The sequence below is a fragment of the Parasteatoda tepidariorum genome, chromosome 3 (assembly GCF_043381705.1).
Source record: "Parasteatoda tepidariorum isolate YZ-2023 chromosome 3, CAS_Ptep_4.0, whole genome shotgun sequence".
NCBI lineage: Eukaryota > Metazoa > Arthropoda > Arachnida > Araneae > Theridiidae > Parasteatoda > Parasteatoda tepidariorum.
Window position 1 is genome coordinate 45,214,844 of NC_092206.1, and position 72,089 is coordinate 45,286,932.

General features: G+C 28.1%; 3 protein-coding genes across 8 annotated transcripts; 1 reads left to right on the forward strand and 2 right to left on the reverse strand.

Annotated features, from left to right (window-relative positions):
• Nucleotides 1-4,343: 4,343 nt before the first annotated feature.
• Nucleotides 4,344-45,110, reverse strand: LOC107439545 (uncharacterized). 6 transcript variants are annotated; one of them, XM_043050947.2, is made up of 20 exons: nt 44,761-45,109; nt 41,519-41,581; nt 36,494-36,569; nt 35,131-35,211; nt 34,443-34,523; nt 31,468-31,569; nt 29,063-29,218; nt 26,779-26,844; nt 26,002-26,156; nt 25,789-25,903; nt 22,583-22,708; nt 20,882-21,700; nt 19,894-19,955; nt 19,738-19,817; nt 18,041-18,287; nt 15,140-15,352; nt 12,631-12,775; nt 9,823-9,943; nt 8,209-8,323; nt 4,344-6,150 (listed from the first exon to the last, which is right to left on the reverse strand). In XM_043050947.2, exons 2-20 carry the CDS (start codon nt 41,560-41,562, stop codon nt 6,081-6,083), a joined length of 2,874 nt encoding a protein of 957 aa, XP_042906881.1. In that variant the 5' UTR covers nt 41,563-41,581; nt 44,761-45,109; the 3' UTR covers nt 4,344-6,080. The 6 variants fall into 6 exon arrangements, with proteins under 6 accessions (XP_042906881.1, XP_042906869.1, XP_042906866.1 ...); XM_043050935.2 differs by lacking the exon at nt 4,344-6,150 and adding an exon at nt 6,517-6,870 and having other exon boundaries at nt 44,775-45,109; XM_043050932.2 differs by lacking the exon at nt 4,344-6,150 and adding an exon at nt 6,517-6,870.
• A 110-nt stretch (nt 45,111-45,220) lies between these two features.
• On the reverse strand, nt 45,221-47,017 carry LOC122271096 (uncharacterized). Its single transcript, XM_043051106.1, has one exon. The coding sequence runs from the start codon at nt 47,015-47,017 to the stop codon at nt 45,221-45,223; it is 1,797 nt and encodes a 598-aa protein (XP_042907040.1).
• Nucleotides 47,018-48,424: 1,407 nt separating this feature from the next.
• On the forward strand, nt 48,425-53,093 carry LOC107439543 (zinc finger protein 271). The gene has a single exon (XM_016052172.3). The coding sequence runs from the start codon at nt 50,627-50,629 to the stop codon at nt 52,088-52,090; it is 1,464 nt and encodes a 487-aa protein (XP_015907658.1). The 5' UTR covers nt 48,425-50,626; the 3' UTR covers nt 52,091-53,093.
• The last annotated feature ends 18,996 nt before the right edge of the window (nt 53,094-72,089 follow it).

Sequence of the window (72,089 nt, forward strand, 5' to 3'; positions counted from 1 at the left end):
GAATAAAACTTTAAAAAAAGAGAGGGGAATGTAGGATCTGGGTACCCTTGTCATCTCGGGGCCCCAAGCTACAGCTTATTTAGCTTATACGTAAATCCGGCATTGCCTACACTGATGTTTTTTTAAGGTCAAGGGCCACTTCCCGGTATACATTTGCCCGATACTCCAAACACTTATGTTTCTTCTAATCTATCGCCAGTAAGTATTAAAATATCGAATAAATGTAATTATATACAAGAATAAATTAACATCAATTCGGATGTAATAAATATTTTGGACATTCACCAAAGCTACTATGTGATTGTCAACATTCATCGGTGAAAGTCAACAACCACCGATTTCGGTCATTCACAGTAACATGCATATCACTTACATAATAACCTCATCAGGACGTTTATTTCATACTTTGCCTAAATAGCATCCGGCATTATATATATATAATGCCTAGGCAGTGTGTGAAATATAAATCATTTCATACTTTGCCGGTTAGGCATTATATATAATGCTGGATTTCATACTTTGCCGGTCACAGATGTAAGAATTGATTTAAAAAAAATAATAAGTACAACACTTTAAAAAAAAATACTACAAAAAATACCACATCCCTAATTTTTAGTCAAACAATACTTGCCATACATATTATTGAAAATACTATGTATGACAACCCTGATGAGAGTAAATTCCAACGCATGAGCAGTAAATTCTACTTTCCCCACCTTTGAAATAAATGGAATAATCCAGTTTCATTCAGATTTACTGCGAGAATCAAGGACTAGTCAATTTTCAATGATATTTTGTATATTATTATAGTCAGTTGAAAATGTAATAATAAAAAAAAACTCCTGCCTGAAAACAAAGGTTTTGGAGTTTGGAGTCAAAGAAAATTTTGCATGAATCAGTATCGGAATTGAACAGCTAATCTTTATCAGCAAAATGATGTAAAAAACTTGAGCTAAGTAACACTACATAAGTTAGAATGTTAATTATATAATGATAAGTTAATTAAATACATATATATTAAAAACGTTAATTAAATACATTATATTATATACGAATGAGAAGTTAATTAAATACATAGCTGTATCAACATCAAATTAGTTGTAATATAATTCTTTTTCATCTACTTCTTTCACTTAACTTAGATTTATTATTTGTTTATGTATTTTATTGCAACCATGATATATTTTTGTTTTGTATACCTGGCAACTTAATTAGTTTATGTTCCACATGGTTTCTTGCCTGTCTTAGTGTTACAATTCTGTATAAATATATAGCAAAAAAAAATAGAAATCTTTGAGAAAGAATTTAGAATGTGTCACTTAAGAGAATTGATACTTGACGGGCTTGACTTACTCAAAATAGAGTGGAAAGAACAGTTGATAACCTAAACAAACACCACGTTTCAACAACCAATCAGGACCACACTACTCACTTGCAGGTATCCCATTAGCTTTTCCGGACGCAGGATAGCATTTGATAGTTAATTCTGCTTGCATTGTATTAAGACAAATTGTGGAAGCAAAAAGGAATCAATTTAAGCCTATTAGCTTCTATGAATTTTGATTGATGATAAATTCTATTTAAAGATAATATGACAATAAGTTTTATTTTTAGCAACGTGAAAACAATTGAAACTGGCAATCTCATTCAGTACAAAGCTTTAGTTAAAATTTTAATGTTCTAGCTAATCTTAAAAAGGGCGGCATTTTGATTGACGCTCAATTCCTAATGTCGATAAAATCTTGATTAATTTTGCTTATTATCTATTAGAAAAATATTAAAACTTACATTGTCATCTGACACAGAACTACAAAATTTTATAAACCCAATCGGAAAGTGATCCAGATTTCGTTCTTAAGATTCCGTCCTTAACAGACCACCAAACAGGACAAGGGAAAAATAATTACAACTAAAACATTTTAGTAATTAGTTGTAAAAAGTTTTTGTGTTTAAAAAAAAAAACTTAGTAATTTTTTGTTAAACGTCACTTTTCAATTAGCACTTAATTGTTTTCTTTAAACACTGCTTTCCAATTAGCAATTGTATTTATTAAGAAAAAAATTTTGACAGTAAGAGTGCTAAAATTTTTCCTTGTAAGAATATCAAAAATTAAAGCATGAAACAAGACTTTGAGTCGGAACGATGACAATTAGTGTACATTTTCTAAGCTCGAGATATTGTATGTTTGTTATTTTTAATAATTATTAAGTTTTATCATTATTAATTAACATAAAAAGATGATACAAGCATTCCAAAATGAATAGGATTTGTAGTCTATTATAACTACAGCACCGAAAATTAGTGAAAGTCTTTGAATATAATTATCTTCATAAACATAAAGTTAACATGATTCCAGGCATAAGAAATCAATTGCTTTAATCATTCTCATGCTTTACTTTGAACAAACCAGCTCGGAAATATCACAGGCAGAGAAATTGTGGTCGAAACTTAACCCTGTCATTTTGACAAGAGCGAGAAAGAAGGGGTAAAAGAAGGAAGGGGTTTAATAAGAAAATTTTGGTTCCAATCTTGATAATTATCTGTTTAGCTGAGGAAAAGGTACAGTCTTTCATGCCGATTCCTTTGCATTTGATACATATTTCAAATTTTACTTTTTTGGTTCAAATGAAAAAAAAACACCTATCAATGTCTAAAACATACTGGTTTTGACAGACAGTGGTTTTTCTCATTTCTTTTCTACTTAAACAAATGTAACAAAAAAAATTACGAAATGATTCTTATAAAAATCATGTATTAGTCTAAATGGCACATTCTGGAGAAGAAAAAAAATCAAGAATATCAGTATGAAATGTTAAAAATCAGAACAACTACAATCCCAGCATTAGATTTTTTAACTTATAAAAATTATATAGCTGCAAAACACAATCGCTGCTTCATCCTTGTAGAGTAAAATTCCATAAAGCACAAAAATTAAATAGTCTTAACAAGTTTACAAAATTAAGAAAAAACATTTTTCAGTGAATTTTCGAGTAAGTTGATCAACGAGATACAAAAAAGAAATGAAAAATAATTTTAGATTTTAAGGATCAAATTGTTGTCTACTTAGCTAGAAAGATAGTTTGCTTTTTAAGATAATTAAGGAATGAAATTTGCATCTTAATGGGTGAAAATCTGCTCAGATCATTGAAAATAATTCAGTGTCTTTTTTTGTTTTTATTGCAACTAAGTTTCTTGAATCTACACATTTATTAAATTTAAATTAATACAAAAAAATATTAAAAAATCTTACAGTGAAATATAATTTTTAATAAATATAATGCTTAGCTTTGTATGCCAATGTATTACTTAATAGTTGATAAAACATGACCCAATATGCATTTTAAAGTTAATCAATAGTTTCAAGAAACAAATCATTTGTGAAACATAGATTGAATAAATTTCATTTTAAGCTTTACTTTGGAAATGAAAGTTTTGCTAAGAAAATAAGTATCAGGTTAATAGTCAATACTTTAGTATGACTTGAGAACGATATCTCGAATATTACAACCAAGGTAGCGATTTCTTACCCCTTCACTCAGTATTAGTTGCACTGTCAACATCTATATTGCACTTTATGACATATTAAATGAAAGTATGCCTTAAGATTTATCTCATTAATTTCTAATTGAAGTTGCTAGATGAGCTTTGTTTATCATTTGCTGTTAGTGATAGTAAAATAAAATTAACACTTGTAAGATAAAATTAAGGACAATAAATATATATTGAGGATAGAAGTTCAACTATAAGGCAAGGAGAAAAAAAAGATATGGATTTGAAGTATGGAATTCGCTCTAATGTTCTGTTGAAAATATTAAGAGAATGGAAAAATATCTTAAACGATATGAATCCATGAACCGGCTGTCAAAAACAATTGTTAACATTTGAAAGGTGAAATTCAAAACTAACAGTTAATGAAACTTTTAATTGGTTAAATTCTTTGTCAGTTCTTTCAGATTCAAGAAATCAAAAAGGATTGAAGATGGAAAGAAATCATAACTAGAGCCTTAAATTTATTATTATTGTAAAAAAGAAATGTAAACTAATTAAGCTCATATAAGGCTTTTAATGGAAACATTATATTTGTTTCGATATAGCACCAGATTCATGAGAAATTAAAATTTTGTTAATGTACTTCCTATATAGATGAAAAAAACACAATTAGGATTTTGCAATTAATACGAATATCTATTGTTAATGAAATATATATATTTTTTCTTTAATAATAATAACAATAACAAGTTATCTATTATTAATGAAATAAATATAAAATCCAACTTAGGGACAACAAAGATAATTGTGAAGAAACAATTGTATTATAGATATAAAATAAATTATATTTCAACTGCAAAACTTAAATAATTTTATTAAACTTCAAACAATAAAAAATTTTAAAAAAATATGCTAGTACATAATTTCTGTCGTCAATTTTCAGCATATTAATAACCATCAAAAACATAACTTTAAAATGTAACAAAATTAGTAGTGATAAAAACATACTTTTTTTTTATTAAGTTCAATTTGTATTGTCAAAAGGCTTTAGAAGTAGGTTTGAAACAGTAATAAAATATCATAATTTAATAATTAAGAAAATAATTTTTTAAGAAAAACTTCAAGTAATCTCTCTTTAAGCAAAACATTTCTATACTTATTAGAATAGTTTCAAGCAATGTTCCTTATCTACAATCAACAAATAACAACAATAAACAACAATCTTTATCTCTAAATGGAAAAAACTACACAAATTTTTGGATATAAATAAAATTCAAATAACAGGGTTCCCACTCAATTTTCGAAAAAAAAATTCAAGAACTTTTCAATGAAATAAAATCAAATTACTCAAGGACCCATTCAGTATTACAGTTAATATACTAAAGAACACGTCAACCAGATTTTATAATTATGTTGAAGCAGAAATTGTATATTTTCAAAGCACAATGCTTCCTTGACAAAATAATAATATTTATAATAATTTAATTTATCAGCTACTAATGCAAATCGTTGATAGTTATATTGCTGCTTCAACTCACTTTGAAAAATTCCAATTGACATAAATTGACTAACAAAACTCCAATTGACACTAGCGAACATTTAAAAACTAGCATCAGTGAAACTTTTCATATAAAATTTTATGAAGTAAATTAGAATTAATGAAAAATAATATTACATTAAACAAGCATAGTAAATAATTGATTAAGTTTATGTAACTGCACGTTTATTAAAATATTAATACTTTTTTTAATATGTCAAATCCAAATTTTAAATTACAGGAAATGAATATAATTAGATAAAATATCAGTAATGTATTTTGAACACAATAAAATCTATTGTAGAACAATATTTTACAGATAACTAACTAAGATTTACGAAGCTTTATTTTCTTTCAAATAAATCCACAAAATGCGAAACATGATTTTTAAAATTTTATGAGCATGCGTAATTTTTAAAAATCACATTTATACAAATCTAGATATACTATACGTAAATCAAAATTATAAGAAGGGTGAAGTAAGTCCCGATGATTCCGTAAATCATGTATCACAATTTGTAAATTGAATTGTGGTGTATGTTTCTTAAATCTGAATAATATGAATAGCAATTGCTACAAAACGCAGGAACTTACAAGATGTAAATCATGATGTGAGATAAATCACTTTAATGTGAATTCTGTTGCATAATTAGCTAATAATTTTCCTGTGAATCGTGATCATTACGAGGGAAATTGTAATTTGTGCCTCAAAAGTTGCTTAATTTAGAACAACTATGTGTGATTCAGAAATCATTTTGATAAGAGCTGCAAGCGTTAATTCTTAAATCTCTTTTATGTGAATCGCGATGCGTAATTCTTAAATCCTTCTAATACCATGTAAACTACTTGAATGAGAATTGTGATGCACAATTCTGAAATTACTTAAATATGTATCACGTTACATGATTCAGAAACAACTTTAATTGAAATCATGATGTGTGTTTGATAAATCATTTGAATGTGAATCATGATGTGTGATTTATAAAATACTTTAATATGAATCCTGGTGAGTAATTTGCAAATCACTTTAAAGCAACATTTGATATATAATTCATTAATCACTTTCATTTGAATCCCAATTCATAGAACATTTTATATGAATTCTGATCCATAAATCATGAAATCTAGAAAAAAATTTTATTTATTAGCAGTAAAAACTAAATGTAAAAATCTGATTTTATATGATAACAAATTAACGATCCGCCTAATAAAAACTAAAAAACAAATAGGATAACAATATTAACTTGTCATAATAATGAAGTTAACACATGGAACATATTTCTAAATCGATGAAACACTAGTTATCATTCAGTAACTATGACAACAAAAACTAAAATTTGCTAGAAATTTCAACTTTCTAAACAGCAGAGATGAACAATAATCTGGAGTGAAAAATCTAGGAGAGAAAAATTTTGTATCTTTTTTTAACCTCTTTTCACTTCAAGCATTAAAAATTGCATCTACCAGAATTTCTATTATTTTCATTTGAATTTATTTATTATTTTTTTTACTGCTCTTTTGTAAGAAAGATTAGTATTATTTTAATTCCAAAAAAATCAAGTACTTTTCAAGTACCCTATAGCCGAATTCAAAGACTTGTCAACCCTGAATAAGCAATTGAAAATTCTGGAAAAGAAAACTTCATAACAGACATAATGTTCAAACTTCATTACATTATTATTCAGTTTAAAAAGAATTATTTTAAGTTTCTTTTGAGAAAGGAAATATAATAGAATCTTGATTTTTTTTCCTTTCCAGTTAATCTAGATTTCATAGAAATTTGCAGATAACCAGAAGGTATTCCTTTGCAAATGCAGATATTTGAGAGGCAGGGAAGTGGAACGCTGGAAAATTTGTTTTAGATATAACGATAGAAATCGATTGTTTCATAATAATAGATTAAATGAAAGTATAAATAAAAAATATAAACAACTTAGTATGACATCAGAAAACCATTATTATTAAAAATCATTTTTCAAATGATTTCCAAAATAAAATTACGAGTTTAACACATTCTTGTTCTCTGATTAATAAAATATTTTCCTTAAAACAAAGATCAATAAAAAATTTATAAATCAAGATAAAAACACATATTTTGTTCCCTAATTGGAAGATATTTAAAACAATCCCTTAGCTCAATTTAGGCAACTTTGCTAAATCCTTCATAAACTCGCTTTTTAAATTTATTCCCAATTAGAATAAAAACAACTTGCTGATTTTACTAGAGAAGCTTGGAAAGATCAATCCCAGTATTTTTTGGCAAATTTAAAGAATTATTTTGTAATAAATACATTAATTGCATATGCCAGTTACTGTGCCCAGTTTTACATAAAATCTTAAGTATTTATAACAAAAATTAAATATGAATTATTTATCATTCAATGATAATAAAACAGCAATTCAAATATTGTTAAATGTAGCTTAATATGATGTCAAACAATTATTTTGTAAAATAATAAAGAAACATTATTTTTAGTAAAAAGCTACACATTTTGAACTATTTACCATGATTTTACCATGCAATAAGAATGCACTGACAACAATGTGAAACAGTTTTAAAACAATATCCTTCATGTTATATAGAAATTACAAATACAAAGCAATTAAATTGAATCTTAATTTGATTAAGAATAGATAAAAAAAATAGGTGTCATTGCTTGAAGGCTCAACTTTTCATAAATAAGGCAATTGTTTTTATCATAAATAAGCCACAATAATTATGTGATTGATAAAATATTATTTGAGAAAAAAAAAGAAAAAATTTTATAATAAAATAAAAACGAAGAATTTTTTTTAAACAATATAGGATGGACATAAACTTATTCAGATGAATAAAAGTGGAATTTAAAACCTCAATTATTTTTTTCCTTTTATTATTTTTCTCAATTCATTTTTTTTCTTCATTAATTTTCTTCCCTTAAGTACAATCTGTACCCGCTAACACAAACTCATTGCAATATCATAATTTTTCCTCAATGACCCAATAATAATAGTTAGAAAGAAAAATTATACTATGAATTGCTGAAGGTAACTTTTTGAAAAAGGAGAAAGTTTACTGAAAAATCAAACAAAATGCCCTTAGACATTCTTTGCTTAAGCAAGTCAAAAATATTTACAAAGCAAATTATCACAGATATATATAGTTAGGCATTAAAAAACAACTTGATTAGTCATTTACTCACAAATCATGATCTTTAAACTTTTTAAAATTTACATAAAGTTCCATCAGACAATCTTTAACAGTTACATTGCATACATCTACACAGTGAGCACAAAATGAAGAATCTCCATTGGACCCTGAAAAAGAAGTTTTAAAAATATTACATTAAAAGAATAGAAAACTAGAATTCCATTTCATAATATATTTTAAAAAATTAAATACTAAATCGAATACATAAATAAATCTTAATAAATAATAGCAAGAAAGAAAAGTGATTACTATGAATTCCTGAAAGTACCTTTTTTGCCTTTAGCTTTTAAAGATTTAATTATCAATTTTAAAGATTTGTTTGTAAACATAAATAAATCTTTATGCACTTAAAAGATTTATGCATTTTAAAAGATTTCCCTCAGAAAATGGGAAAAGTATTAAGCTTATAGTTAGTCTAGAAAATCGCCTACAACTAAAAAATTCGCCTGAGCCTCTTGATAAGGAAATGAGGTTAAATTGTATCTGTCACAAAAAAAAGCAGGCATGAAAAAACAGAATTGCTATTCTAAGTATATAAGTGTTTGAAGATTGTTGATATACTTATAGTTTAAGTTGAAAACAAAAGCGATAACATATCAGCTACAGTACAGATACCGACATACCAAGACTGATGACAAAACTAGCATGAATCAGTGGTAGGTGTCATAGATTTATTTGGCCTTGCAGACAAAATTAAATCAAATTTAATTTTTTCTTCATTTAATAAAGCCAAATTTAGTCAATACTTAGGGATAAAAAATAGAAGTTGTCCTCCTTTGAGAAAGAAAACATCAATGTGCCCTAGTGCATTTAATTAGAATTGATAATTAATGTATTTGTATTGATAATTAATGTAAATTTAGTCAATACTTAGGGATAAAAAATAGAAGTTGTCCTCCTTTGAGAAAGAAAACATCAATGTGCCCTAGTGCATTTAATTAGAATTGATAATTAATGTATTATCTATCTGCACATCATTTTTATCGTTGCTTTTCACCACGAAAGTTTATCTTTTTCCCATTTCTCAATCTTTCATTTTAGCTTTTACAGCATGATTTAAAATGCAACATATTTGATTTCATGCAGAATTTTGTAAATATTATTTATAGTTCACTTAATTTGCTTGTTGTTGACTCACTTTAATGAGCTCCAAATGATTCAAATGGTAAAGATTAAAACAAGCACATTTTTTTTTTAATTTATTTATTACTCAGATTAAATTTTCAATTTTTATTTATTTATTTTGATGCGTTTTTTTTTTTTTTCAATTGGTAAAATTCAAGCAATTTTGTGTTGTATAAAAATTACGTTGTACGAACTTCACAGTTTCTCTCTATTTTACTTTCATCCAGCTTACAAAATTGCCTTTTAATGATCAAAAACCTAATTTTTTTTTTATTTTTTTTTATAAAAAAGGGCAAAGCTAGCAGAGAGTATTAAATTACTTGTAAGAAACAATAATACAAATTCAAAATGAGGGATTCCGTAAATACAATAAATTGTTTTAATGCTATTAGCTCATATTGCTTGTAACACAAGTTTTACTTGTTTGTAGCAATATAACAAATTTATAATAAAAAAACTTTAGAATGAACACAAAAATTACCTGAACAGGGAAAGATGTAAAATGATACAATCATTTGTCGTTTAATTGATCCATTCAAGCAGTAAACCCAGAAAATCTGATTCATTAAAGGAAGAATTGAAATATCTTTTATGTTCATTTTCTAAAAACAAATAAAGATGTTTAAACCTTAAATCATAGATGTTCAAAAGATTTTCTGATAAATCTATCAAACTTTTCAAATGATTTTACAATTTCAAATGATTAATATTTCATAGAAATTCAAGGTCCTTGTGTGAAACCATAACATAGTTGCCAACCTTAGGAATAAAAAATTAGGAACACTATATGCGACAAAATTATATGCACCAATTACGAGAGTAAGACAAAAATTTAGCTATTAAATAATAACATTAATAGACATATATTTAAATACCTTATGTAAATTAGTAAAACAAAACTATAAACACTATCTTTTGCGGGAAATTTATAATACTAATATTTCATAATTAGGAATACCTGTATAATAATTTAAAAACAACCATTACCTATTAATACATAATTATTCTTTTCCAAATTATAAAACACAGGTAAATAATAATCTACGTCATAAACAAATATTTCTGATGCAAGTGTTTAAATACTACAATACATTTTTTTAAAAATAATAATAGTTGTTTAAGATTCAATTTAGTGAAATGATCAGCTATTGGAATAGTATTTTCCAATAAAAAGTTACTAAAAATTAATTCTGCAAAATAATCATAGGAAGCGCGCTTGTGGCGATCAAAACAAGGGATTGATTTTAAAGCAAAAATACTGCAATTTTACGAAAAATCAGATTTTTTATAAAAATATCAGATTTTCAGATTTGATTTAAAAATTAGAAATAAATCTGAAAAATTCCGAACAGTTGGCAGCTATGCCATGATTCAAATTTACAAGATTAATACAAAATGATGAATTAAAAGCATGTAGTAAAATAAGCTTTTATCTATTTTGGTTAATAATTTAAGGCAAAAAAACATGACTTATGAGTGACATGTTAACAAAATGTTCTTACATAAAACTACTATGGTCGTATATTTTGAAAACAAAATATTTTATGCTTTTGTGAAAATATTTATGTTTAAGGGGAAAAAAACCCCAATATGAATGAGAAGCAACAATGGAGGTTGGCGAATGGAGTCTTCTAGTTTTGTGAAAAATAGTAGTCATAGTCACCTCCCCTTGACTTGAGTTGCAAATAGTTGCCAGTGGTGGCCACGCAAATATAATAATCTTAACATTTTACAAATTTTGAAAAACAAAAATCTTAATTCAAGAATGATAAAAATCATTTCCTATTTAAATAATGATATAAGTCTCACTGACCGGTAAAATTACTTCTCATTTACTTTTTATTGAGTTTAGAAATTTGCAATCCTAAGTTTTTTTTTTTTTTTCAAGTACAGTTGATTATTTTTCACAATCCCTACAATCAATTATTTCTTCTGATTAACCTATTAACCAAATATTCTTAAATAAAATTATAATAATTGTATAGTTTATTAAGGTGTTCTTTTTTGTGGAAAGTATCGATATTTAAGAATAAAAACCTTAATAAATGAGATACAATCATGGACATTGGAGAGCAGAGTCAGCAAGAGACTCTCAGTGTATTAATAAAATAACAAAATGTACCAAGACAGATTTCGGAGAATAAAAACGAAAAAAAAAAATTTGAATAATTATAAATCAAAAATTGTTAATACTATGTCTCTAAACCATATTACGGAGTGAATGTTGACTTTCACCAAATAATTATGTGAGAAACACTTCTTCAAACATATAAAGTAATATTATGGTTAATTATAGAAAAATTGTGGGTTCAAACCCTGAACAAATATTTCTAAAAATATAGATATGAGAATGGATTTAAACTGCTGTTTGTAGAAAATGCAACACCATGAAGGAATCATCAGAATCAAATGAAATTCGCAGCAAATGTCAATTATAGGATATTATGCAAATTAATAAAGTTTCAGAGCCATCGCGCGTGCGTGGCGCGCGNATTCTGATGATTCTTTCATGGTGTTGCATTTTCTACAAACAGCAGTTTANTAGATATATAAAAATATGTCTAAAAAAACTACCTAGATAGAAAAATTAGTTTCAAGAATCATATTATAAAGCCCAATATATTACAATCTAAGCAGGGTGTTAACCATATTTAATGTTAACTTCTAACTAAGGAATAAAATGGAGGTGAATTAGGAGTAAAATGATACAATTCAACATCAACACTCTACTATGGTAACAAGAAATTTAAAAAATATTATGACTCTACATTAATTGGTATTTTTAGTAATGAAATATAAATTTTTCACAATTCAGATAAAAAAATAGCAGTTTGTATGAAGTTTATTTTCTTTATTCCAGAAACATTTTGTTGAAATAATGAGCTTGATCCAACTTATATAGAATATTACATTAGTAGGGAATTTACCATATTTAAGGTGAGCTTCTAACTAAGGAGTAAAATGGAGGTGATTAAGGAGTAAATTGATTAAATTCGGCATCAACACTCTACTATGGTAACAGCAAATTGAAACAATATTATGGTTCTACATTCATTAAGATTTTTAGTAATGGTATATAAATATTACAAAAATTAGATTTAAAAAAAATAGCAGTTTGAATGAAGTTTATACACTTTATCCCAGAAATGTTTTGTTAAACTAATGAGGCCTGATCCAGCTTATGTAGAATTTTACATTAGTAGGGTAATAGTCACAGTAGGGTAGTCAATAAGGATCATACCAAAAGATTGAATTTATTAAATAAAACACAAAAAAAAAATAACCATACCTCATTATACTTCAGAGGTACATGTGTTTGTTCAATATTAGAAATTAAAGTCTGCCAATCTTCCATATTGAATCCTAGTATTTCTCTGACTGCATCTTCACGAAAGTAACATAAAAGTTGGATTCTACCATCATCAATGATTGCACTAAGTTGAATATTCAAAATGTTAACTACAGCATATTAAACATTAACTACACATAACAGTTTACAATAGAACAAATAGAACCTCAAAGACAAAACTTCTCAAATCACTTTGCAAATAATTAATATTTAATAGAAACATAGCAGCCTAGTGTGGCGTCACATGATTTACACTTCTTATAGAGCAAAATTCACAAATTAATGACAACATAAGTATTCAAAGAAAAATATCACTTTTAATGAATTTACTTTTGTTTACTTCTTTCAAAAATATAATTTTACCTTAAAATAAAACGTGATTGCTGATTGCAAGGGTAAAATTTCATTTTTCTAAAGAGAAATATGCAAAATTGAGATTTTAATTTTGTAAAACATTGTGTTTAATGTCAGACAAAAAATTTATCAACCAAAATGAATTTTTAGTTTCTATTTTTTTTTTAATTCAAGGTTGTATTAATATCAAAAGGCAGATTTCAAAAATAAAAATTATTATAAGCAATGCAAACAGAAATGAAAAAATATATGAAGAATTCACAAAGGTGGACAAGATAACTTTAAAAAATCTCTACAAATGCACTGAATTTAATCATAAACCTATTGCATGACCTAAACCTGTCTAACCTGGATGCATGGTCTAATTCTAGTTAATATTAGAAATAATGATGCTGAAAAATTAAGGATTTTTAAAAACCTTGTACCAAAATTAAGTACTTTGAAGGGCCCTTATTTTCCAAAATGAAAATTAAGCAGTTTTTAAGGACTTCTAAGGATTGTGGGAAACCTGCAATATTGAGATTTGACAACATACATAATGGGTTGTTCAGAAAGCAATGACAGCTGATATAGCAAGGCTTGCTAGTGAAAAAGTTTGACTGATTCTATGCAGTAGTTTCTGGTTGGAAATATGGAAAGCAAAATAATGAAAATGAATATTGCTTTCAAATATGGAAAGTGAAAAATAGCATTTTTGGCATATTTTACTATTGGGAATGTAAAACTGCTATTCAAGCAAGATATCCAATGTATATGGAAAACATGTATTGACAGTACACCAGTGTTTGAAAAATTTTGATCCAACAACTTTTATGAGGTAGATGCACCGCTGCCTGGAAAGTCAGATTAAGCTGATGGAGACATGATAAAAACATATGTTGATGCAAACCAGTGAGTAACAACTCGTGAGATCAATGAGGGATTAAATTTATTAAATTCGACCATTCAAGATAATTTGTAACACCCAAGTTTTTCAAAGCTCGACATATAGGTCCCTCATGTCTACATGGAAAGGAAATTGCACTGTGATTTGCTTTTCAAACGCTAAGAAAATTATCCATTTTTGAAGTGTATAATTATTGGAATTGAGAGATAAGTTGTCTACAACAATGTTTAAATGCAAGAGATCATGAAGTAAAAAAGATGAATCAGTGCTCAAAGCAAAGTTTAAGAATCACATGGATCTGTTTTTTTTCTTTCTTTTTTCTTTTTAAACAACATAAAACAAAGATTCTAAGAGTCTGGAATCATGCTAGTCTTAGAAAGAAGTCAAAAGTTATTGGATCAAAATAGGCAATTCATAACTAAATATAATATTCATTCATTATAAGAAAATAGTCTTTCCTTTTCATAAAAAAATTAAATAACTTTCCCAACAGCCTAATAAAATAAACAATACTTATTATTTAACACTTATTATAAACAATACTTATTATCACACAAATTATTTAAAAAAAAACAAAAATTTTTATTATTTAAAATGTTTATTAAACATTTGGTCAAATGAGCCCTTAAATATGAATTATATACACAATTAAAGCAACATTTTGCATTTTAATGTATCGACTAAATATGATACCATTGAACTAAAAGAAAAATGCCAATCAAATAATAAGGTTCGAAGAAATAAGAAATAACTAAGAGAACAGAAAAAAAAAGAGATTTATGAGAGAGGAATGAAGACCGTCTTTTTTATGATTTGTAAGTATTAATAGTATTTTGTAAGTATAATTAAAATGAAATAGGAAATATTAATTTTATATTAGTAAAATAACTTGCAACTTCATTTATGCATAGTATGCTTCTGAAATAAAATTCAGTCTGGCATTTTCAAAAGTTTAATACATTTAATGTAGAAAAACTTCTTAACATAACAATATTCAGATGCATGCTCTTCGTCTAATTTTAAAACAGTTCATTATAAATAAAACAAATTGTAAAAAAATCGTTGGAATTAATATTTTTTCTTTATTTACGAGTGCATATAATATAGAGGAAATAAAACAAAGCAATTTAAAAATTAAGTCTTTAAACATTTTGACTGCATAAATCAAAACACAATACATAATTAAATAAGTGTGATTGAATTATATACCTGGCTTTTGCTTGAACACTGTAAGAAAATGAACATCCACACATTTCTTGAGCATCTTTAAAACACTTCTTGCAAAACAAAGACAATTCAGCTGACACAAGTTTCGAAATGAAGCATATCTGATTTAAACACTTTTGAAATAAACAGGCATTTATGTAAAATCTCCTGAGTTCATCCGTTACTGCTGATTGATAGAACTCATTTCCATATTTGCTAAACAATAAATTGTAATTAATTGAATTATTGAATATAATTTAATGTAAATCCGAAATGAATAATTATATTTAACCTTGTCAGTTTTAAGATCAGAATTTTAAACAATAGAAGATGAAATAGATTGAAATAAATATGTTAAACATTTTTGCATTAATTGTCTCACATTTAAAAACTTTATTTAATTTTAATCAAGCAATCTATTGAAGCTAAGTAAATTTTGTAGTTGAGCATCCTGCCAAAAATGCTAGATCTACAAAACAGGTTGAAAAAATGGTGAGCACCTATTATATCCAGAATCTCAGGCAGAATGCACAGAACACAGATTTCTAAGAAAAACCCAGCGCAAGTTGGTTTTATCATGGAAAAAAATTTTTTTTTTTGTCTTGGGATAAGTAGGATTTATCGGGCTTTTTCATGAAAAAACCATATTTTACCCAAGATGAGTATCATAAGCTTAGTTAATATGAGTTTTTCAAGCATATTCTACATGCATACTTGTATATACTAAATATAAGCATAAGATATATTACACAATAAAAAAATATTACTAAATGGATTATTAATTACCAAAGGGATTAATAAAAGAAATAGTTATGAGACTAATTCAGTCATTTTTATGTCTTCTAAATGTATAATGAATTGCATAATGAAGTAATTGAAATGATTCTGTGTAAAATGTAAAGCATAATAAGTTTAAAATTATAGATAAAAACACAATGTCCTTTAAAGTTGATGAATGGAATTTCTAGATGTATTGTAAATATTCATGAAATGTAATGCACTTATCTTTTTGTTACTCACGGTATGTTCATTTGTATTTTCCATCATAGATGAATTCTTTGTATGCTTTACAATCCACAAAAAATTATCAACTATTATCTTTTTAATACATTTTGTTTACAAAATGAATGAAAAAAATATATAAAATTAAACATTTGTTTTTCAAGCATTCCAAGTATAATTTAATAAAAATGCTCATTAAATTTAATTAATTATGTACAAATGGATACATCATGAACAACTAATAATTATAATATGCATTCACATTTCATTTATGCTATATAATTTAATCTTTATTCTGTAATAACAAAATTTTTATCAAATAAAATCTTAGCAATCTAAAAGGATTTATAAATATTAAATAAAATACATTACTCGTTAAAATGTGAAATATAAACTTTATCTCAAGTGTCTTGACAATTTTATAAACTAAAAATTTTAAATATCAGAAAGTTTCTCTCAACTTCTTATAATTGAAATATTTAAATGTAACAAAAACTGTTCAGTCCCTAAGCGATTTCACAGTTTGAACTGATGTAAATCAGAAAATATTTTTTCAAGTGCAGCTGTCATAAAGGAAGTAGTGAATAATTGAGTAATTAGAAGATGAGATGCTTTAGCTTTCAACTGATATTCTAAACATGTTTTTATTTATTTATTTATTACCAAATTCTGGGTTTAATATTCTTAACTTCATCGATAAATTATTTTTGCAAAAGGTACAGTGGATGGAAACAAATACAGTCTATAATAGAAATCTTAATATAAAATAATGGTCTTATCTTTTAACATACTCATTACAGATTTCCTTTTAACTGAAAAATTTACTTCTACATTCCTTGTCTAAGAAAATCTTATTCATTTTTTAAAAAAAATGGATATATGTATTTTAATAAACCCTGAAGGGTTAACAAACCAACTGAATTATGCAATAAGTATTATGTGTATGCAGATTACAAGTAATTTGTTTTATAGATAAGCAATATATTATAATTTAGCCAGATTTTTTTTAATCATGTACTTTATTTTTTTGTGTATTTAACTCATTTGTTCAAGATAATTTTGTTTGCAAAAACCAGTAATAAAAAATAATAAGTTGATAATTTTAAAGAACAATTCGGTTTGAGAATCGCAGAGAAAATTGGAAATAACAAAGTGTGAAAAAAAAACCGCTTAGTGAGAATAAAGAGGGCATTTTTCAAGTGGATCCAATCCAAAAAAATCCACTGGGTTTTTCTGGGCTGGGCCCACCTTTGTGAACGCTGCCGACAAGGGGTGATATTTACAAATTATATTGAGAACAAGAGAAACATGAATTCTCTTAAAATTTCTTGTGCCTCTTTGAGTCCAAAACTTTTCACTAAACATTTCACAAATATTACGCAACAAAATTCCTTTAATAATATTAAACAATTGATAGTTCATAGTGTGATTTTTTTAATAGACCTTTTTCATTACTGATACAATTCCACACTTCTAAAATTATTTCCCTTTTGAAATCTGAGAAAAAGCAAAAAAATTACTCACTTAAGAGATAACATTCTAATAGATTTAGATTGTTGTACCAAACAAGTCATTACATTTTGTCCGATAAATCCGGAATCTAGTTAAATTTGAGCTCATAATAAATGAGCACAGATGCATAAATTTAAGACTGAATTCCTCATTGAAGCCCACCAAGCTTCAGATTGATGGGCACAGCTTGTTTGGGAAGTAAAGGCAGCCTGTGTGCAATACTCATTGCTGCAATCATACTATTGGTCATAAAACTGTGTAGCCTTAGTCTCCTCCTTCACGACACCAGGCCCACAATAGGCTGTTGCTGGAAAGCTTTACTTTATAAATTTAAATGACAAGCAAAATTAACATAGTAACGCAAAGATTATGAACAAAGTATTTACTTACCTTATTACTTGCAAATTACTCGTCACATAAGTACTAGCTTCAATTCCAAAGATAGGTGATGCTCGAAGATATAAATAACCTTTTTGAGAACGAATACACTGAAACCCATATAATTCTAGAATAGTACCAGGCATTAGACCAGAAATATCTCGAAGCTGTAGTGGGATGTAAACAAAAAGTGTGTCAATTTCTTTTAAGTCCCTCAAGCACAAGCAAAGAACAGTTTTTTTTCTTTGGAGAGATTTTTCTACAAAAAATAAACAATAATTTTTATTTAAAAAAAAAATTATACGAAGAATAAGAAAAAAATCTTTAACACATATAAGGAGAAGTGCCTTGAGTAAATTTTAAAAAAAAAATCATCAAACTATTCTTTTCTTGCAACAGTATTACATCAGTTACAACAATAAACATTTCTGCCAATGCATACATGGGAGTTTGTGTATTCTCACTCTCTATTGTTACCTTCAACAACAATTGAGTTACCTTCAATAAACAATTGATTAGGTGTTATTCGTTTAATTGTTACTGATTCATAGAAAATGCTAATCCTCATTCAATTTATTTGAAATTCCAATAAAGTTTCTTCCAGTAACCTATATAAAAAGTGACATGTGAGTGAATGCAGTGAATGCACTATTTCACAAGGCATGATGTTATGAGGAACTATTGCACATACTTTTCCTATAGCAATTCATATCTATACTTTAATGAACAAAAAAATTTTTTTAATCCAAAGAATAAAATCAAACAACAAAATGTTCTTAATTAGCTCATTTATTTTAGATTAAAGCACATTTGTAGTATATTCATTAACATAAAGTATTTATAAAATTAAAGACATAACATTTGCAAATAAAACCTTAGAAAATTGTTAATTGAAGTTAAACATAAGAAACAAAATGTTGACAAACTAATAAAAATACACAATAACAGAATATATTAAATGACGAAAAAAAAAAGACTTTTTATGTCTTTCAAATGTTTATATAAATAAATGTAGTGATAAAACACGCATTGATACTTTATACTAAATTGTTCCTTAGTATTGTTTTTGGATTAATACTTTAATAATTTCCATTGCACAGCTACAACTATACAACAGACAAAAATATTCTATTTCCAGCATAGAAATCAAAGAGTTGTTTCTTTTTTAAAATTAATTTGTATTACAAAAATGTTTTCTTACACAATTTGTCACTCGTAACTATATAACCTTCAAGTCCTTCAATTTTAAGACCAAAAAGTTTAAAAACTATTGCACTATGCAATAAGCAAAAATGCTTCATTAAAAAAAAAACATATTTCATTATTTGTACTAATTAAACTAAAATGAAAAATGTATATTTCATTAAATTTAATCTAAACACTTCTTCATAGATAAGACAATCTGTAATACCTACACAAAAAATCGTGCTTTTCCAGAAAAGAAATTCTGCTAAATAATAATAACACATTAACATTACTCCTGAACTTTACACTACCCCAAGCATTTTATACAATATTAAAAACCGAAAATGTAAAAATATTATGCAATGCATTTAGTGAAAATTGTTTCATTTGAAATAAATATAGTTCAGTATTTGATCAAATTAAAACAAAAGATAATTCATACAGCAAATTAAAACTGAAAGGTTATTAATAGATCAATAGATGTTGGATCATTATAAAACTAACAAAAAATAAAAAAGACTTACCACAGTTAATGCTTCCTCTATTTTCTTTCAAAAATTTATCAACTAATACACCTCGAACGAAAGCATTTGGTGGTACCTGGCTAAAACATGTCAAAATTCAATCTAAACTGTCATGTCTTTGCAATTAAGTCAGATAATTACTATATAAGTACATACTTTTGCAAGAGAATTTCTTTTATTCCATAATATTTGACATCAGCCAAATTCAAATCATCCTCCTAGAAATAATTCATTATAATTTACTTCAGTTTAATGGATGAAAAAGAAATGAAATTTGATTTATCAGACTAAATGATATTACTTCTCTGTAGAAAAAGTTTAATTTGATTTATTAAAAGGAATGCAAATTTTCTCTTTTAGGTTTCCCAAAATATCTCAAACATAAGGAGAAAAAAATCAAACTTTTAATTTACTTTAATTAAAAAAAATCTTTAATATCTTCAATTTAAAATAAACTAAGAAATCTGAAACACACAATCTCAATTAAATGATAGTTTAAAATATAACTGAGATATGCAGCAGCTTAAAATCATAGAAAAACGGTATCACAAACAGTTTATGAAGAAATATTATAAAAACAAAACAAAAATAAATATAAAATTGAAAAATCATATTTCAAAGATTATAATATATATATATATATATTGTGTTGCAATATTTAAATTTTGTCTTTTCTAATCCAGTATATAGAAAGCAAACTCAGTTATTGGAGTTTAAAGAAATTTTAAAATATATAAGCTTTTAATACAGTTCTTTGGGTTACAGCATGTTTATTTATTATTATTTTTTTTTTTCGTTTACTTTCATGAAAATTAAAAATAGCTACCCTTTCAGCTCTTAACAGATTAATTTCATATATGTAAATGCTGAAAGACATGAACAGTGGACTTTAGAGATAATAATAGATATTATAAAACAGAGGTATATAAAGAATCACAAATGTAATAAAAAGTGAATGCATTGTATTGCACACTTCAAACATTAACCAATCTATTTTCGGTGAATGTAAAATTTTGGAAACACCAGATAAATTTTATATTCAAATAACACTGACATTTGACAAATGCATTGTAAAAATTGCAAAAACAGATTACTAAAAAAAATTATGATTCACACACATAAAAATATAAAAGTAATAACCTACCTTAATACATGAATAATGCACTATTTTACTACCAGATTTCATTTTCATTGGAAATATACTTTTTTCTTCATTGATGTTGGCAGATTTGCTATTCCCCATAAATGAAACATCATTGAAATCAACTGAGTAAATATGACCAGGAAAAAATAAATTACATTCATATTCTTTTTCAAAATGTAACGATATAAATCTTGGTACACTGTTGATACACAAGCTGTCAATTCCATTGATTAAATTAGCAAATTCAATATCATCTTCAGTTTCATAAAAATTAAAGGAATTGTTTTGAAAACTAAGATTATTATAATTATTTTCTTGAGGCAAAGTTAAAGCTAAAATTCTTGAACACACAGGAGGTTCTACATTAGTTAACCATAATTTACTTAAAATTAAAATTTTTTGTCCTACATCTTGATTGACATCTATAGTGTTTGGTGACAAAAAATCACTCTCGTAATTTAAATTTTCATAAACAAATTTTTCCTGAATTGTCAATTTTTTCATTACTGCATCAGAAAGTGAATTAGTTCTTTGATGAGGTCGGCTAAAAGCTTTTAAAGGGTATATGCTGCATGGTGAAGTTCTTATAAAGATTGAATAGTCAGAAGTTTTACTTGTGAATTTAATACTTTCAAACACTATTTTATAGTCTTGTATAAGGACCAACAGGGAAAAATCAGGTACATTGAACTTTGGAAGGATATTATCACCAAAAGAGCAATCAGTACAGTCTTTAATAAGCACCACAGGCATAGAAAAACTGCTGTCTTCAATAAACAAACAGTGATTTTCTGATAGGTAGAGCATCCCTATCAATGGCTATATAAAAAATAAATAATAAAAAAAAACATTAGATAATAATAAAAACAATTATCAAAAAAATAAGCAATAATTTTTTAATATATATCAGCATCACAATTTTTTTTTTTGTTAACTTCTAGCAAATTATTGATGCTGAAGAAAAAGTAAAGTGTTATAAAAAACATTAATTACTTCATTAGAGATTATTTAAGTCCAAAGACAGGATTATAAAATAACTTTCTTAATGTATGTTCTCTTGACAAGTATGCCATTCATAAGAGCTGAATAAAATTTTGTATAAGTGTTTTACAAGTTACAAATGTTTATGTTGGTTTTACTAGGAAAATAAACATAAACTTCAAATTATAGTAAAAAATAAATTGAAAATTAAAATTGTTCCTTCATAGACAGTAAATTAAAAATAAAGAATTCTAAATTCTTCAGACATGGGCAACATAAACATAATTTTGAGTAAAATAAACACAGTAGAACTTCAATATATTGCACCCTGAAGACCAGGGGTGTGGCAAAAAAACAGAATTGTCATTTATTAGAGGAACCTATTTCTCATTTTTTTCAGTATACAAACAGTAAACTATCAGTGAAACTAACCAGAATAAGTGGTGTCAATAATAAAATTAAAAACTAAACACTTTTGTTTTATTTTTTTTTAAACAAAAGAAACCATAAAAAATTTTTTGGTTCTATTTAATTGTTTTTTTCTAGCAGCCGAATTACGGATTAAACATCACAACAGTATTTGGGTAACATCTGCAATAATGGTGAAAATCATTTTGGGGTGTCAGAAAACCAAAATGTTGTATAGTTGAGCATCAAATAACCAAGATTTTACTGTATTCATTAAAAAAAATTTATATGGGTAATAAAAGTAAAACATACCTTAGAAGAATCTGATGTGAATGAAATATTCCACTGCTCACTGATTTCAAACCAGGAGTTTTTTTTACCAGCTTCTTTTAAAATATCTTTAAGACTAAGAATGACATCTGCTTTGGGTTTTCGATTCTATAAGAGGATTGAAATGCTCTTACTGTATAATGTAAGTTTAAAGAATCTTTGTGCATCATAAAAAATAATTGTCTAAAATTGTTGTTTTTGATTGCAGTGCTTACATTCTCATTAAACTGAAAAATCACATGATCTGACTGTAGTTAAAAAAAAAGAAGATTCAGATATCTTTGGCAGTCATCAACATTAAGTTTGTATTAATCATATGTATTTATCTGCAACATTAAATTTACCTTCATTCTTAATATGGAATACTGCTTGATTTTTACATTTTTGATTATTTACAATAAATTTCCCGATTTGATAATTCACGATAAAAATTTCACATAATAATGCTTACAGAAACAAGAAATTTCCCTGCTGCTCTTAAAGATGTTGTGTGACAAATGATACTAAGAGTGTTGCAAAATGCGAACTCAAATGTTATTGTAAAATCTTTTGAAACATGTGGAATTTCAAATTCTTTGGATGAGGGTGAAGATGTTTTATTGAGGATCACAGCAGATGAGGATGATGTAGAATATATTGCAGAGTGGGTTCTGTATGATGACACAGCTAACATTTTTAAATTCAACACAGATGATGTTCTGGAGTTTTTAAATTTGTAGCTTCATGATAAAAATTTCACATAATAATGCTAACAGAAACAAGAAATTTCCCTGCTGCTCTTAAAGATGTCGCGTGACAAATGATACTAATAGTGTTGCAAAATGAGAACTCAAATGTTATTGTAAAATCTTTTGAAACATGTGGAATTTCAAATTCTTTGGATGAGGGTGAAGATGTTTTATTGAGGATCATAGCAGATGAGGATGATGTAGAATATATTGCAGAGTGGGTTCCGTATGATGACACAGCTAACATTTTTAAATTCAACACAGATGATGTTCTGGANTCAAGATATCTAGTTGCTTATATTGTATTTTTTGAAACACTTGTAAATAAATTATCTTAACTTTTCTTATTCTTAATATTTTTTGAATGTTGAATGTTTGTTTTTTGAAAGCATTGTTTCTAAAAAAAAACTTCAAATGTAATTAAAATTTGGTGAGAAAAAATGCAAAGTTAGTTGCATGTAACATCTTATAAATAGTTTTTGAAAGAGGTCAATTGATATAGAGTTACTTATAATGCATTGATATTTCACGCTCAAAGAATGCCTGACTTTATAGTCAGCGTATAAGTCAATTGATTTTCATAAAAATTTAAGGATTTCAAAAAGTTGAATTGTACTAGGAATATATACAGTACAAAGTTGCTGTTTTACAATTTTTAAACACAAAATAATAACAATAAATTTTTGTGTAAAATTATGTCAAATCAACATGTGCGTAAAAAAAAAATTACGAAGAAAGACTAGAAATAAATTGTTTGTTTCAAAGTAGTACTTTTAGCAAAAAATACTTAACAAGATTTTAGGGAAATATAAAAATTAAAAATTTATAAAACAAGTTTATGGGTTATAAAACAAATTTATGATACTTTAGCAAAATTATTAGTTTTAAATTACATACTTAAGAATACAGAATTGAAATTGTTTCGAAAAAAAATGGGGGAAATTTTTATTTTTAAGCAGTAATCTTGAGATACAAAAATGATAGAGAAGTGAGCAGGTGATTGCCCTTCTAGTAATACTTAAAAAGTTCACTGCTAATGAAAATAATTATAAGAGATAGTAAAAATTCTATTGAATAAAAGCAATGAATTAATTACTTGCAGTCATACTTTACAGTTACAACTGTAACTAATTTCAAACTATCATTACAAGTAATAATGATTTTATATAATCTTGATTACAAGCAATTGATTACTTATAATGAGTTGACATACATTGTGCCTGACTTGGCTCATAATATAATTTTAGATTACATTAAACTACTTTCGTGAATAATAAATTAAGAAATTATTTCAAACTAGATAATAAAGTATATTAAAAAAAGTAAAATATAAATAGCAAAAATAGACCAAGCAATTAAGGCAATCAAATGTGGTAATACTTTAACTTTTTTTTTTTTTTGATGTATGGCAGCTATTTATTTTTAAACCAAGACACTAAAGATGTACCTATTTACAAAAGAAATTTTCCCAGTGTAATTTTTCAGAGTTAAATATCCACATTTAATTTATAATTTTTTTTAAATATTTAAGAATATATTATAACAACATTAATAATTATAAAATACATTGAATTTTTTTTATCAACTACATATTGCTAACGTGATTCAAAACATATAAATTGCAGCACCAACAAAAAGGAAACAAATTAAATACTCAATTTTGAAATTCTTTATCTTAAACTCCTAGAAAGAGTAAGCAATGAAGAGACAAGCAATACAAAATGCAATAAATCAGTTTTTATCTTTTTCTCAAAGCATTTGTTAATGGTCATAAGGACTAACTATTATAAAATGTTATTAAAATATAACTTTGTTTTATTTGTTACAAAAAAGCAGCAAATTTTAAATGCTCAAAAGAGCCAAATGTTTGGAGTTCTTTTCTTTATATTTTTATTTTCTTTATAGCGTAAAAAAATACCAAACCATTCTTTCTCTTATGTGGTAACTGAATTTTAAGTAGTTAAATAAAATAGAAAATAGCTATAGCTATCTTTATTTAATCCACTTTGGTTAAGAAAACCATGCAAACATTCTGTGACTAACCTAATAACAAAGTTGGAATTCATTTATCATTTGAGATATTTTTAGCCAGCACTGTAAGCTAGAGTTAGCATACAAAATCGAAAATTACACAAGTCTTAGAACTGGGTTGTGTATCCTCTGAAGGAACTGTAAGAACATAATATAAGTTTTTATTTATTAGTTTAAAGTATTCTAGGATATTCAATGGTGGCATTCTATTCCAATACACGTGTCTCAGGTCAAAACAATAGTTTTTATGTACTATCGGGTAAGAAAACATGCTGCAAACTCTCTGTTTAACAGTCTGAGATTCCTTATATCTATAATTCTATAAATTACAGTATTAAATGGATCACAAACAAAATCAACCCTAATTTAAAAAAAAAAACATTTACCGACAAACATACAATGTGCTTGAGAAATTATTTTAAAACTTACTTCTGAAAAAGGCAAACAAGTATGAGGATAGCTACAATATTCTTGAACTACACTATACTTTTCAAAAGAAAGAGTCTGACTTTGTGGAACCAAGAGAACACTTAACAGATTTTCTCTGAAACATACGAAAGTAATTATAGTGTAACATATTATAGACGAAATACTTCTTAGCCAAGATTTTTTTTAAAAAAGGGTGTATTAATCACAACTTACAATAAATCCTTATTTGAGTCTAATGATATTTCTTCCAAAGGAATTAATGAAAAAAACTTTCTTCTTAAATTTTCATAGAGACTTTCAATCCATAACACATCATAAATCGACAACATGTTATTTAAAACAAAATAATCTACTATATTTTTTTCTTCCTGAATAAGAAAACAAAAATAAGAAGTAAATAAATTTAATTTCTTTTTTAAAAAAAAATAATTGCATATGTGTATAAGCCTACATTTTTTTAATTATTATTAAACAAAGCACTGACAAACAAAAGGAATATTTTTATTACTTATCTCATAATTGTGTGATAAAATAAAATTCTATGTGAAAAAATTTTTACTGAAGCTAAATCAAATAATTAATAAAATAAATTTACTAAAAAATATTACTCAATTTGATTAGCATTGATTATCGAGAAACATTAAAAAATAGCACACACTTTAATTTTCGAGGGAAAACAATTTTCAAAAGTCACAAAAAGTTATTGGAATGCATTATTACTTAAGAATCAAAATTTATTCAGAGCGTCTAATTAAAATTTGGAAAATACTGAAACAAACAACAAAAAAAAGTAGAAAAAATAACATTATCATTTAAAAAAGAATGTATTTAAATCCACACATTTAAATATTACTTAGACATTCTAACTCATTCTATTTGTATAGTTAGTAAATTAAAATTATTTTTATTTTATTTTTCAATTGGTCTACATAATTTTCACTCTTATCTCAATAAATATTTTAACAAAAAGTGTAATCCAAATAATTTTACCTCAAAATTAATAGATGAAATAATTTTTACAGATGATAGACCACAGCAGACAAGTAGAGGCTTGCTCTAGGGGGAAAAATAATAAAACCAATTCTAACTAACTTATTTAATGTATAATAGTTGTATTATGGAAAGAGTAGCATTAACATTTGTACACAGAAAATTACTTATGCTATTGTTAACTAATATATCAAATTTATAATATTATGAACTCTCTTTAATTTAAACAGAGATAATTCAATACTGGATAATTTGAAATATTAGAAACTAAACATTGGATTATTTGAAAGATAGAAAACTACTGTTAATATCTTCATAAGTGCCTTCTAACCTCAATGTTGCAACTTTTATTTTTTAATTCACATACCTTGCTTGTTTTTTAGTGAATTCAAAGTATGATACATGAAATTTTCTCTACTTTTAAACTTTATTTTTGTCAAAATATGTGGATCAACAGCATCAAATGAGCCAATCTCTTAATTTTCAACAAATTATGCTGCATATACATTTACTTCTTGAGGTAATCACACAGCATGTTGCTAGATTGCATAGTGATTGGCAGCAACATCAAGATATCTAGTTGCTAATTTGAATTTCTTAATGTATAATGTAAATTATAATTACTGTATATTTTATGTAATTTTCATAGCATTGACTTTATGATAATTATTATATGACATAAATATTGTTATCACACAGAGGAGTAATTTTCCACTGCTTGTCTCATATCACACTATTGCTTGACTATTGATACATGTCATAAGAGAAATCACATATGATATTATGTACACATTGATAACCAATGAAGCAGTCTGCTATGACATTGAATTGCTCAGCTGTGCAGTACCTGTCAGATTATTGAGGATTGGGAACATATATTAATCCCTTGTACAAATTTTAAGCACATTAGAGAGAAATTTTTTCATTCAAAAACCACCTATGAGTTTATAAAGCAGCATTGGTCAAACCCTAAAATAAAAATGGGAATTGAGGATATAATAAGAAAATTGTTAAGTAACAAGGCACCTCCCTGAATCCTGATGGCCTTTTGCTGCCCATTGTTAGGAAAGATGCACCCTAAATCACGGCTTATTGATTTACCTGTTGTGGTTTGATTTTTACTTGAATTTTCTCTTAAAATGCTTTTTGTGCTTTAACTTCATGCTTTGTCAATCTCTGCTCCTATGTGATTCCTCATTTTGAAAATTTTAATCACTTGTGTTCCTAGAGTTTATATATATATATATATATATATGCCTTTTTTTAAAAAAAAAATTCATGGAATTTGATACCTTTAGTACTGTTGTGCTAGCTGTAATTATATTCTGAGTTACAAACATCCTATATTTTCCATGCGAAATTGTTTCCTTTTATTAACTTTGCACCCCTACTGAAGATGCGACATCAATATCTCTTCTAATAGTTACTGTTTATTTTCTTTGTAATGTTTGTTTGCATTTAGTTTATTTCTAAGTAGCACTGTTTTCAGGATTTCATATTTAATATTCTACCTATTTGTTAAAACTCTAATTTGAAAATTGTGAATATATTTGCTTATGCAATTGAACTGTTGCGCTCACTTTGAACTTTCGGAGTGTCCCCGGATGCCCCCTTATGGGGGCGGGACAGGGTTAAGCTTGTTATCAATGACATTGCATTGGAAGGTTGAAATGACCCAACCCATGTTATCTGGTGATTCAGTTAAGTACACTCGTGCCATGTTTACAGCTTGAAGTGCAAAGTTGAAGTTCTCGTTGAAGTCGAAGTGTCTCTTACCACACCATTGCTTGTCTGTTTATACATGTCAAAGGAGAAACCACATTATGTCATATACACATCGCTAATGAAGTAAGCAGTTTGTTATGACATTGACTTAGAAGGTTGAATTGATCCATAACACATGTTACCGCTAAGTATCAAGCCCTGTTTTCGGCTTGAATTAATGCTCTGTTTAAAGACATCAAATATGCTGACCTAATGATGCTACTAATAAAATCCCTACATTTGATTACATTTAGGGTGCTTTAGTTTACAACTGACTGAAAGAGCATACAGTTTATAACTAGAGAGCAGAGTTATTAGAATGTAGCGTCAAGCCTTGTCAGTTTATTTAGTAAATTCGTGGGGAAATTATAATGCATCCAAATAAACAGAGTACTCTGCTTTGAGCTGTTCTTAAAACAGATTTCCAATCTTTTATTTATATAAAAGATCCCAATATTTAGAAAAATTATCACAATAAACAAAAATCAGTCTACAGACTAACTTAATTGAAAACACTTACTTGATTATGAATAAGATGAGCATTTGAAATAAATAATTTTGATCCCATTCTTATAGCAGGCATTTTAGTTCTCAAACTATTGAATGATGTATATAAAAGAGTTTCGCTATCAAGCTCAAATACTCCATAAGAAGCTTTGATATTAGTAACAACACCCTAAATAAATTGGAAAAAAATATATTAGAGTACACTATGGTATTAAATAATAATACAATTTAAAGTCGTATATAATAACTATTTTTAAAAATTATCTAACAGAGATTATATTACGCAAGTCTTACCTCGAACACTATGGTAATATGATTCAAAACAAGTATAATATATACCATATATATATATATATAAGAAAAAAACACAATAAATGGGGAGTAATGTTTAATGGGGAATTACAGTTAAATGGGGAGTACAGTTTTTAAAGTAGGTCAACCAAGTTAACAATAAACTCTTCAGTAAAAACATATTAGCATGGTAGCAAAATTTACAGATTATTACAGCATCTGCAGATTTATATTTCATTTAAGTTTTTTTTTTATTTCAAAAAATAAATAAAAAAGAGGAAAAATTACTGAGATTTCTTTTTGAAACTTTTCAAATCTTATTTTGAATTTAAAAAAAAAACAGATATGAGGTCTTTCATCATTAATTTTTTAGAACCTTATATTTTTAAATTTTGAAACATGTATGTGAGATTAAGTCAAAATTTTACAATCAATGGCAAAGTAAAAGCAAATATACTCTGTCTGAGGATGCAGACAAATGTAAATTTATGATGATAGTGTTGCAGATTCAATCTGTAAGTTCTGCCACTAGGCTTTACAACTGCATACAAAAGCAAATGATTGAAAATACAACATAAGAGAAAAACCTGACTTTTCACTGATCTTTGACTTTACCTCTTCAACTGTCTTCCATTTATAATTTCATTAAAAATGACACATAACATAACTTAAAATAAATCTTCACAAAAATTACCAGACAGTTAATTACAGAGTTCAGAATAGTGTTCTTGTTCATTCAGGGGTGATTGTGAGTCCAAGTCAAAATTCCGGAAAATTTCCTGAATTTGAAAAAAAAAAACAAAGAAAAAACAGTTTAAATTGAAAAATTAGAAAAAAATTGAAACAAGGTTTTTTTTTTTCCTTTTTCTCAATATTTCTTAGTTTACTAAAAATATATTTAAAATTTTACACATACCTATACCATTTACACATACCTATGATGACCTGGAGAAGTAATTAAAATTTACAAATATGTCTTTTTTTTTTTTGAGTTTATGATTATAACAACTATTTAGTGATAAAAAATGAATATTAATCATGAATATAAGCTTATAAAGTATCTCTGTGGCTCTCCCTTACAAACAAATTAAATAAACTGTGTTTTTAAGTTCCACCTTTAAAAATTTGATTTCCGGAAACTTAAGTGATCAATGATTTTTTTAAACGTCTGGACTTTCGATCTCCGGAAACTTCCGGATCACTGTTAGCGAAAAATCCGGAAATCAGGATTTTTTCCGGAGCACAATCAGCCCTGTTCATTTAAAAACAAAATCTAGAGAAATATGTTTGTTTCTCACATACCAATGCCTTTTATGGATCGCATAAATGGAAGCACAGATGATGCAAGGGGTAAAAATTCACTGTAAGATTTCCGGGTTACCACTTTCGCTGGATTCTTACAACCAAGCTTGAAAAAGCATGGCATCCAATATCTTTATAACTGTAGTGGTTACAATATAATACATTCTTTCAATTTAAATTTCAATGAAACAAACAAATGAATTCAGACACCTCAAGCATGCTATGATGCTATATAAAAAAATAAATAAATCACAGACAGTAATAAGAGAACTCTCAAAATATGAAAGAACTCTCAAACCTTACATTTTATTTATGTTGTAATATTATTTTTCTTAAATTTATTTTAGGCTCACGACTTGCGAGAATTTAAAAATTACTGAAAACTCTTAGGAATCTTGAAATTATGAGCAAATTTAAACACATATCACAATAATAAACTTCCTAGAATATAAAGCCTGTTCCCATATGGCCTCGTAAGCAGAGGGATACATCGAAAGTTTTCTAAATTTCTTCCAGTTGTAGGATTGTTATTGTTTACATTCAGTCAATCATCCATAGTAACACTGTTTTTCAAAGTTACCAGTTAGCAAATCAGTTTCTCTTCCATTAGCAGTTTTTAAAACATTTAGGTATATAAATATACATATTTTTTGACTTTTTTGATTTAATTGTTTTAAAAATTAGTAAACACTAAACTCTAGAAAGAAAGAGGGCTAACTTGGTCCGACTTACAGCATGCTACTGATGATAACTTTCAAAAATTACATGATGTAAATCAAGAAAGTTATACAATCCTTGAAAAAAATTCATTATACAACATTTTACCTCATAGCATATTAATGGTGATCCAGCTTTACACTGAGTTTCTATACATTCCTTAATCTTAGAACTTGATACAAGTTCTTTTAATTTGGCTGTTATGGAAAACTGCAAAAAGAAAGAAACAATTACTATTTGTAAACAACATAACTATTTAAAATATTGTGTTATAAGTTAGCTAAAATCTCTACACTATGTCATTCTATTGGACAAATCGTATGATAAACCTGTATAAAAGCACATGCATGTTACATAAGTGATAAACTGATAATGAAAGTAATTTGACAGGGTTCAAAACAAAGCAGATACCAGGAATAATTTCATAAAAGTGAATAATATTAACAAATTTAAACAGATTTTTTTGTAAATATTAAATACATAAGAATATACATAAGTATTTAATTGCATTAAATACAAATTGAAAAAGTTTAGCTTGTATGCATACCATATTGTATAAATTTAAAGAGTAATAAATTTTATAGTAATATTTTAATAAAAAACTCTCCATGTTTTAGAAAAATCATGAGAAATTTAGAAATTTAAATAAGAAATAAGATAATTAAATAAGAAAAAATATAATTAAATAAGAAATAATATAATTAAATAAGAAATATAATTAAATAAGAAATAATATAATTAAATAAGAAATAATATAACTAAATAAGAAATAATATAACTAAATAAGAAATAACATAATAAAAAACGAAATAATATTATAAAGAATTATATCTTTTTATTTTTGTTTTTTAATCAAAGATGTTTTTTAATAAGATGAAGAAAAAATTTTTTATCTTCACAACTGTAAATTCTGTTTTAAAGAACTGAATCAAAAATGCATACATTCAAATTTTTTTTCTTACTAGAAAAATGACACATAAAATTCAAAAACTCGACCTTTTTAGTTATTTGTGCCAACAAAAAAAAATCTCTTTGATAGAAACACATGATTTTCATAAATTATTCAGATTCAGCTTTAAAAAAATACTAAAGTTGTAATCTTACATAATTTTCAAAACTCATATTAATAACAAGATTTTTTGTAGAAACCACATAACACAGATTTTTTACCCCACTCAAATCAGGTTTCAAATTTCCCTGATTTTTCAAGGTTATCCAGTAAAAATCTCAAATTTCTAGGTCAGCAGGTTTCCCCCCCCCCCTCATTAAGTGTAGATTGGTATAAAAAGAGTGTCAATATTATGAAGTATTTTATTTAGAATGTTATTTTTTTAATATATCATCTTGAATAGGTGTAGGGTAAATAATAAGTTTAGCTTGTAGAATATATTGCTTTTAATCAATAAAAAATGTTTTATAGTCCTTGCACAAAATGTACCAAATAGCAAATACAAAGTAATCCAAAAAAAAAAAACTTGGATAATAACAGTTTAACATATTTTCATTATGCAAAAGAAGATAATTCTAGGGAATTTCACATCAATAAATTTTCATATTTATTTTCATTTCAATATAGAGCCGTTTTATACTGTATTTTATCCAAACAGATTTATAAAATTCATTGACATATTTTTCCTTAAATTAATATCCAAAGTCAAACATTTAAAAAATGTTGTTTGTTTTGATTTAGCACTTTTATTTTAAGAGATATTCAGTATTCGCAAATGCAAAATTGTCAAATTTCTTGTTGTATATTCTTTAAATTTCATTCATTATTTTTCTTATTTAAAATTAGAAAATTTTAAGTATTCCAATCTAATTAGATGGTTTCTTAGTTCAGATAAGTTAATATTTTTTTGTTTTTAGAACTGCGCTACTCCATGGTGTCGGATGTAAGAAATGAACATAAATTTTTTCAGAAAACTATGCTTTTCGGGTCATTCATGACTAAAATCAACAGAGAACACAGCAAAGAAAAATCTCACTTTGGAAAAAATGAAAATTAAGCATTTCTTAGAAACACCCACTAAAAAAAGCACTTTTAAGAGCTTTTACAAAATGAAAATCAAAAAAAGAACCTTTAAGCAAATTTAAAATAACTTGCATTATAAATATACAGGACTCTTTTTAACATTTGGCCAAATATATTATTTATTGGCTAAACTAAAGACTCAGCTTTTGGACCAAGTAGGCTGAATGCTAAATAGTAGTAATCGATTATTCCTAATATCATTAAGAACAATACATGGAACAATATATAAAATGAAAANAATTCATTCACATATTTTTCCTTAAGTTAATATCCAAAGTCAAACGTTTAAAAAATGTTGTTTGTTTTGAGTTAGCACTTTTATTTTAAGAGATATTCAGTATCCGCAAATGCAAAATTGTCAAATTTCTTGTTGTACATTCTTTAGAAAAAAACTAGATAAAACTCTTTAAATTTTATTCATTATTTTTCTTATTTAAAATTAGAAAATTTTAAGTATTCCAATCTAATTAGATGGTTTCTTAGTTCAGATAAGTTAATATTTTTTTGTTTTTAGAACTGCGCAACTCCATGGTGTCGAATGTAAGAAATGAACATAATTTTTTTCAGAAAACTATGCTTTTCGGGTCATTCATGACTAAAATCAACAGAGAACAGAGCAAAGAAAAATCTCACTTTGGAAAAAATGAAAATTAAGCATTTCTTAGAAACACCCACTAAAAAAAGCACTTTTAAGAGCTTTTACAAAATGAAAAATCAAAAAAAGAACCTTTAAGAAAATTTAAAATAACTTGCATTATACATATATAGGACTCTTTTTAACATTTGGCCAAATATATTATTTATTGGCTAAACTAAAGACTCAGCTTTTGGACCAAGTAGGCTGAATGCTGAATAGTAGTAATCGATTATTCCTAATATCATTAAGAACAATACATGGAACAATATATAAAATGAAAAGAAATTAAGTCTCTAAAGACTCATAAAGAATTTGTAAGACTTCAACTAAATTTCATAACTGTACACATATACACAATTTAAAAATTTAATATAATTCAGATTGATTTAAATTAAAAGTTTTTTAATGTCATACTTCATTATTTCTTTCTTTATCAATTTCAAAATAACAGGAACTAGGCATTGTCTTGAATAAAATCAATTTTTTACCAGAAACCTACAAAGTAAATCAATTGATATCTTAATTAGAATTAAAGAAACGTTACAATCATAATTAAAATGAAAATATAATTAAGATAGTAAAAATTTTGAAATTATCTTTGAAGATTAAGTTTTTAAGCATCCACAAAGTTAAAATCTCAAAATAAATTGAAATTGCTATAACTCTTAGACAGAAAATTAAAATTGTCATTAATTTACAACAACCAGAGTTTTCCCAATGAGACAACTTTAAAGTATTAGCAAAAAAAGTTTCAGATAAATAAATAACTCTTAGATAAAATTTGTAACTTTTAGATTAAATTATAAGATATGCATCTTATCTGCATGATTTCACTTTTTAATAAGAGACTTGGTATGTTAATCGTCCATAACATTAACAGCAGCATGCTTATTTGAATGGAGTTCTCTTTTTTTATTTAAAAAAATATTTTAAGTATCTTCTATATCATTGAATTATTCAGTACTAAATATCTAGACTAACTAAATCTTATAGCAATGTTAAAAACATATGACAGAAAATCGAACTAGAAATTCAATTTTCTAAATAACAAAATTTAAACAATTTATTTAATACAAATTGTACAAAGAAATAACTTAAGTACCATTTCTAAGCAACCAACTTTTAAATCCGTGAATTTATAAAATTTGTTAACTTGAACATCACACACATGGACAGAATTCACCTAAAATGAAAAATATTTAAGAAAAACAAAAACAATAGATACAATTACAGTAATAAAATATAGAGTAGACAACAGTAAAAATAAATATGAGAATAGAAAACCAGAAAATCAATTATAGAAATAATTTTATACCAACTATTTAAAAAAAATAGTCACATATTAACGCTGAGGAAAATTTTTCTAAATTAGAATTATTGGAAGAACTAAGGGATAGAGAATTATATTGACAATAGATATACATGACAGAGATGTCAATGATTTTATGTATAAAACTTTTGATTGGACAATTTCTACTGTTTTAAAAATTTTATTAAAATCCTGATGATTTACCATGTAATTATCAAATCTTCATGAAATTTCACTAACCAATTATGTTCAATAGTAACCTACTCAGTAACGAATTTTGTTTTTCTTTTATAAAAAACATTCTTATTTGAAGATGAGTACAAATAGTTGGGGATTTGAAAATATAAGCTATAACAAGCTTTGCAGTTAAAAATTGAATTAGTTACTCTTTCCTATACATATTGTAAAACGGCCTATTTTTGCTATATCTATGCAAAATCCGATATACAGATAAATAAGAATAAAGCTATCCAACTTGAAATTTTTTTTATATATATTGTCAATGAGGAAGTTTCTTGCAAATAGAATTAAAACTATAATATGCCAGTTTTTGTGCTTTATTCAGAGAAATTAGCTTTAGTTATAAATAACATAAAATATACCCTATCTGTATTAGGATACAGATATTGTAACTGTATTATCAGTAACAGTAATCGTACAGATATCAGTTTCAGTAGCTCTATAGAATATAGATATTAAAATTTGCAACATACACAAAAACAAGAGCTCATGTTAAATCTCATAAAATTTAACCAAAAGTAGCCATCAAATATTTTACAGACAGTATTGTTTTATGTTTATACGAAGGTTAAACATTTATTTACTTCTGAAATAGTTTTACACTCAGCCACTATACAATGGTAATTTTTTGCATCAACAACCGCTTTAAGAGCATTTTTATTAGTGTCACTTTTGTCATATGCCAAATAGGTAAAATAAATAAAAAATAATGCAACCTTATTAAAGTTCACTTTTACCATGCCTAATTTTAACAACACAAAATACACATTTAACAAATAAAAAAAAAGATGGAACCATATCTAATTTTTTTCCTAAGGCTACCGCTTTAGTTACTATTCGGGGGAAATTTCACAAAATATATAACAAATCATAATGTTTAATGAAATGCGTTTTTGAGTGTTAAATACTTACTTACGTCAAATAAAACATAGAATGAAAATTTCATAATCTCATTCCAGAAAGTAAATAATATAGCGTTCCCTTGTTCAAACCTGAAACATATAAAAGTAGGAAAACATATACAACCAAAGAACTTACATTTTCAAATTATAGGAATTATTTTCAGCCTGGTTCATAGGGCTATCAAAACACTGAATCTTTATAAATAACTAGCATTATCAATTAAAGAATCCATTATAACATTTTTCAAAAGATCCTGCTTTGTATTCAGGGAATCAAAATTTCTAAAATTTATCTTCCACCAATTTCTATCAGGTTATTACCTACTATTTAAAATTTAGTAATAGCCTAATTTTCTCTCAATCAGGCTCTTCACTATTATTTCCTGCAATTTTTGTTTTCATTAAACACGCCTGTGATATGTCTATACTACAAGTGGAAGAAGATTGTAACTATTAAATGTAGAATAAATTATTAATTAAAAACCAATTTGGTAAATATCATTTAAACTTTAGACTAGGGAATGCATAACCTTTTTTAGTGAAGGGCAGTGAAGAGCCACTTGCTCAGTAGGATGAATAACGAAGGGCCACAAGCATATTTAGTCAGGTTGGCGCCAAATATGATATTTTTTATACGAACACTAGTGTTCTAATCATTCAAATTTTATATCAAAAATAATTTAGTATATTTGCTGAAAATTAAATACTTTTAATTATTAGAATTCATTCAAAAACTGATACTTATTCTAAAAAATTTTTCCCTTATTATCAATAACTGATTTATTAAAAAAATATATGCATAAATATTGGGAGGGGGGAGAAAATAAAAATTCTAACAAAAAAAAATTGTACACATAACAAAAATGAAAAAAAACTACATACATATTTTAATTAGAGAAAATTTAGAAGATTTACAAAAACCAAAAATTAAAATAAAATCATAATAGTACAAAATAAGATTCAATATTTATTTGGTATTATACTTCAGACATTATTTCTATTTCTCGAATTATAAGAGGTTTTATGAAATTTAAATAAGAAACATTTTGTCTTTCTAAAAACATCACCTAAGTTACAAAAAATTTAAAACAAAATTAATTACAAACAGTGAAAAGTTTAAAAATTTCTCCACTTTATTAAATTTTACAGGTTGCAATAACATTGTATAATAATTTGAGATTCTAAATGCTACTTACAAATGCATGACGCTAAGCTAAATGCTGAAAAACGACGAAAAATAACTTACACTTACAATGAACTATGCATAAATTAAAAGTATAAAAAAGCGAATATTTAAATGCACACTTAGAAACTCATGCGTTGTAGTAAAAGCAACAGAATCATCAAAATCACGAGGGAAAGCATCCCAATAATTGAAGAAAAAAAAAGCTAAAATTTATGACTAAATCAGTACAAATAAAGCATGTCACTAAATTATTTAAATGCATGATTTGAAATACATGATTTAAAATTTCAAACAATGTGGGAACACATCACAAAAATTGTTGGAAAAATGACAGAAAAATAACTTAGATTTACGATGAAATCGGTGGAAAAAAAGCGTGTCAAAAAATGGTTATTTAAATGTGCGATTTAAAACTTGTGTGTCATAATAATATTTTAGTAAAAATACAGGATTCTCAAAACCACAAGAAAAAGTCTAGCAGTAGCTGCCTTTAAAAAAAAAATAATTTATATTTACAATGAAATTGGCACAAATAAAGCACGTCAGAAAGTGATATATTAAATGAGCAATTTATGATTCACAAGTAGAATTAACATAACAAATGTATCAGAATTTTAAAAACCACATGGAAATTGGTAACTATAAATGGCAAAAGAAAAAAATGAATCATTACTTGGATTAGCGATGAAATTGGCAAAAATATAGCAATTCAAAAAGTTATTACTCAAATTCGAAATTCCCAGATAGCAATATCGTATTGAAAATATCAGATTGTTTAAAACCATGCGAAATTCCAATCGTTGAAAAACTATCGAAACACAACATAGATTTACAATAGAATCTGTACAAATTGACCACACCAAAAAGAGATTCAAACATTTCTCAAAAAAAAAATTTTCATCATGTGCAAAAGCTCCTGCGGGCGCACGTAAATACACTCAAATGTATTCCATCATATTTATTCTAAATAAACTGAAAACTAATTACACTGTTAATCTAACATTTATCATTGCATAAAATATTGATTATTTTATTATTATTATTATTTATGTCCTGACTTTGAACTTATTACTGACATCGGGCACTCTGAGATTATGCCAACAGATTGGAATATTAGCATTTTGTGTCCAATTCACAAGAAAGGAGATCCTATAACCTGTGCCAACTATCGTGGCATTAGTCTTCTTTGTATAACTTATAAAATTCTATCCAGAATTTTATTCTCAGGCTGTTACCATTCACTGACTCACACATAGGAAAATCAACAAAAGACCATATATTTAGTCTTCGTCACATTTTAGAGAAATCAATGGAATTTAACATTGAAACACATCTTTTTATTGATTTCAAGGCTGCTTTTTATAGTATTAATAGAAATTATCTTTTTGAAACCATGAATACTTTTAAAATACCTTCAAAACTCATTAAATTCACGAGATTTACATTGAACGATAAGAAGTGTAAGATTAAAATTCTGGGGTCTCTGTCAGAAAATCTTGACACATTTACGGGTGTTTGACAGGGAGATTTTCTCTTCTGTCTTCTTTTTAATATTGCACTTGAGAGAGTTATTCGTAATTCAAACATCAATAACAGTGGTCACATTTTTACTAGATCAGTACAACTACTTGCATATGCTGATGATGTTGATATAATTGCTTGTTCCCTTCCTACCCTGAAAGAGGCATTTCTTGCCCTTGAGGTGGCTGCAAGGCAAATGGGCTTAGTCACAAATGTAGAGAAAACAAAATATATATAATTCTCAAGAAACAGAGTCCCAGACACTTATCTTGAAATACATTCTTATAGATTTGAAACAGTAAAGAGTTTTACTTTCTTAGGATCAATTAAAGTAGGGAACCGATTATCCGGAACGATCGGGACTATTGCTATTCCGGATAACTGATTTTTCCGGTTTTCTGAATCGCTACAAAAAGCTGTTTTTTTTTATTGTTAAACCCAACAAAAAAAAAACATATTTGGAAATAATCTTAAAAAGAAGAAAAACGATGAAGTAATACACTAATAATTATTTCCAAAATGGTAAGGTAGACATCTTTCAAAAAAGAAAGAAAAATCCGAAAATCTTATGAAGAAAAAAACATTTCTTTTTCAAAAAATGGCGGGAAAATGTATCGAATTTCGTTCCGGTTTTTGGGTTTTCCGGTTTTCTGATTTCCGGATAACGGGTTCTGTACTGTATTACCATTGACAACAGAATTACTCCTGAAATAAAAAACCGACTATCTGGTAAATAGGGCTGAGAAGATTTATTAAATCTAAGTTTCTTTCTAGAAAAACAAAGTTTTTAATCAACAAAATTCTTGTCTGGCCAGTTTTGACATACTCTTCTGAAGCTTGGATAATGACAAAACTGGGGGGAAATTGTATCGCAATATTTGAGAGAAAGATTTTGCGGAGTATACTTGTGGAGTAAATGAAAACAACAACTGGAGAAGGAGATTTAACTTTGAACTGTACAAGATTTATAAACAACCTGATATTATTAAATATATAAAAATAAACAGAATGAATTAGATGGCCCAGGTGATTCGAATGAGTGATAACAATACAATAAAAAAAGATACTGCTTTTTAGACCCACTGGAAAAAGAAAGCAGGGAAGGCTGTGGTTGAGATGGGCTAACTCAGTGGAGTCTGATTTTCTTGCAATTAAAGAAAAGTATTGGAGATCAAAGATAAATCGGAAGTCATCATGGAGAAATCTTCAGAGGAAGGCATTGGCTCACACTGGGCTGTCTGGCCAACTATGATGATGATGGTTATTATTTATGTCTAGATATGCATAATGCACGAATGTAGTTTGGGGAAAATTTGTCAACATCACAGAAATTTCTTTAACATTACTCATTATTATACAATGTAAGTTCTGATTATAATGATATACTGAATTGTAGAGTAGGCTCATGAAATGTCAATGTATATGTATTTTGATTATACATTGCATGTATATAAATTGCATAATAAAAAGAAAATATATATATATATAAATAAATGGTTAAAATTTTAATATTCTACACTATAGTCAATATTAGAAAAATCAGATACAATAACAGAAAATTTGGTAAATCAATAACTAGTTTTATATCTTCAAAAACTGTCAAATTCAAAGAAAAATGTGCCAAAATGCATAACAATCAATAAAAAGTGTTGTAAAAATAAAACACTTAATAAAAAAAAATCAGTGGCTTTTCGAACAAATTTTATCAAAATTAGATATCAATGATAGGGTTGAAATTAGTTACAAGAGTGAATAAATTGCTTAAAGAAAGTGTTTTAATAGAGATTTTATGTTCCCAAAAAGTTTATCATTTTATCTTAATAAATAGGTCATTTAATATTAAATAATATCAAAAAATTTCACACATAAAATTAAGTAAATGTGAAATTTACAATGTTCTTTTAAAGTAAAAAAAAATGTAGATGATGTGACTAACATACTAAAAAAGTGCAATATAGTATATCAGTGTATAGTAAGCATATGAGCTAACAACTAACACCAAAAGGGATGAATCACAGAACATTGTCATTCAAATTAAATATCCTTTAGGAGAGATCATAAAATCTACTAGTTTAATTACTACATGAATGCGATGAAGAGATGACTGATTAAAATTAGTATTAAATTTAAGTGAGATGTATTGAAATAAAATAACCAGCCAATGTAAATTGAATGTAACTCATTCAATTAATTTTAACCTTCTAATTTAAAGACAAAAATGTTATGTCTAGTTTATAAAAAATAAGTTTTAAAATATGCAATCAGTTCAGAACAATTAAAAGAATGAAAAACTATTTTCATATTTTAACAGAAACTCAGAGCATTATCATACTTTAAAATTTCACTTGCTGCAACCAGTAGTCCATTAACATCCATCACAGTAATTGGTATCAATCTGTAATAATTCCAGGAAAATTTACAAATAGCATGAAAAAAATATTATACAATTGTAGACATCACAGTAATTGCATCAATCTGCAATAATTTCAGAAAACTTTATAAATAGCATAGTAGCAGTCTCAATTGGGTACTTGCACTTAAAGAAGATCACAGATAACCACACATACAATCTATGATGTCAGCACCAGCTAATCCTTCATAAGCAAAATGGCATGTTTAAGTTGAGCTAAGTTTCTGGCATATTTAAGTTGAGATAAGTTTCTCTACATAAGTTAGAATGCTAATTAATGTGAAGTTAATTAAATACAGCACTGTATCGCACACTGAATTTGTTGAAATATATAATTTTTTTCGTCTACATCGTTTACTTAATTTAGGATTATTTGTTTATGTATTTTGCAGTAACCATGATATATTTTTGTTTTATGTACCAGGCAGTTCTGATGCACAGTTAGTTTGTTTTTGTTCTACATGGCTTCATGCCTGTCTTGGTGTTAAGAAATATATAATGAAAGAATTAAAATCTTTGTGAAAGAATCTTAGTGTGAGAATATAGAATGTGTCACTTAAGTGAATTGATACATGACGGACATGGCTTACTTGAAATAGAATGGAAAGAATAGTTGCTAAAACTAAACTCAGTGGTGTGCCAGACCATAGAGGGCCAAGGCCTACTGTGCCCATCTCAGTTTTCTTGACCTTTTTTGGGCTCTGGGGTGCAGGAGCAGATGTTCTGGTTAGGTGGTCAGCCGAACACAAAACCCCCAGTGTTTAGTTCCCAAGCATGCTTGGTACTCATTTATCGACCCACTGAAGGGATGAAAGGCTGAGTCAACCTTGCCCGGCCCGTGGATTGAACCAGGGACCTGTGGCTCGACAGCGCGAAGCGCTACCGCTCAGCCACCGGGCGTCAAGAATAGTTACTAACGTAAGGAAATACCACATTTTAACAACCAATCAGGATCGAGATACCCACACTATGTCACTTGCAGTTATTACCTTGCTTCAGATTATATGGGATGCCCAAATATTAACATCTCTGATTGGTTAGAAACTGTCTGTGGTACAAAATAACATGTGGAATATATTGATATTTCACAAAAAGCTGTTGAAGACATTTGCATAGAAAAACTGGCGAAAAACCAAATTTCAATAATTTTATTGAAATTAGCAAGTCAACTATTCAATGTAGACCACCCATCGAAGTAGGCGTGATCACATCATGTCCGCAGGTCACCAATGTGAGGAAAGACCTTCAGAGACAAAGGTATAAAAGGTATATGCCACAAAGCTATAATTTTTATTCTCTTTTTATATTAGATAACTAAATTATTTACTACAATGCAAATGTTTTATATTTTCCTTTATTTAAAAAAAATTGTGTTGTAATTCTTTTATCTCCGTAGACACATTTTTTACTATCCCAGCTAATTGAGAGTCTACAGTACACCTACTATCTAAGTTAATTGAAAGTCTACAGTTCACCTGCTATCACAGTTAATTGAAAGTCTACAGTACATGTTAACCAATACAGTAATGCATCTTTTTTAGAAAATGAACAAGGATTCTTTTTTCTAAGGTGCTTTCCATCAAGTTTTCAGGAAGCGAGAATCTTCAATCATGGTGCTTTTGCTCTAGATTACAGGTATGTTAAAGTGATCAACTTATACAGGTTTTAAATAGAGATAACTTTATATTAGCACATAAAAAATTGCTGTAGCATATTACTTATAACTATTTAAAACATAGGACTATTTTTTGTTCTTTAATAATAAAATGCCTTTTAATAAATTTAAAAACATTTTTGAAGCTTAATTAATGTGTTCAACTAAAACAAAAAACAAATTTTTTTTTAAATAGACTTTAATCAATTGTTCTTCTCTCCTCTTCTGAAAAAAATAATACAGTAGGGAACCGATTATCCGGAACGATCGGGACCATTGCTATTCCGGATAACTGATTTTTCCGGTTTTCTGAATCGCTACAAAAAGCAGTTTTTTTATTGTTAAACCTAACTAAAAAAAAATAAATATTTGGAAATAATCTTAAAAAGAAAAAATGATGANGGAACGATCGGGACCATTGCTATTCCGGATAACTGATTTTTCCAGTTTTCTGAATCGCTACAAAAAGCAGTTTTTTTAATGTTAAACCCAACTAAAAAAAATAAATATTTGGAAATAATCTTAAAAAGAAGAAAAAATGATGAAGTAATACACTAATAATTGTTTCGAAAATGTTGGTAAGGTAAACATCTTTCAAAAAAGAAAGAAAAATCCTAAAATCTTAAGAGGAAAAAAAACATTTTTATTAAAAAAATTGCGGGAAAATTTATCGAATTTCGTTCCGGTTTTTTGGTTTTCCAATTTCCGGACAATGGGTTCTGTAATGTAATTGATTTAGCTTCCTTTAATTAGTAGTCCCCAGAAAAAAGTTTCAACAACATCAGAGGTCTGCAAGAAACTAAAGAAATCATTATAGAAGAGGTCAAATTTGGTAGGTATAGCTCTGATCCCTTCACTGGCAAGCGAATATTATATATATTTTTTACAGTTCAAAATTTCGGCAGAGGCACTTAAGCGATAGTACTTGGTTGAAACAGACTCTAACATGAGGATAAATACCAGAAAATCATTAAGAAACTTTCAATGAGTCACAATGTATTTAACTACACCTCACATTTCTACTTCCTACTTTGCTAATAATCAGATTCAAACAAAAGAAGGAATTTTTGTAGCGGCATTTACGGCATATTAAGCGTCAAGTTTTAGTCACTTCCAAGCAATAACTTACAAAAAAAAAACAGAAGGAGACCAATGCATAGAGTTCAGTCAGTTTTGTTCATAGCCATCCAAAAGCAAAACTCAACATAATTTCTTTTAAATTTTGAAAATTTTAAATTTGTTTAGCGCCTTAAAAGAAAGTTAAAAAGCATGTTATCTGATGAAAACAATTTCTATAATTGCATTTTTGAGATACACTTGAGCATAAATTGAACTACACAAACCTTTAAATTGGTAACTATCTTTGTTGAAATTAATTTTTTGCTCAAAAATAAAGCCAAATATACAAACATGTAGCAGTAATATAAAATATTATTATAAAAAGAAACATAATACAAAACGATTCTATGATTTGGTGAGAAGAAAAAAAAATTAAAATAAAGAGCAATACATTTGAATACAGACTTAATACAGGTTCTTAGATAATTGGTGAAATTGAATACTTCATTAAACAAAATATTCAATTAACTACATAATACAAGTAAAAAATTTATGTAAATTTGTTAAAATGTAAGTTTTATTTCACCGTTCGCGCACAAATATTTTTACTTGTTGAGTATTGAGTATTGAGTAAAGTAAAGTGCGGCGTGCTCTCTGCTTTCGCTTATAGCACTGCGTTTCAATAGGTAAGGCTTAATTTAGCCTACCAATATTTATTTGAGCTCTGAGGCTCTTCTTCAAATACAACATGCTACCACGGAATCCAACAGGGACTACTTGTTGAGTATTAAGTATTGAGTATAGTTAAGTGCTGCGAGCTCTCTGCTTATCGCTTATAGCTCTGCGTTTCAATAAATAAGTCTCATTTCAGGTTGGGGGCTGGGTAGATAGCACAAGGTTGGAGCGAACTGCTAGAATCTGTTAGTTGCTTGGAAGAATTTTAAGAGGGATTGGATTTTGGTCCGGGAGTTGAGAGACAAGTTAACCAGATCAGTGAAAGCTGGGCTCTGCAGGGATAAGGATTGATAGAGGTCTTTACGAGCATTTTGATAAAAAGAGCAGTCCAGGAGGTAGTGTTCGTTCGTGTCTATATGTCCGCAGTTGGGGCACTTAGGACTTTCTACTAACTTGCACTTATGTAGAATCGCGTTAGTTGGAAGCGTTTTCGTTCGGAGTCTGGCTATTAACACATCTAGTTTTCGGGACTTGATAAGTGGGCGGTAGCCTTGAGGTTCGTCGAGGTGCGGAAAGGGTTGGAAGTATTTGCACTCTTTCCATTCTCTGTGTTCTTTATTGAGCTCATCTCTCAAAAACATTTGACAAAGATCTTGGGGTGATGAAAGGTGCGAGATAAAATCTTGATTAAGTGCCTGTTTAGCGAGTTGGTCAGCTTGTTCGTTTTCAGTAATACCAGTATGGGATGGGACCCAGATAAATGAGAGTGACTTCGCAATTTGGCTAGATTTGGCTATTTGGTCTAGGAGAAGTAGTGAGATTCTTGGAGATTTTCTAGTGCCTTTGGAGAGGGACTGAAGTATTGAGTGGCTGTCTGTTAGCAAGGTATGATGTTCGTAGCTGGTAACACAATGTTTGAGGGCGAGGAAGATCGCCAATCCTTCTGCAGTGAAGACTGATGTTTGTGACGGAACTCGGCCAGAGACCGTATAACCTTTAGAGGAATATATACCCACGCTGGTTCTGTCCAATTGTTTTGATCCGTCTGTTGCCAGAACAATGCTGTTGGTAAGGTTTCGATAGCGAAACTCTTTAAATAAGGCTCTTATCTGAGGTGGGGCTAGATTCTTGGTTTGGAATGCAAAGTTGTCTAAATGAATGACGACGTTTGGGGGAATTGGAGTAGGGGTATGGTATTTAATGATGTCATTTTGGGAGAGGTTCTTGCTAATCATCCATTTATGCATGTATGGTATAAGCGGGGCCGATTTACCTTGTGGAAAGCTGGATAGTGGGAGATTTAGGTGATGGAAGACTGGAGAATATGAATGTAGGGAGGTGTGCCGGAAGTAGAATTTAGCTGCTATCCATTTGTGACGAGAAGCTAATTTGCTCACTCCCGCTTCTTTGAGAAGTAGTGGAATGGGTGTCCATCGGGGTAGTCCTGTTGCTACCCTAAGCGCTGCATTGTATAGGATTTCGAGGGTTCGTAAACCTGTTACACTTGAGGAGGTAAAGATGTGGCTACCGAAGTCTAAAACACTTCTGATGCATGAGTTTACGATTTGAAGAAGATGTTCTGACTGGGCTCCCCAGCGGGTGGTAGCAATACAGTGAAGAGCGGAGAGTTTCTTTAAAATTTTTTGTTTTAAAATTCTGAAGTGGTGGTGGAAGCTCAGGTTACTGGAGAAGTGAAGTCCGAGAATTCGGAGATTTTGAGTCCACGGGATAGGTTTATTAAAGATGTTGAGATTGAAGTTATCACCTGAGCGTCTTCTAGAAAAGTTGATGACGGCACTTTTTTCCGGAACGATTTCGAGGCACCAGTCCTTGCACCATTCCTGAATAAGGTGGAGTGAAAATTGCATCTTATGTCTTACTTCGTAGGTGGTTTCAGCGATTGCTATAAGGTAGATGTCGTCTCCAAAAATGAGGCAAGTTATGTCACCTGGGAGAATGCGATGCAGGTCTGACATGTAAATCATGAAGAGGAATGGGGAGAGCACAGATCCTTGCGGAACGCCTCTGTTCATAGNATTTCTAAAACTTTGAATATTTTGTCGAAGAGGGCGTCCTGGCGTTGTGTTAACGCCAAGAGTTTTGCGTCAAACACTGTAGCTACTTCTGCTACTGCTGTTTTGACTATTTCTTTGATATCCGCAATTTGTTCTGATCGGTCGGATTTCACCACTGATGCAAACGTTGGTTTATCTTTTTGTGATTTATATTGTCTGCGAGCTTCTGGAAACGTTAAGTGAGATTCGTTTTTGAAGCGCAAAAATCGAGCTTCCTCTAGTCGTGCTTGGCAATCAGGATAGTCGGAGGCGTGGTTCCCTGTGCAATTACTGCAGATCGTTGTAGGGCTGTTGCATGCGGATTTGTGATGACTTCCACTGCACTGGCTACAAATTTGGGTAGGAGCGGGGCAATTCTTTTCTAAGTGTGAGAATTTGTAACATTTGTGGCACTGTCTAGGGCGGTCATAAAATGCTATGGGTCGGATGCTATCATAGAAGAGTCTAAGATTCTTCGGCGTGTGTGTTCCGTAACAGGTTACTAAGCAGGTTTCAGAGGGGACGGTATCTCCCCTTTTTTGGAATCGTCGAATACTATATACTTGGATGTTGCTGTACTCTAATTCGGTTTTTAAATCACAAAGATTTAAGTCTAACGGTATCTCATGCAGAAGGAAGCGAGATGTAATGTTTTCTTGTATCACTTCAGGTTTGGTAGGTATATCAAATAGAGAATTCAGGTTGGTAAGTTCCAAAGCTGTAGCTAAATCTGAGGTTTGAATAAGTAGTTTGCCCTGTCTTGTATGAGTGCATAAACTAATTTTCCTTGGGTTGCTAACAGCGTTCGTTAGAATTGTTTTTAATTGCAAAGGTTTTTTGGGAAACGAGTTTACTCCTGTTGGCGAGAAAAATAGCGTGTATGAATTTAAACCATTGTCCGTTGCGTACGTCAGTTTGTCTTGGATCGTGTCGTCATATTCTAAGAGGATGTTAGTATTCGTTTTAATAAGACGACTGCTATATTCTGTAGCAGTTTCATCCATTAATTCATTCTGATCCATTATTTACATTTCCAAATTATACGGAAAATTGTAACTTACAGTTTTCCTGGAAAGAAGCAGAAGAGTCTGTCGGAGAAGGGGGCGGTTCCTTTCCCGACGAGCGAAAACTCCCAACTCGGGAGAAAACAAAATTACGAAGTTCTTATCAGTAACCGAGGTGAAGTATCCGTTACTACAAATATAAAGGACCTACTTTATCACTATTCTTTGCAGTCGATTCACATTAAAACATCCAAAGATTTTTTCACTCCACAAACAACCTCTCGTGAGTCAAACGCCGAAAAACCTAAACCTTTTACTTGTTGATTGACTGATGCTTTTTGCATCCTATTTTTGTCCACTTGAATATATACCAGAAACAAATTATACTTGACTAAGGGTAGATTTCAACTGCAACATCTACTGTTGTAAGACGAGGAAGTATTCAGTTAACTGCGACTGTTTAAATTAACTCTACCATTCAAGAAAAGCGTAAGTAATTTAAACGGTGGATATCTTAAAATATTATATATAATTTATATCGAAACTTCTATTTTGTATACAAATCTGTTCTAATTTAGGGAGTGTTGACACGAAATGTGATTAACGCACTTTCAATCATCGTGGAGAGAAAAGCATCATCAATTTAAGCTCATATTCATTCTCCATAGCAATCAGAGGTGTGTTAAATGTAAACTGTGATAACAGTCTTCAAAGACACAAAAACAGTGCATGCTAAAAATTCATGTGTGTGAATTCTGAGATGCAAACGAGACTTCATTAGTGAGGGATGATACGGAAATATCCCCATTAGCGAAATACTCTACTCGCAAAAATTCTCCCTATCACTTTCTCAATAGCATCATACTTTATTGCATATGCAGTTTTCTACAGTATACATGGTCTCTTAAAAAAGGATAAGCTAATATTATGGAGAAGCTTCCTCTACTTTTTAAAAACTGTCCCAAGGTTCTGGACATCAGGTGTGTTGAAGTAACGTAACCAACTCTCACCGCAAAAGATAGTTGTAACTTATTTGTTGAAAAATTCTTGGCTGAGATAAACTATATTAAAACGTACTTTCTTACTTATACCGAAGGTTAAATTTATAAGTCTCCATATCCATAATCTTACAACAATCAATATGGAAGCAATATAGAAAGCGCTTTAAAAAGGTTATTTCCATGCAGATCTAATTCATATATTATCTTCTTTATACGAAATAAAAATCGTTGTGAATGATAAAATATCTTCTTGCTGACAGTAAATAAAATTTATATTGTGTCTGCATAAATCTTTTTTTTTTTTAAAGATTGTGTTTTATGATTTATATAATCAATAGACTAGTCATTAAGTGTGTCTAATTTCTTTCTGGCAAAAGGAAACATTATTATTAAAGGCAATCTCATTCTATGTTGTGATATTATCAGCAAATTTTATCTGTGCAATGTATGTCATAGTTGAAGTTGCTATGATGTTCTGACAGAAAAATATTTACACATGGAAATTTAATGTTTGTAGTTTATGTGTTTATAAGTTCCCAAGTGTTGTTCATAGTTATACTTTTTTAGTGTTAAACATTTTACTTCTGTTAAGCAATTTAATACTTGAAAATAGAATTAAACTCTTTTGACCTTCTCATATTTATGGTAATGAATAAGAGCTTACTTTTCTTGTGCATGATAGAACATTGATATAAAAATTGGCAAAGTTTTTTTAAATAGATAATGTTAAACCTTTTGAGTTTGTGAAAGTGAAAAAAAAATTTTTTTTTTAACTATATTTCTGCAGTGTCTGTGTGAATAAATTACAAATGAAATCAAATTTGATAATTTCATGTTCAAAACAGTTAATATCAATATTGTTTATTCATGTTCATTTTTATAATATGTCTTCCTAATAACATTAATTTTACACTATGTCTGAAACTGCATTCATTCATAGTGTATCAAATTTCATTGGATCTAATACTTGAAGTTGTACATTGTTTCTGCAGTTTTTTTGTGATAAACATAAAGTGGAATAATTTAGTTTTGTATCTTGGCATGTTCAACAAAAGAGAAATATTATTGAAGTAGTTTACGAGTAATAGTAAATATTTACATCTCAATATATTTTAAATTAATGCTTTCACAGATGCCTCAATTAATAAATCATATGTCTGCTGTAAGATAATCATATTTCTACAGTATTTATATTTTACTTAATTAAAAATTTAGTCAAAATAAGTGACTTGATACAGCATGCTCTTTTTTGTATCATGTTATTAAAAGCCTAATTTAATTCAGAATAAGTATCATCCTGTAAGTAAAGCTTATTCTTGTTATTATAACAAAAGTTTTTCAGGAAAAAGTTTGACTAAACACTAAAATTCATACTGGTGAACAATCTTATTCTTGTGGTATATAAAATAAGGGTTTTTCACTAAAAAGTAATCTGACAAACCATAGTCGTGTTCATACTGGTGAGAAGCCTTTTTCTTGTATAGTTTTTCTCAAAGTGAGCTTCTGAATAAACACAGTTGTGTTCACACTGGGGAAAAAACCTTCTTGTAGTGTTTTTAATAAGAGTTTTTCAGAAAAAAGTCATGACTAAACATAGTCATGCTCATACTGGTGAGAAACCATACTCTTGTAGTATCTGTAAAAAAAAATTTTCACAAAAAGATAGTCTCATTCAACACAATCGCGTTCATATTACTGAGAAACCTTATTCTTGTAGTATATGTAATAAACTTATATCATTAAAAGGTAATCTGGCCAGACACAATTGTGTTCATACTAATGAGAAGCCTTATTCTTGTAGTATATGTAATAAAAGTTTTTCACTAAAAGGTCATCTCACTACGCACGGTCGTGTTCATACTGGTGAGAAGCCTTATACTTGTAGTATATGTAAGAAAAGTTTTTCACAAAGAGGTAGTCTGACTATACACAGTCTTGTTCATACTGGTGAGAAGCCTTATTCTTGTAGTATATGTAATAAAAGTTTTTCACTAAAAAGTCATCTCACTACCCACAGTCGTGTTCATACGGGTGAGAAGCCTTATTCTTGTAGTATATGTAAGAAAAGTTTTTCACGAAGAGGTAGTCTGACTATACACAGTCTTGTTCATACTGGTGAGAAGCCTTATTCTTGTAGTATATGTAATAAGAGTTTTTCACTAAAAGGTAATCTGAAAGACCACAGTCTTGTTCATACTGGTGAGAAACCTTATACTTGTAGTATATGTAATAAAAGTTTTTCACTAAAAAGTCATCTCACTACACACAGTCGTGTTCATACTGGTGAGAAGCCTTATTCTTGTAGTGTATGTAATAAGAGTTTTTCACTAAAATGTAATCTGAAAGACCACAGTCTTGTTCATACTGGTGAGAAGCCTTATACTTGTAGTATATGTGATAAGAGTTTTTCAGAAAGAGGGACTCTGAATCAACACTGTCGTGTTCATACTGGTGAGAAGCCTTATTCTTGTAGTAAATGTAATAAGAGTTTTTCAGAAAGAGGGACTCTGAATAAACACTCTCGTGTTCATACTGGTGAGAAGCCTTATTCTTGTAGCATATGTTATAAGAGTTTTTCACTAAAATGTCATCTCACTACACACAGTCATGTTCATACTGGTGAGAAGCCATATTCTTGTAGTATATGCAAAAATCGTTTTTCACAAAAAGGTGGTCTCGCTGCACATAGTCGTGTTCATACTGGTGAGAAGCCTTATTCTTGTAGTGTATGTAATAAAAGTTTTTCACTAAAAAGTCATCTCACTGTCCACAGTCGTGTTCATACTGGTGAGAAGCCTTATTCTTGTAGTATATGTAAGAAAAGTTTTTCACTAAAATGTAATCTGACAATGCACAGTCTTTTTCATACTGGCGAGAAGCCTTATTCTTGTAGTATATGTAATAAGAGTTTTTCACAGACAGGTAGTCTGACAAGACACAGTCGTATTCATACTGGTGAGAAACCGTATTCTTGTAGTATTTGTAATGAAAAATTTTCACGAAAAAGTCATCTCACTACACATGATCATGTTCATTCTGACCCATAACCTTATTCCTGTAAAATATGTTGTAAGAGTTTTTCACATAGAGTGACTCTGAATAAACAGTGTAGTATTCATTCTGGGGAGAAACTTTGTTCTTGTAGTTAATGTAATGAAAGTTTTTTTACTAAAAATTATCGGAGAAAACACTGTTGTGTTCACACTGGTGAGAAGCCTTATATATGGGTGTGTAATAAAATTTTTTCACTGAAAAGTAGTCTGATCAAACACTCGTGTTTATAGTGGTGAAAAGCCTTATTATCGTAGTATATGTAACAAGTTTTTCATTAAGAGCAGGTAGTTTGACTCAACATAGTCATCTTCATAGTAGTGAGAAACTTTACTTATGTAGTATATGTAATTAAGATTTTTCAAGAAAGAACTATCTAACTATTAACTGCCATGTTCACACTATTTAAAAGCCATATTCTTGTTTTGTTTTAAAAGTTTTCTTTTTTTCACGTAAGGTCCATCTAATTTATTGTAGTTTTATTCATATGCTGGTGACAAACCCCATTCTTTTAATATAGAGCATTCTTTGACGTATATATAAATACCCATTCTTTTAATATTTAAAAAAAGTTTTTAATTTTTCCAAAGCTGTCTTTACTGTTTGTGTTTTCACTGGTGAGATACCTTTTTGTTGTAGCAAAATGGAATAAGAGTTTTTCTCAGAAATGTCATCTGACTATATACAGTATTGTTGATACTAGTGACACACCATATTTTTGAAGCATGTGATAAAATATTTTTTTAAATAAAAAGTATCTAAATCTTTGCATTCATGTTCATATTGGTTTTAATTTAGCTTGATTACTGTGTTATATTTATTTACAACCAGTTATGTTTAACTAAAATATAAATTGTTATATATTTTCTTAGCATTAGATTCCTGAGTTCAAGTTAATGTTTTTTTTTTTTTTTTTTTCAATGAAAAAAAAAGGATTCTAGCAACTTTTAATTAAAATTATTTGTAACATCTTTTATTTAATAAATCTTTTCTAACACATGTTGTACAATTACTTTTATAAAAGTAGCTCTTGTAATTTTATTACTAAATGTTTTTTTTCTCTCTCTCTCTCTCTTTTTTTTAAAAAAAAGACAAGTGGTGAAAAACTTTTGGTATTAATATTTGTAATAAAAGTTTCACTAATTGAGAAAAAAATTTAAGTTATATTAGGTAAATAAGATTCAGAAGTTGTCTGTCTTTTATTGTTAGATAAATGTTAATAATCTGTTGAAATTTATACTTAATTTTTTCATATTAGCAAAAAGTAGTTATTTCAAGTCAATGTGTTTAGATATATAAAATAACTTGTACGTAACACTTAGGCTACATATTTCTCACAGAAAAGATCAATAATATTTAACCAATTTTAAAATCTATTGAGCACGGACCTACTGATTCAACGTCTCTCATAACATGATTACATCTAAGCTTGATTAACTTCAAAATATCTGTTAAATGCAATTTTATTCAAAACCAAAAATCCAGTCACAAAAATAAAATAAATTTAGTCAGAGATTTAATTAGTTAAAAATTTTACTTTTTTGAAAATTGATTAGTAATATTGAATTATAGTCTTCACAAAAATAAGAGTTATTCATGGAGTTTAAATGTTGTAGTGTAGCATTGAGAATTTACATTGAAGAAATTGTTTGAAAAATATTATTTTGATTTATATTTCAAAGTGTTTAATTTGGAATAAACTGAGAGTTTTAAAACATTAACATCATATTTTCTAGTTATTAAATAGTTTCTGTACCAGAGCGTGATATTGATAATTATACTTATGTGACTTAATAGAGAATGAACGTTCACTCATCTAGCATGGATTAAAGAAATATGAATTCTTACACGAACAAAAAGTTTTATGTATGTCTTCGAAGTAGGTCATGATGAACATTTTTTAAAATTAAACATACATTATGTTCAATCGTTTGAACACTTATATGTGGTATAGGAGTATAGCAAAGTTAGAAATGTCTAAAAGCCAATATATTATGTTATGGAAAAGCAACAACACTGCATTTTGTTTTTCCAAGATTTTTTTAATTTATTATTTTTCTCAATTTTGTATTTATTTTCATAATTTTTTTTATCGTTATTTTCAATTTATTATCAGAAAAATAAAGTGGTCTAAGGTCTGTTTATTATTTGTAAAAGCCAGAAGCACTGATAGTATCTTTGAGGAATGGACTATAATGTGGAAGCATATATTTATTTAATTCAGTTGGAGCTTTTTTGTTCTATTTATAATAGTATTCATTTGAAAATGGAATGCTTTGAATCATGTTAAAGGATAATTTAGAGTTTTTTTTTTCCTTCCAAAAAATTACTTCTCTTGGAGTTTATTTATGCTGAAAGAAGGACAGTTTAACTTAATGTGCAAAAACAGCTATATGATGTGCACAAAATAAATTAAAACATACTCATACGCTTATACTCATGAATATCATTCTTAAGAGTAAGAGTTTGTTAATTAAACAATTTCACATTCAAATAACATATATCTCATATTTACTTTTGGCTAATGTAAAGATTTAATTCAGTGTAAGATTTAATCTCATTAAAAGTGTCATACGATAATGCATGCATTTTATTAAAATATTAATTGTGATTTGCTTCATTGTTTTTCTTTTTTTAAATGATTAATCAAAAACACTCAACAACTAACAGCACCACATAGATAATTAAATCAATGTTATTTGCAATTTTGTTATTAAAAAATATTTCTTTTTACGCAGATAAAATGTGCTATAGGAAATGATTATTATCATGTCTAACAAAATAGATACATATTTAATAAAGTATTTCTACCTTAGAAGAAGTATCAGTAATTTTTAAAGTTAAAATATTGAATTCGCCAATTATTAGAAATATGTTACATTTCATTTTCAAGACTATGCATTAACCAATATGAAACTAAAAATAAATTCAACTCACAAAATAAGGTTTTTTTAAAAATTATTTTATAAATAAATGTTATTTCTTTCTCTGTTAATATCATCATTAAAATTGTTTATGAATATTTTTAAACACCTTAGAACTAAAATTGCATTAATTATGAAAATATATTTCATAGACATAACAAATGTTATTAGATAATTGTATGATTTTGTTTAAATCTTAATTGTTTTTTCTTTTGTTGGATCACATTGAAAAATTCCACAATTGCTATTGTTTTCGTAAATATTTTTCTAACTTATATTTTTATTTTATTATTCAAACAATAATTATATTTCCAAATAAATTTGAAACAATGAGTATAGCAAAGTGCGGCGAGTTACCTACCTTTTGTGGACCATCGTCCCCTTCTTGAGGTTGGTTGACACGCATCGCCCCTTTCTCTTTTTGCTCAAAAACCATTCATTGCTGCTTGTGAGCAACCAAACGCTAAGTTATATTTGATTTTAATTTAAATTGTAATGCAAATAAGGAGGCAATTTTATCCTGCCATTTTTATTACCGTCATTCGGGTCACTTTGTGCAGGATTTCGCAGTTTTTGGACTTCGACATGTAAAANTTCTTCTTCTTCTTCATAAGCGCAACAGCCTTTCACAGGCCAAGGCTGACTCGCAGATTTTCCTCCATCTGGCCCTGTCCGGTGCGACGGCCCGCCATCGGTTGACTCCCAATAGCTTGAGGTCCTTTTCAACGTCGTCTATCCATCTTGTAGGTGGTCGTCCCCTACGTCTCGTCCCTGAAGAGGTGGCCCAGCCACCTAATGCGTGATGCTTTAATAGTTCTCACAATGTCGGTCCCACCAACGACATTCATTTATAAAGGCAATTAAGTGCAAATAATATATTGTTCACTATATGCCATAAATTAAAGAAAACAGTAGGTTTTTGACAGTTTTTACCGGTAAAAACACGGTTTTTACCACTGTCATGTCAAAAACCTGTTTTTGACGGCAAAAACCCAACCCTGATTGAATTATAGTCTTTACAAAAATAAGAGTTATTCATGGAGTTTAAATGTTATAGTGTAGCATTGAGAATTTACATTAAAGAAATTGTTTGAAAAATATTATTTTGATTTATATTTCAAAGTGTTTAATTTGGAATGAACTGAGAGTTTTAAAACATTAACATCATATTTTCTAGTTATTAAATAGTTTCTGCATCAGAGTGTAATAGTAATAATTATACTTATGTGACGTAATAGAGAATGAACGTTCACTCATCTAGCATGGATTAAAGAAATATGAATTCTTACACAAACAAAAGGTTTATCATGAAAATCATTCTTAAGAGTAAGAGTTTGTTAATTAAACAATTTCACACTCAAATAACATATGCCTCATATTTACTTTTGGCTAATATAGGGTTCAGTGGTAAGATTTAATCTCCTTAAAAGTGCCACACAACAATGCATGTATTTTATTAAAATATTAATTGTGATTAGCTTCATTGTTTTTCTTTTTTAAAATGCTTAATGACAATTAATTAAAAAAAATACACAACACCAAACAGCACAACATAGATAATTAAATCAATGTTATTTGTAATTTTGTTGTTAAAAAATATTGTTTTTATACATTATAAAATGTGCTATGGGAAATGATTATTCTCATGTCTAACAAAATAGTTACATATTTTACCTTAGAAAAAGCATCAGTAATTTTTGAAGTTAAAATATTGAAATTGTCAATGATTTGAAATATGTTACATTTCATTTTTAAGACTATGCATTAACCTAAACCAATGAAACTAAAATTAAATTCAACTCACAAAATGGCTTTTTTTAAGTTTATTTTATAAATAAATGTTATTTATTTTTCTTTTACTATCATCATTAAATTTATTTTTGAATTTTTTTGAACACCTTAGAACTAAAATTATATTAATTATGAAAATTGTATATATTTCATATACTTAATATATCTGCATGATTCTGTTTCAAATCTTAATTGTTTTTCTTTTGTTGGATCGCCTTGAAAAATTTCCGCAATTACTATTGTTTTCGTAAATATTTTTCTAATTTACATGTTGTTCAAATTTATATATTATTCAAACAGTAATTATATTTCCAAAAATATCGATTATCGTAATGAATCCTCAATCATTTTAAATTTAGAATACTAATTTTGAAGCTATAAAATCTATTGATTAGACGAAAATAAGTTAAAAAAATCATTGTCATCTAAGTTATTTATGCTCAATTAATAATTATTATATTTTTCTAAATTCAAAATCTACAAGTTATTAAAAAATAACTTGCTTGAAAACTAGATTTTCCTTATAGAATGTAGAATAACCATTTTCCCTGTTTTTTTATAACATAAAAGAATTGGCATTAAATAGATTAGAATACCTGAGATTAAATAGTTCCAAAAAGCAACGCAAAGCAAATATAGTTAATAAAAAAGTCTGATTCTTCCAGAAAATTTCCTATTTTTACCAGTCAAAGACTCTCGCTCCTCAATTTCTTCATTTAAATAATAAGGAAATAATATTCGAGCTTAAGATTTATGCTAGCAATAGTATGATCTTTCTCAAAATACAATATAAAAATTTATTTTTTTCAAACAATGAAAGAAATTAAAATTAGGAAAGTTTCCTAAAAAAAACATGCTAGTTGCAATAAAAATTAACGTGCTATACCAGTGGTTTCCAACTGGCGGCCCGGGGGCCGCATCTAGCCCGTGAAGCCTTTTTTTGTGGCTCGCGAGCAAAAATATATTAGTTGTCATTATTTTGCGGACGATTTTCGCAAAAAATCTATATAGGTTTGAAATACTTTTCTCGTTAATAAAAACCTAATTTCTTCTTTTCTGTGAAATTTATTATACCAACGGTGCGAAAAAAAATTTCTCAGGTTTTGCATCCAAGAAAATATTTATTCAAATACAAAAATAATCGTGTAAGTTGCTCTTTTTTATTTCATTTCTTTTTTGCATTTTGTGAATATAATTTAGCATATGTATATCAGAAATTTTCTCGAATAAATTCTCCGATTTAACTTTTTGAAATCACTCATTTTGGATGAAATTATATACATTTGTAAATTTAAAATGTAAATATCTATTCTCTGGTGGTTGCAGCAGACAAACCTCAATTTTGTGTGCTTCTGTGTAAGTTATAATACCAACCTTTTTAAAGTTCTATATCTTAACAATTAGATATCTGTTGCACATTAATTGTTTAATGGGTGGACATTAAAGTTATTGTAGCCCGAATTTTTCAATACGCAATTAAATATTTTTAAAAATCTACTTCTTACTTTAATTTCTAATTCAATACTTTTGTTTTGTACTACTTGGTAAGAATCTGACAGTAATATTTAATGTTCCTTCAAACATAAAAGAGTCCTACATAAAATTTTGATGAAGTTGCGGCCCGCCATTTGATTTGTGTTTTTAATTGTGGCAAAATCATGCAAGTTGGAAACCCCTGTGCTATACCATATATTTTTCAGGTTTATTTCCTATAATCGTAACGAGATGGCAGCACCAGTAACTAGGCATTTTCGCACAATTTTGAATATTTATTGATTGCAATTGAAGACTTCAGTCTGCTTTATATACCATAGATCTTCTTGCTAATATACTTATAGTAAATTTGTTAAGGGAGAAATACAAGAAAAGAGTCACTATTGAAGGAGACTAGATAAAAAAATATTGGAACCTATTTGGATGTCAGATGAAACTTCAATTACTTTTTATAAACAATTATTTATTATACAGGGATGTGATTCTTCCTCGGATTTCGGCTTTTTTTTTTTCAGATTTTCCCCGCTAATTTACGCGGAAATTTTTTTTTGCACAAGTTAAAATATTTTATGGGAAATTAAATTTTCCGCAGAGCGAAAGTATTAAAGTCCTCATTCCTCCCTCTGAAGTTTCTCTAAAAACCATTTCCTTGGGATAAAACTGGTTGACCTTTATGCAGGGATGATATTTTTTCACTTTTGTCTCTCGAATTTCAGCCTTATTTTTATCAAAAACTCCGATTCACTAAAAGTTTCGGGTTTTTTATTTATTTATTTTTAAATAACTGTAGGTACTTGAACTCTCGTTCCTCACCTCCTCGGAAGTGTTGCTCATTTAACGTTACCCTGAGTAACAACGATGCCTAGAGCGGGATTCGAACCCGCAGCCACTGACCTTGCAGTATGAGACGCTAAACGCTCGGTCACAAGGCCATTGGAATTAAAGAATTATATTTATTTACAATTTTCAAAGTTAAACAGAAAATTCAAACTGCGTCCTAGCTGCTAACCCTTCCGCATTTTCACTCATTTTAACTATTTTCTCCGATTTTACGGACAGAAAATAGGATTTTCGCAATTCAGACGTCGCTGATTCCTGTTTTCTGGCGTAAAAGCAAAGGAAAAAAAAAAAAAAAAAAAAAGAGGTGGATTTGGGTTGAAAATATTTATTTGCTCATTCAATTAATCTTGTAAATTTTTATTTATTATGTTTAAACAAAAACAATGCAAACAAGACTTTTAGAAATCCCAAGTGCAGATTCTGCAAATATCTCGATTCTTATTCACGCTATTTTATTATCAATCATTGATTTTCATATTTACCTGATATCCAATATCGCGATTTGTATTTACGCTCTTTTAAAACCTTATCTAACGATTCGCATTCACAAGAGCTTAAGATCCAATGTGATTCGTTTTTGGGGTTGTAATATCAAAAATCGATTTTCGTATTCATACGTGCTTTAAAAATGAGACACTGGGGTTCGTATTTGCACGATTTAAAAATTATGCATCGTGATTCGTATTTACGTGATTTGTTACGTGCTGATATTGACTGCAGGGGGAAAATCATTGAAATTCTTAAATATACCCTGGATGATCTGCTTGCCCCTGCGAGTACACCTGACTAATTTTATCTGGTTTTATTTTTTAAACTTCCGGCTTTTAGGTTTTCTGGTTTTAAATATCTGCTTTTAATATTTTACCTCGGCACTTACCGTTTCCATGACTTTGTTCTCCCCTTTAACTGGCATCTTCATTATACATAGGACATTCGAAATGAAATCTTGCTCTTGGTCAACTTCAGCACCCTCTGTCTTACCTGGTGTCATCTTTGAGTGTTAAACCTTTTAGTGAAACTTTGGTTTACCTTAGAACATTTTTAATCTTAGAGGCACTTAGCCTTGAAAGGGAGACACTTGAACTTTTAGTCGACAATTTTAATTATTCTATTAATCTTGTTTTGGTCTTATTTATTTTTTAATGTGGTTTTTCATATTTTACCATTTGATGTTTTACCTGACCTTACTTTTATAGGTTTTTACCTGTATTTTTGACACTTTTATTGTCGGTTGATTTTATCCACTTTGATGTTTTGAGCACTTTTATTTTTATTCTGTTTTATTTTTATTTTATTTTTTCGATTTTGGGATTTTTCCTGTGTGTTTCAATCTTTTTAATTTTGTACTTTTACTTTTCTGTAGTTTTGTAGTGTTTAGTCCACGTGCAAACGGGTGAAACCCGTTTGCACGTGATGGATTTTTCCTACTAAAACGTACGCTCAAGAGAATCAAAAATCTTATTTTATCTTTGTTCCGAATTGTTTCATTATTAGCAAAGTTTGTAAATTCAAAGAATTAAACAACAATGTTGCTATTTCTTGATAAAAAGGTTGCATGCAAAAAAAAAAGAAAAAAAAATTATATTATCATTGATTCCTTTTTCAGCTGTAGTTTGGAATTTTTTTTCTATTATTATTATTTTGCGAATAATTATTTAGTCACAAACATTAAATCTTTCAGCATCATTCGGGACTTAAATTTCCTATCAAATAAAAATCTAAAATTTGAAAAAGTTTCTTTATTACGCATGGTAAAAGTAATCTGCAGTGTAAATGAACGAATAACCGGAACAAAAAAAATAAAAAAATAAAAGTAAAATTAATTTTTTGTATTCTTTTATGAATATAATTAGTTACATACACTAATAGAAGAAATATGCTCATCGGAAAAATGATCGGTAGATTCTCTTATTTTCACTTTTAAACCTGATCGTATTAATGACAATACGAAGTTTATAAAATCTGCCATAAATTTATCAGTTTGCCTTTAAGTTTTAAAACTCTGTTAGAAAAATTGAAACTAGAAACAGGGCAAAGGATCAGGTGAATACGCGAGTTGAAATGAAAATTTGCAGTTTGGTAAAGCTTTTCTCTCTTTCATTTTTAGCCTCAAAATACAGTTTACTAGGTTTAAACTTTACTGGATCGGTTTCAAATATCAACGGTCTGTTTATATTTACTTAGCTATTTAAGCTTTCAGGCACATAGCGGATTCAACCTATTTCTCAATGGCTTCCTGGTATAGTTCGCCTATATAAAGAACTCCCCAAGCCCTTCGTCTGGTTCAGTGGTGGTGACATGGTTACGAGGTTTAACTATTTTAAGTAGGGGTGCTAGGTCGTTATTCAAAATGGGATCGATGAGATAAGGGGATTCGGGGGAGAGAGAAATCCTCCTCTTTGAAATACGCTATTTCTTGCTCCCAAGGCAGCAGACTTGGCAGCGAGGGGAGATCTTTCGATAGATAAACTATACGGTGTCTATCATTGTTTTTTCTGGTTAGGCCAGTCTTCTTAACCGATTAAGCTTTGCGCCTTCCTTCAGAAAATAAAATAAAAAATGTTAACTCTCCCTAAGAAGACTACTAACGTTTTTGAGCACCGGCTATATACTTTATATACTTTATACTGGGCCAGGTCCATTTGTAATGCATTCGATCTAGTTTACAAGTTAAGAAATCTTCGATCGCAGCGTTTTTCTACAAGATTATATATGACCAGACATAATCAGTTCGTAACGTTGTATCAATTAAAAGATTCGTAAATCTATCTCTGCCTTTGTCTTCGTGAATCTACTACTTTTCTCTCTGCCAACAAAAAATAGAAACTTACATAAAAAAGCGTTATTTTGATTTCGATTTCATTTATTTATTTAAATTTTTCTTAGGCATTAATTAAGGTTTGCCTATTAAATGCAATTTGAAATAAAATAAAATTTGAATTTGCATAGGTTCAAGAATAAAAAGTGAAAATTCAATTCGAAAATCCAAATTGGAAACTCAAATCGAAAAAATTAAATTTACGCTCTTTTAACTTACATCCAATAATATATATATATATATANAAGAGCCATTACATTATGACCACCCTGCATGTAGGATCACCTTTAGCCCCTCAAAACTGCTAGCACCCGCCGTGGCATTAATTCCGCAAGGTGCTGATAGGTAGTCTGAGGTATCTGGTACCAAGCACTCACCAACTGGTCCTGCAATTCCCTCACATTGCGAGGGGGTAGCGTGGCAGCACGAATTTGGTTTTCCAAGTAGAACCACAAATACTCTATTGGATTAAGGTCAGATGAATTTGGGGGCCAAGACATGACTTGAAAGTCACTGGAATGTTCCTCGAACCAATCTATGACGATTCGACCCTTATGACTTGCTGCATTATCCTGTTGGTAAACACCATCCCCCGCAGGAAAATATCGTCTATATATTTCCTAAATCACTTGGTACATTAATTAGACTTACTTAACTTGGTACATTATTACATTCGTTTTTTTTTCAAATGTCTTTAAAAGTTCAGTTGTTTTTACGAAATTACCACGGGTGCTATAAATTTTTAATAGTTGTGTAAATTTACGTTGTGGGAATTGAAAGTTTCGAAATTCACTTTATCGTTTCGAGTTCTGAAAACCAAAGCATTGCCTGAAAAGTTTCATCTGTTATGTACACAGGCACTCTGACCCAAAAGTCTGAGACCTAGACGATTAAGCTTAGACCATGATGATTAAGATTATTGTTTAAATAAGTAAAGAAAAAGTATGCACGCAATTCCTTGTCTAGTTGTTAAATTAGAATTGAAAAGGCTCATTTTTCGCTGTGTCCATTTTCGAAAACATGCTTTTCGAGATGTCCTTTTCCGAAAAAACAATTTTCAAGCTTTGTCCATTTTCGTAAACACGCATTTCGAGCAATTTTCATTTTCGAAAATACATTTTTCGAGCTTTGTCCATTTTCGTAAATATGCATTTCGACTTGTGTCCAGATTTAGAAACTTTTCGACAATATATTACAAACATTTTAAAAATAATTTGTTAATAAATTTTTATATAAAATTGCTATAAGATATTATATTAATATTTATCAATTCATTGTTGTTTGTAAAATTCATTTTTAAAAAATAAAAACAGAGAAAAATATGTCATAATTAAAAATGACTATTTACAAATACTTCAAGAGGCGATTTTTTTTAAAAAATTGATTTTTCAATGACAAAAAATATATTGCATATATTTTTATATTGGAAAACTTGTAAATATTTACAATTTTCTTAATTTTTGAAATTTTGTTCCGATAGAGAAAATGGTGTAAATACTTTATGGATCTTTTAATAGTGTCTTGAAACATTATTACGAAGAATTACTAGAATAAGAAAATAAAACATCGTACATTATTTCAATATTTTAAAGATTTATCATTATTTGTTTAATTTTAAATTCCTTTTCAGTTTGGAAACCAAGAAAGGAGCATTATTTCAGGCAAATACGATAATAATATAAAAAACAAAAATAAAACTAAATAAAAATTATTCTTACAATAAAAAATAGCAATTAAATTTAATATAATATTATTATTAATAATAATATTTTCTTTGATAAGTTTTAATTTATTAAATCTACAAATAAATAAATATAATATTGTTACATTGGCGTTTATTTTAATTATTTACTCATGGTTAGACTTGCATAGCCTTATTTACTTGGCATTTGCATTAAGATTCCTTTGTACTGCATGCAACAATTGAGTGTTTAATGACTTGTTGATTGATGAAATTAGCCTCACTTCTTTTTCATATTTTCTGTAATTTACTTAACATTGGTGAAATTTAGTCAAGATTGTTACTGACTATAAAAATTATGCTTTAAATTCTGTCTGGCTTGGGATATATTTATCAGCTTTTTTAAATAAAATATAAATAAATATTATAAGAATTTTTCGAAATAGAGATCGTAAATGGTACTCATTTGAAATGTTTATTTTTGTATTTTATTTAACATTCTTGGAGCTTATCCAATTTATGACTGATGATGAAAATGCACTTCAAATGCTGTCTTGTTTGTAATATGTTTATCCAGCCATTGTAAATATATAGCATCAGAAGGTTTCGATATTGAGATCATAATATATAGCGCTATATAATATATAGTAATATGTAATATATAGAGCTTGAAATAAATTTCAAGCTTTATAAATAATGGGTTACAAAATAGAGCTTTGAAAACACGTATGAAGTTTATAATATACAACGTTTGAAATAAATTTCAAGCTTTAAACGTAATGGGTAACTAAATAGAGTTTTGAAAACACGTATGAAATTTATAATATATAACGTATATGAAGTTTATAATATATAACATTTAAAATAAATTTCAAGCTTTATACATAATGGGTTACTAAATAGAGTTTTTAAAACACGTATGAAGTTTATAATGTATAACGTTTGATTTAAATTTCGAGCTTTATACATAATGGATTACTAGATCAAGTTCAGAAAACACGTATGAAGTTTATAATACAAAACGCTTGAAATAAATTTGAAACGTTATACATATAGGTTTACTAAGCAATTTTGAGAATTTGAGAGCACATTTGAAGTATATGACTATGTAGCGTTTAAAAAAAGTTTTTTTCTCATAAATCAGCAATGTATAAAACTTTTTTTCTAGTTCAAATACTATTTTTTCCTTTGTTTTCAAACTTTAGAAATTGTTTGAGCAATAATATGAAAAACTAAACTTTTTTTTTCAAAGTTCCCCTAGAAGTAACAATCCATTTTAAAAACACCAAAATTGTAACTTCAATAAAATTATTTAAATATTATATTCATTTGAATATATATACACATTTTTTCAGAAACTCTCAACGGAAATCAATGTTTAATAGCCATTAGTTAGTCAAACTAAATTATGTTCTAATGCATAGTTAGCAAAGCTAGGTTAGTAGTTTGCTAGCACTAGTTGTAATAATAGTTTCCTAGCTGAAAGCAGAAAAGTTTAATATTATACTGGTTAGGCTTATATAAGGTCAAACAGTGTAAGACATATTTGTTTGACATTAATAAGCAGGAGATATTTGGTAAAGTAAGTAAAAGCTTTCCAACAACTCCGGAAAGGAATCTTATGGTTAGAATAATATATTAGGCCATGCCTTAGAACGCCGCCTCTTTGTTTATGCACAAAGCGTATGTACTCCATTAAATATACTTTATTGATGCATCTGAACACGCCTTTGACGAAAATGGTAAAGCATACAGCGATTTTACTGGATTCGGTTTGAAAATTCTTTAGTTAAAGAGTAAGCATCGACTTTATATTTATTTGTTTAATAAAATAAAGAGGGACACTGTTTTTCTCACTAAAGGAAGATAACTTATGTAAATATAAGTGATGATACAGTAGAATGCTGGAAATAGAAGGAAAATATTTTTTGTTATGACCAATAATCCTTTTATTTATATTTAAAATTAGAATTCAACATTTCTTGAAACAGAGAATAAGAAATATAAAATCATCTACTAATAAAAATGCTAGTTTATAAATTAAAAGACATTAAAATCTATAAAATGTTATAGCTAATTATATTTAATAAATAAATTAATTATGTAAACTAATAGCTTCATAAACTCATAATATTATATTAATCTATACTTATTCTATGCAATTGCATTTATTAATGATTTATTTATTAATTGATAAATTAAATGACATTCAAACAGTCTATAACAAAATTTTATTTACAGTCCTGGGTCAAATTATTAGACGCACTATAAGATTCTAAGTAAAATCTTAATTATCAGGTGGTACTATACAACTCTATTGTTTTCACGCGACTGAAACCGGTTTGCACTTGTTTACGTTCGTGTATTAAGTTTTAAAATTAGACGATATGTAATATAAATTCGACGTTTGGATAAATTAGACGATATATTATATAAATATAGAATATTTATTATAACAGGAATTATATTAGTATATTATAATAATTAGACCAAATTATTAGACGCACTGTAGGTTTTTAATAATTACAATCTTTGCACGAGTTAATATGCAATGCTTTTAACATGCATGCAATGAGTTTTTATTCAGGGGATCTTTTATATGCTTCCTGTTTGTAATTATTTTTAACGTATTGCATTGCAATGTAAACCAATTGATACACGAACGTAAACAAGTGCAAACCGGTTTCGGCAGCGTAAAAACAATAATAGTATAGCCTATAATAAACTGTATAGTATAGCCTCATAATTAAGATTCTACATAGCATCTTTTAGTGCGTTTAATAATTTGGCCATGGACTTCATTTTTTAAACGTGTGTGAAAATATTTAGGGGCAACAAATGAAGATAATAACACATAAGTTTGAATGGTTTGTGACGTGAGTACACAATTGATCATTAACACTTAAATTTTATAACAGTTTTAGCATACAAAATTTCTTACAACTAATTCTAATAAAGTGGCCACTTCATCATTAATTCCACCCAGGAATTAAAAATGCATATAAAAATAGGAAAAAAAACAATATATTGATTTACTTTTAGGCTCGTTATGCAATAGTTTGCATCTTCTCTTTAAAATCGCATTAATCTTTTTCTTAACCTTTCATTAAATACCCATTTAAAGCGCTTAAAACCGCTTTATGCATGCTTTTATTGGTGTTGCGTCAAAAGTTAAAAAGATATTAGAATAGAAGTCAGAGCTTTGAACCACAAAACAGATATATTGATTTAAAAAATATAAATAAAAAACATTTCGTAAACCTCTGCAGATATTTAATGCGTATTTAAAATAAATTTATATGTAAATTAAATGAAATTAGGAATTGGAGCTTCTTCGTGATGATCTTAAAGTTAATTTACAAAAAAATTATTATGTAACAAAACTTATTAGAAATTGTTGTAAAAAATAGATACAAAACGAACCTTCAGAAATTCCAAACGGTGAGCTAATAAAATATGAGGTTTATCAGAATATATTTCCTTAAGATATCATAATTTATTTCTCATATATTAACATGATGTTTAACATATTCGATATAAAAGTAAATTGCAGAATTAAAAAAATTTCAAGTGATCAAAACAATTTTTACTCCCAATAGCAGATAGAATTGTTAAAAGAAAAATAAAGAAGTTTCATATGTGTGTTGATGTCATACATTGCGTTTGATTAAATTAAAAATTAAGACTGAACCTAGTAAGTTAATTATTGCTTAACTAATTAAGTCTTTCAGGAGCTCGAGATTAAATTTCCTCACAGAATTGTAATTTTGACTCAGGATTAGAAAATAAATTCACATTCGAATTATTAGGAACTAGCTAAGGACATGTTTTTTTGTACTGGATAAAAAACTAAATAATAAATAAAATAATAAATAAAATAATAAATAAACATTATTAATTAACGCAGCGAAATCAAGCATAAAACTGGAAGGCAGTTAACGAAACAATAGATAAAACTAATATTATTCCAAATTTGTATTTGCTCATTATTGTGTTATTATTCTTGTTTGCTCATTATTAAGAAAAACACGTTTTTGGAAGTTCATCCTATTAGAATAAAGTAACTGTATTCAGCATCATTTTTTTTTTAAATAATAGTCGTAAAACAATCGACTCAATTTTGAGTTTGCGACTACCGATGTTCAACTCTGTTGCCTTGAAACTTTGAACCCAATCCAAAAGACAAGGGAACTCCTCGATCAAGTATTGGGAGAAATTTGTTTTTGTGTAGGACTTTTCGATGGAACTAACCCTCATTTGCGTTGCTAGGACAAGAAAATAAACTACGCAGTGGGTGAAATAAGAGAGATATCACAACATTCGGACTGTTAAATTGCACAGTGGGGGTTAATAAATCCTCTATCCTCTGAGCCACCACGTTTCTCATCAGTATCATTTGGCACGATACCATTGAACAAAATCAAATCATAATGCTAAAAATTTACCATATTTAAGAAACTATTTCCAGTACTTTTCTTTTCAGCGGGACAACAAAACTTCAGCCGTCTCCTTTGTAACCGTCAATATAAATTTTATTTTCTTAACTTTTTAAAATTTTTTTATTGAATTATTTAAGACTATTTTGAAAAGTATATCAGGGCAAATCAGCTTAGTTTTAAATTATGTGCTTCCTGTCAGTTGATTACAGAGGAATTTCAATACGTATGCAATTTGTTTCACCGCAGAAAAAAAGTTAAATAACTTTTTTATCTGAATAAATTAAACAGGTTGACAAAAATTACAACACGATTTTGACACAACCGATTAAAATATACGAAGAAATAGAATAAAGGTAATTTCTTATATTCTTCTGTTGGTCATATCCTAGCAATTCTTTTTAGCACTAGAAAGACAGACGAGGGCCAACTTGACCGCTTTCGTTTTTGTCGCTCTGTAATTCAAAAAATAACTTACTGAAAGTGTTGAGTACTTCTTACTTAATAATTTGATCAAATTTAAGTGCTTATTTAATTTTCTGTGTTAGCCTTATAGAAACGTATCTATAGAACCTTATGCTTAAAATAATGGGAGGGACCTCTGAGGTGTCTTTGTAGGTATCCCATAACCCCAGATAGTTTTGTGTATAAGGTACCGTTTTGTTGCTTTATGTCCCCCTTGTCTAGAAACATCTATATTCCTGTGGTATAAATAAGGTATCCTAATTTCATTAAAAAACAAAAGTATTTCAACATATGTAGGGGAGAGGGGGCACATGTGAACATGGCTTGCTTTACCAATATGATTTGAAATAAAAAATCTTGAAAAATTTTCAATTGATGGCAGTACTAGTCCTACCTCTCTGCCAAACTTTTAGAACAATGAGCCATTTTGTTGTTCCATTCTGACAATTTCTTTGTATCAGCTGGTGTTGTATATATTATAATCACTCGCTTCTTCAAGTGAAAACATAGTATAAATAAACTAATAAGCTAAAATTAACTATTGCAGACCATTATATGAACATTCAGGTAAGTTTATGACAATTATTATTTTCTTTATTAATTAAAAATTCTTTATTTTTCAAGTTAGGTTTAAGAGAGATGATGGGGCACTTGTGAACAAAATATCTGGGGCAGATGTGAACAGTTCACATGTGCCCCTACATTGAATTAAGATTATTATCCTCATGATATTATAAGTTTAAAAAATATGTATGAATTTAAAATTATTATTATTTAATTTTCCGTAATTAATTTATTAATTGTTAATTTTTTCTTTAAAAAGTGTTTTTTTTATTAAATGGTTGGTCAACAATTTTGTGTCATATAATGATTACAAGAAATAAAGTGAAATGAAAAGAAATGAATGGGAGTAAAATGAAGAAAAAAAAGCATGAAAGTGTATCAGAGAGGAAAGAAAAAGGCCCATTACAACTCCTGAGGAACATGAAGTTGCAAAGAACCCAACAGCGGAAAAATTATTTTCTTATTGACAGTACTGTTGTACAATTTAAATTCACATAGTAAGCCACAACCCCTTTAGTATAATGTGTATCTATATCTGTTATATTAAAGATTTTTTTCTTTTAAATATGATGATTACTTTGTGTTTTTAATCTTGCTCATATGTGCCCCATGCATGTTCACATGTCCCCCTCATAGGGGCACATGTGAACAATTGGAGTCATTTTTCTAAAATATGATAAAGTAAAGAAATATTTTATTGAAAAAGCTCAAAAAATTCCATAAGACAAAGAAAAGACTATTTAAGCATACAAACTTCTTTACTGTGAGAAATTGATGATATTTTTTAAAAAATGAAGAAATAAAAAAAAAATTTCACAGGTGCCCCCTCTCCCCTATAATTATTATTTATAGAGAAAAAGAAAACTCATTTATCCAAAAAACTATAAAAATAGTTAAAAAGCCAATTTTCTGCTTAATGAAATATTTTCATTTACCAAATTGAAAAAAACGCCATAGAATTTAGATGATCATGTATATAATAAGTTTTTATTCAATTAATTATGATTATATTTCGAATTTATGGATGTCTAATTGATCTACAGACAAACAATCTTAGAAGATCCAAATATAACCTTTCAGTTCATCCAGATATAAAGCAATCCTTGCTGCTATGTACTCGTGAATGAGAGTATCGTAGTCTGATTGGTCAGGTTTATAAATTGGAGAGTGCAGAATACTAGAAATTCTTCATGCGTTGAACGGAGGAAAATATTACGGTGTCAACGACGGTACTCGAACTGATCTGTCTGTCACAAGATTGATACTCAATTGCACGGATTGCTACCCGGCTGCACTGAACTGAGTGGCTGCATCAGGTGGGCCTAACTGTGAGATAAAATTCTGGTTATTTAACTGCAAATGCAAGTAAAAGTAGTTAAGGCATTCGACTTAATATAATAAATATTAATATAATAGATTTGCATGACGACACTGCTAACGTTATATAAATCAACAAAGCTGATGTTGTTGTTTCTAATTGCACTTGTCAATTCCAACAGGACTTCTTGGTCAAACCAAGCAAATTTAAGTCAGAGATGATCTGGGATATTTTAATTTGTAGCTTTATGGTAAATTTTCAAAAGTTTTTATAGTGTTATAATTTTTGAAATACTCTTGAATAAATTGTCTTAACTTTTCATATTTTTAATTTTAATTCAGAGCATGATTTTAGGTATTATTTCTGAAAGAACTTTATAGGTAAGAAAATTTGATGAGAGAAATTGCAAAATAAATTGCATTTAACTTATTAAAAATATGGTTTTTGAAATAGGTAAATTGTTACAGAGTTATTCATATCTATCTCTTTGCTTATAATGCATCGGATTTTCATAATCAACGAATGTTTGTCTTTGTTACCGGTGTATAATTCGACCTCCTGATTCTCGTAAAAGTTTAGAGGTTAGAAAAGTCTGAAAGAGGTTGAAAGAAGTTTAAAGAGATCGAACTTATACAACGATATACATATTTAGGCATGGAAGAAACAAAAATGCCAGTAAATGTCTATCTATGTAGAAGACGGCATGAAGTGAATACAAAACCTGTTTGATTGCCGCATGAAACAGGGAGGAGTTAAAAGAACGATTATACGAAAAATCTCTAAAGTTTGATTCAAAACTGATTTTAATGTTTATATGTCCCGTCTTTATCGCTAGTATTTTAACATAGTTTCAAATCATTATTTTTTGTTTTTTCCTTGCTTAAATATTAATTTTTAACAAGGCATTGGTTTTGTGTGTAAACTTTTTTCATCTTATTTTAACAAGGCATTGGTCATGAATATATGAAACATCCTGTATTCAATGATTTGGTTAAAAATAATAGTGGCACTAATACAAATTAATTGCAATAAAAAATTGATGCCTAATGCGAGCGTATTTTAAATATTGAACATGAAGCAGCTTTATACAGATAAAAAAATAATTCTAGACATTTTTATTTATATTTTTAAAAGTTATAGATACATTAAGATAGACAAAGATAATCTAAAGTGTCACTTCTGTTTATAGTGTATCAAGAATAAAATATTTTAAGAAATATCTACAAGCTGAAACTTATTAATAATTTTAAACTCAACTACTTGTAAAATATATTCAGATCATATTTTCAGATCGAATAAATATTCAAAAAAGAGAACTTTAAAAGTAATTTGATATCAATACTGATTAAGAGTCTTAAAAATTCATACTACATAAAATAAAAATGTTTCTTACACAAAATAAAAAGTAATTAATCATAACACAGATTTTTTTTCTTTAAAAAAATTTTTTTTTAGCGTGGAAAAACGTAATGACTTTTTTGTAACTTAGATAAAAAGTTTGTTTATTAATTCATTTTTTTGTTATTGTTGTAAAAAGAGTTTTTGTATATAATAATACATATTTTATTCCCTTTGCTCACTTTTCATTAAAATATAGAAATATTATTTTTTTCGTTTTAAATGCATAAATTAACGAGAATAATATTTTTTCATTCAGAATTTGT

Coding starts and splice junctions, on each gene's coding strand:
- LOC122271096 (XM_043051106.1), bottom strand. CDS start 47,017: ATGAACAGAGGCGTTCCGCAAGGATCTGTGCTCTCCCCATTCCTCTTC.
- LOC107439543 (XM_016052172.3), top strand. CDS start 50,627: ATGACTAAACATAGTCATGCTCATACTGGTGAGAAACCATACTCTTGT.
- LOC107439545 (XM_043050935.2), bottom strand. CDS start 41,562: ATGGATGTTAATGGACTACTGGTTGCAGCAAGTGAAATTTTAAA. Junction 26,845..29,062: donor CTCATCTTATTCATAATCAA/GTAAGTGTTTTC, acceptor TTTTCCCCCTAG/AGCAAGCCTCTACTTGTCTG. Junction 12,776..15,139: donor AGTGTTCAAGCAAAAGCCAG/GTATATAATTCA, acceptor TATTCAACTTAG/TGCAATCATTGATGATGGTA.